Source organism: Salvelinus fontinalis, chromosome 5 (genome assembly GCF_029448725.1).
Source record: "Salvelinus fontinalis isolate EN_2023a chromosome 5, ASM2944872v1, whole genome shotgun sequence".
NCBI classification, from domain to species: Eukaryota; Metazoa; Chordata; class Actinopteri; order Salmoniformes; family Salmonidae; genus Salvelinus; species Salvelinus fontinalis.
This window is the reverse complement of record NC_074669.1, coordinates 23,331,003-23,402,445: the sequence shown is the minus strand read 5'-3', so window position 1 is coordinate 23,402,445 and position 71,443 is coordinate 23,331,003. Positions and strand designations below refer to the sequence as shown.

Below are 71,443 nucleotides of genomic sequence, written 5' to 3'. Positions count from 1 at the left end.
TGCGGCTATGGAACCCTGAACTGTTCACCGAACGTGCTACCTGTCCCAGACCTGTTGTTTTCAACTCTCTAGAGACCGCAGGAGCGGTAGAGATACTCTTAATGATCGGCTATGAAAAGCCAACTGACACTTACTCCTGAGGTGCGGACTTGCTGCACCCTCGACAACTACTGTGATTATTATTATTTTACCATGCTGGTCATTTATGAACATTTGAACATCTTGGCCATGTTCTGTTATAATCTCCACTCGGCACAGCCAGAAGAGGACTGGCCACCCCTCATAGCCTGGTTCCTCTCTAGGTTTCTTCCTAGGTTTTGGCCTTTCTAGGGAGTTTTTCCTAGCCACTGTGCTTCTACACCTGCATTGCTTGCTGTTTGGGGTTTTAGGCTGGGTTTCTGTACAGCACTTTGAGATATCAGCTGATGTAAGAAGGGCTATATAAATAAATTTGATTTGATATTTTACTATTGTGGTTGTATTCAGTGACTTGGTAGCCAAACATCAGATATAGGCATGTGTAGCGAAGTCAATTCTCCAGGGTATGTTGTGCCATTTAGCTAGTATACTGTTAGCTCGATTCCCGTTAGCTAGCTTGGTGTTAGTTAGGACGGTTAGAACACGTGGCCGAATTTGCACTGTGCTGGTTAGTTAAAGTGCATTTAGTTAGCTTGGCGCTAGATAGCACGTGGTCGGATTTGCATGGAAATAGTTTGATAACCTGCATAATAGTACAAAGGAAAGATGTTTGCTAGCCATGCTTCAAATTAGTATTGAGTTTTAAACCCTTCTTTTAATCAAAATATATGATTTAAAAACCTAAGAATATTCTAATGATTAATTAGCCTAATCTTCAAAGTAGTAATGTGTAACGGCTTTCCTCCTCTTCATCAGAAGAAAAGAACACGAACTCGACTATACACTAACAAAACAAATAAACGGTGTAGACAGATCTGAACGACGGACTCACAATAACACACGAGAACGCACGAACAGGGAAAAAAGCCTACACATAAAATGACACTGAACAAACAAACCGAAACCAGTCCCGTGTGGCGTAACGACATACACAAACACAGGAGACAATCACCCACAACGAACACTGTGAAAACATCTACCTAAATATGACTCTTAATTAGAGGAACGCCAAACACCTGCCTCTAATTAAGAGCCATACCAGGCAACCCATAAACCAACATAGAAAGAGAAAACATAGAATGCCCACCCAACCTCACGTCCTGACCAACTAACACATATAACAAACTAACAGAAATAGGTCAGGAACGTGACATAATAATGGAATATATTTTGTTATTTTACAATTGTTAGTTTGGGTGTAATGATATGTTAAGTTAAACAAACCATGTTATAAAAATATTTTTGCAGTTAGTATACAGGTTTACCTAGACAGCACTTATATCTTGAATTTTTTTCCAATTTCAGAATAATTTGTTAATAATTAACATGAACTAAAGTGAATAAAACATGTTTATGTAAAGGTCATTTTTTTTACAATCTTGGAAATCCAAAAGCATTATTCCTTCAATGGATGAAGTGTAACTGTAAGTACTGCAGATTTGACACATCAAATCAATGCATCCTTATTAGACATTACAAATTGAAGCGTGGACATTATGCAAGAACCTGTCCATTACCATATATCCATCGAGACTGTCAGTGCACCTTTAAAACAGAAATAGCACTCAAGAAGCATTGGACTCAACACTGAAATGTTCATGAAACCGTTACTGCTTATATAAAATGTGACCTCTGTAATTTTTATGAGCCCTGTAATGTTAAGCAGTACTTTTCTAATTTGAGAAGTCATTTCAACAATAAGGATTATATGCAAGAACAGATTCTGAAAATAGGTCCTGACTGGGTAACTGTTGATGCAGCAATGATGACTACTTTCTCATTAAGAAGAAAGGAGATTGTGGAAGATGGGTCCCTTGTGACTGACATCAAATCTAGATGGTCAGCACTGTTCACAGGCAGACAAGTAAGTGTTTATTTAAAATCTGCAAAAGGTCCAATAAGATTTTCTGTGATTGTTGAAATTAATAATATACACAGTTTCTCATACCTCAAGAGCTTGTCTCCCTTCAGAACTTTGTGCATTTTGAGATGAAGGTGATTAAAGGACACAAGGAACTACATGTTATTAATCTAATATGCTTTCCAAAAATGTATTCCTTTTATCTGTAGTGCTCTTAGGCTGGGTGTAAAAATCATAAATAACTCTTAACTGTTTATAGGTCACACTAATGCAGGGCTCTATACAGTGTAATCATTTCCCTCACATTTTCTGAAGTCAATTATGGCTATAAACCATTGTTGTTTTCAAAGTATTTCTGTCATTTAGTTTCATAGCTTGACTCGGAATCCTTTAATAAACCTAATTTAACAATGAGTACAGTGGCAGTCACAGGCTGTCATGGCTGCATTTTAAATGATCCCAACTGAGACTTAACACGGAACCCAAACGGGCTGCGCGTGTGCGCCATCGTGCGCTATCGTGCATAAATGTATTTTGCCCCCCCCACACCAAACGCGATAACGACACGCAGGTTAAAATATCAAAACAAACTCTGAACCAATTACATTAATTTGGGGACAGGTCGAAAAGCATTAAACATGTATGGCAATTTAGCTAGCTAGCTTGCACTTGCTAGCTAACGTTAATTTGTCCTATTTAGCTAGCTTGCTGTTGCTAGCTAATTTGTCCTGGGATATAAACATTGAGTTGTTATTTTACCTGAAAACCACAAGGACCTCTACTCCGGCAATTAATCCACACACAAAACGGCCAACCGAATCGTTTCTAGTCATCTCTCCTCCTTCCAGGCTTTTTAATCTTTGAACTTATATGGTGATCGCTACTAAACATTCATTGTATTACTACAACATCCGGCAACAAAGTTCGTCTTTCAGTCACCCACGTGGGTATAACCAATGAGGAGATGGCACGTGGGTACCTGCTTCTATAAACCAATAAGGAGATGACTTTCAGCTCGATCTGCGTCAGAAATAGGAACGACTTCTATTTTAGCCATTGGCGTCCCAGACGCTCGTTGGCGCGCACAAGCAGTGTGGGTGCAATAATTGAATAACATGGATTTCTACATTTATTTTGCGACGCTCGCGCACTCGACGTGTCCCGTCTGGTCAGCATGTTAACTAGTTTTCATGTTTCCTGGCTATGTATATTTTAAGCACATGCTTCCAGGTTTTTCAGTGTTAGTTTCAGTTTAAACTGCAAAATCAAGATATATTTCCCCCAAATCAGTATTAGTACTGTAGCTCCATTACCATGGTAACCCTTTGGTCTGAAAGTGTCATTTTAATCACTTTCCTACATTACGTGCTTATAGAGTTCTTTAACAAGTGTTTGAATTTTGTAGCAATGTAATTGGCTATGTTGCTTGATGGCCTTAGTGCCCTGGCTGATTGTTTTGGTGCACTGGCAGATTAGGCACCCCCTTAAAACCTCTTGAAGCTAGGGGGCAGAATTTTTATGTTTGGAAAAATAACGTTCCCAATGTAAGCTGCCTATTTCTCAGGTCCAGATACTAGAATATGCATATAATTGACAGAGTAGGAAAGAAAACACTCTAAAGTTTCCAAAACGGTCATAATATTGTCTGTGAGTATAACAGAACTGATTTTGCAGGCGAAAACCTGAGGAAATCCAACCCGGAAGTGCCAATTATTTTGAAAAATCACTGTTCCATTGCCTACCTTTCGTCCATTTAAAGGGATATCAACCAGATTCCTTTCCCTATGGCTTCCACAGGTTGCGAACAGGCTTTAGACATAGTTTCAAGCTTTTATTCTGAAAAATGAGCGAGATTTTTATCAAATCGCGTCAGTGGATAGCTGAATGTCCTTCCATTAGTTTATGCGCGCGACACTGATAGCGCGACATTTTCTTTCTCTCCTGTATTGAATAGTTTACAGTCCGGTTGAAATATTATCGATTATTTATGTTAAAAACAACCTGAGGATTGATTATTAAAAACGTTTGACTTGTTTCTACGAACTTTACGGATACTATTTGGAATTTTCTTCAAGCCTTGATGACCTGCCTAAGGCTGTGGAATACTGAACATAACGCGCCAAACAAATGGAGGTTTTTTGATATAAAAATAATCTTTATCGAACAAAAGGAACATTTATTGTGTAACTGGGAGTCTCGTGAGTGATGATCTTCGGATGTTTGCAAAGGTAAGCGATTAATTTTATTGCTTTTCTGACTTTCGTGACCAATCTACATTGCGGCTAGGTGTTTGTAATGTTTTGTCTAGTGATCGATAAATCACACAAACGCTTGAATTGCTTTCGCTGTAAAGCATATTTTCAAAATCTGAAACGACAGGTGAATTAACAACAAGCTAAGCTGTGTTTTGCTATATTGTACTTGTGATTTCATGAATATAAATATTTTTAGCAATTTTTTAAAAATTTGGCGCTCTGCAATTCAGCGGTTGTTGATGAAAATGATCCCGCTAAAGGGATCCGTGCGTCAAGATGTTTTTAAGGCATAGTGGCCTTGTCCCTAAAATTCATTTCCTGGTATGTTATGCTCTTCAAACAGGTTTCTCTGGAGTTCAATGGAGTCAAGTTGAATGTCTGTCGCCATCTGAAGTGATTATAACACACAGGCCAAATCAAATGTGAACCAACTACAGTATATAAGGACATCTCTTTTAGCAATGTTTTAGTTGTTTTACTTTTTCTCCCTTGCTAGACATTCCGTTGAGAATATTGATTTATCATGCTTTTTGTATATTTTACATTTCTAGAAATATCGTTTTTACAGCTTTTGCAAGCTGGTCATTTAAAAAGAAAGTAGAGGCGGAATTCTACACAGTGCACCTTTAATATAAGGAATGTTGTAGAAAGAGCTGATTGCCAAAACAGCACTGGATGATAGATGAGACTTTACATTGTTTTCCCCCTCATTTTCAGTGTTGGATGACCATGGGCCTTTGCGGCGCTATAGCAGACAATCAATCATTTTTTGCAAATAGGAGAAGAGCAGACATGTTTTACCTCAACTAAGAACGCATTCTATCTAGACCTGGGAGCAATCATGGTTGACTGACGTGCTTAAGGACCATGCTTGTTTACTGGCTCAACGCTCTTTACCACTAGGCTACCTGCCACTCCACTTGCCTGCATCAGTATGCAACAGTACATTTGCAGACAGTTTCACAGAAAGATTGTATTGGAGGATGTTTTGTAGGGCAATGCCTCTAATCTTTGCCTATTTTTGTTCTGTTTTCAGAAGACAACTGATTCTGAGGAAGTCATCCGCGGTGTGAAAATCGGTATACTTGTCGTTGTAAATGGAGCTGCAGCAGATGACCCAATGCCAACTGACAATGTGGACTTTGACCTTGTGATAGAAGTGCCACTTTGATTGGACTTTATTGTCTGAACATGGATTACCCAAAATGTTTGAGGTACACCTGAGGTAGTTCAGAGAATATTATTGAAGATTGGTGCAGAAAACTGTATAGCAAAAGTGCATGGCCTGAAGAACCGTCTTATTCATTTAAGACAACTAATTGGTGTGTTTTTGTTTTACTCGCAGTAGTTGAGTTAATTCCTTGGACAACGATGCTGTTATTTGCCTAAATCTTAAAGATCTCAGTTTTGGGAAGACTTAAGTTACTCTATTTTTACGTGTGACCTTCAGTCTACAAACTACAACAGTCTTTTGTTAGAGACCTTTGATTTACTATCATTCTGAAAATGTTTACAGCATGTCACGATCGTTAACAAGGACAGACCAAGGCGCAGCGTGATTTGAGTTCCACATCTTCATTCAAAGTGAAACTACCAAAAAACAAATGACCAACAACGAAAACGTGACCTCAGTGGTGCTACATGCACAGACACAAAACAATATCCCACAACCCAGGTAGGAACAATGGAGAACTTAAGTATGATCCCCAATTAGAGACAGCAAACATCAGCTGCCTCTAATTGGGAACCATACCAAGAGCACCAACATAGAAATGAAAAGACCAGAACACCCCCTAGTCACTCCCTTTTGGTTTCAGGCTTTTGGGGGGGGGGGTACTGTCACGCCCTGACCATAGAGAGCCCCTGGTTTCACGTCAGATCTTGAGAGCCCCTGGATCTGATTGGTCATAATACCAATTTGTTAAAAAAATATATCAGAATTGGACTGCCTTTGTAATTGCAGCCTAGTATAGTTTTTCTGTCTGTTTTCCTAGAACCTCCTTGAAAAGTTGTAATTGAAAATTATAATGGATAATAAGACGGTTCATTTTACTACTATTTAAGTATGACTTCAAATAAAACCGTGGTCTTACCTCATACCTTACCAAAAAAAACACCAAAGAGAAGTAGAGTACCACAGTATGAGTCATAATACCCACAAAACTCATTCCTTTTTCCCATAGGGAATTTTAGAAACACTTAAAATAAGGGCTGTGTTTCTTGTAGGCTTCATTTTACATTTACATTTACATTTAAGTCATTTAGCAGACGCTCTTATCCAGAGCGACTTACAAATTGGTGCATTCACCTTATGATATCCAGTGGAACAACCACTTTACAATAGTGCATCTAACTCTTTTAAGGGGGGGGGGGGGGTTAGAAGGATTACTTTATCCTATCCTAGGTATTCCTTAAAGAGGTGGGGTTTCAGGTGTCTCCGGAAGGTGGTGATTGACTCTGCTCATTGCTTCCTCTGGCATGATGTTTTGATAACCGTGTATATCTCACTAGGACAAGGTGGCTTTTATCAATATATTCGCCTGCATTTACCCCCTAAAAATGAAATGCTAATTAGCTGCTAATGTGGCTATCATAAAGAACTACAAATGCCATGATGATCTGGCAAAGGTAAGAATTTCTGAATTAACCACCTAATGTTAGCTCAATTTTGTAATGAATAAATTCTCAACATTTCTTTAAATTGACAATTTTATGAACTGTCTTGTTCAAGTTTTAAATTGACACAATACCTGTTAGCAAAGGTGTCAGCTAGAGATGATGTGTAGGAGCTTGCAGGGATTTGTAGTCCTGCATGATGTCTACTTTGATGCTAATTAGCATTTTCTGAGAGCAAATAGAAATGAGTATATTGATTAAAGTCACCTTGTCAGAGAGATATTTACATGTTTATCAGAACGTTACTCCAGGGTAAGCCTACATGAAGTCTACACGAAACACAAAATAGGGATCTCTTATTTTAAGTGTTCCTAAAATTCCCTATGGAATAAATTAATGGTGGAAAAACGATTGGAACCATTTCCCTGTTTGACCGCTAGGTTCCGTGGGATACTGTTTAGCCTACTTGCAAGTTGCAACACAAATCGTCAAACGTGTCATGTTCTGAGAGGAGTGATGAAGTGCTTGTGTAAACGCATAGCAAAGACTGTGGGCGCATTCCACAGCTAAGGTGAGGCGACACAAAAACCAATGGGAGAACTCTCCCAGTTCATACTGGGTTCTAGCAACAACAACACATTGTCCCAGCTTAAAAAATTATTATGCCTCCAACAGAAGTAGAGTCACCACCTATTACAACATGCCGTGTGTTGAGCTAAGCCACATTAACCTAGCCATTAGCTAAAAAAAAAACGTTTCAACGTTGATACTGTACATGTGGATCCAGGTATACTTATGTGGGTGACTCAACTTAATTTATTGACATTATTTAATATGATTTAATACATGTTATTAACAAGTGTACTCCATTTGAAGTAGAAATCGAAAATAAACTTGATTACATGAAACAAAACGTTTAATTTTGAGACTACAGGACTTTTTCTCGTTTTGGGAAAAAATCCGTCCTGAGTGGTTGAGAAATGTGTTGATTCATTAATAGTCAATCGAAAGACAGTCCTCTGGCAAGGAAGCACAAGTGTATCATACGGCGGAATAGTTTTGATATCTGCCACACCCCTTTGAATCAACTTTGGAAGAGAGAACCATGTACACATTTTAAAAATGTCATGCTACTTATCCTTTCATCTATAAAATGTCTTGCACAACTAATTTAATTTATTTTATATCACTTTACACATTTATTTTGGGATTTTTGTAAACGTGTGGAGAAGGAGCTTCTTGTTTCATACAAGTGTATTTTTGTCCACGTTCTCTCCTCTCCTTGATTACCTTTGACCTTTTTCAAAAGGAGACGAGAGAGGACTGAGGCGAGAGGACACAGGAGTTGACCAAATAAAATTGAGAAAAGGCCCAGGAAAAACGTCAACTTCTATATTAAACAACTGCATTAATGGTTGCTTTGGTTGTCAACAGCATTGTGGCTATTGTAAACTTTGACTGTAGAAAAATAGGGATCTCTAAAGTTGTCCCAAGTGATGCATGCCCAGATGCTCCTCCCCCTCCTTCTGCCTCGCCTCTTGAACTCAACCAGTACAAAATTCTGTGCACATACCTTATCACAGAGTAACGTTACACTGCGATCACGTGAGTCGTACTGGGTTACGGATATAAAAATCCCACAAAATCTGCTGTTGGCGCACATTCAAATTAGCCCCAAAGTTGCCATGTTAAATCTTGTTCATTCTCTTAATTTAAATACCTGGGAATGTAAGGTATGACAGTGTAGTGGAAAACTGAGAGAAGGTGATACTCGCAACTAGAGACCTGCTGGCGCCGAGGCCCAGCATGAGGACTTAATATATTGTTTGGATGGCCGTATATTTGCATCTCACAGGAGAGTAACACACCTTATCTGTGGCTTTCCCCAGGGAAGAGGTGTGAAGACTGATGAAAACTTTAATCAATTAAAATCCTGTAATTTTTAAATTCATTTAATTTAATTGTCATGTTTGATGTGTTTCAAGAGTTCATAAAGAGCTGGATTTTTTTTATATATTTTTTTTAAAGTGACTGGGTTGACTGATTATAAGGAACATTCCTGATGTTCAGTCATAACTTTCAAATTGAGTTGATTAGATTCATTGCCGTGCATTCGTGGATGCCAAGTGAAGCCAGGCTTCCCCAAAAACTGTACCAAAAAAAACATACAAAATAATTTAGCTTTCGTCTCTCTGTGTTTCATGGCTCGCACGGATGCCTTCTCTGAATGTATCTCATTCAGAAAAGGCATCCAAGCGAGCCAAACCTCACCCCCCTCTCTTTGTATGTGTAGGCCATCTACACTATATATACAAAAGTATATGGACACACCTTCAAATGAGTGGATTCGGCTATATCAGCCACACACAGTTGCTGACAGGTGTATACAATTGAGCACACCACCATGCAATCTCCATAGACAAACATTGGCAGTAGAATGGCCTTACAGAAGAGCTCAGTGACTTTCAACGTGGCACTGTCACCGGCACCTTTCCAACAAGTCAGTTCATCAAATTTTTGCCCAGCTAGAGCTTCCCCGGTCAACTGTAAATGCTGTTATTGTGAAGTGGAAACATCTAGGAGCAAAAACAGCTCAGCCGCAAAGTGGTAGGCAGTACAAGCTCATAGAACAGGACCAGAGAGCGCTGAAGTGTGTAGCGCATAAAACTTGTCTGTCCTCAGTTGCAACACTCACTACCAAGTTCCAAACTGCCTCTGGAAGCAACATCAGCACAAGAACGGTTTGTCAGGAGCTTCATGAAATCAGTTTCCATGGCCGAGCAGCCGCACACAAGCCTAAGATCACCATGCTCATTGCCAAGCGTCGGCTGGAGTGGTGTAAAGCTCGGACTCTGGAGCAGTGGAAATGCATTCTCTGGAGTGATGAATCACGCTTCACCATCTGGCAGTTCGACGGACAAATCTGGGTTTGGCGGGTGCCAGGAGAAGGCAACCTGCCCTAATGCATAGTGCCGACTGTAAAGGTTGGTGGAGGAGGAACAATGGTCTGGGGCTGTTTTTCATGGTTCGGGTTAGGCCACTTAGTTCCAGTGAAGGGAAATCTTAACGCTACAGCATACAATGAAATTGTAGACGATTCTGTGCTTCCAACTTTGTGGCAGAAGTTAGGGGAAGGCCCTTTCCTGTTTCAGCATGACAATGCCCCCGCTCACAAAGTGACGTCCATACAGAAATGGTTTGTCGAGATCAGTGTAGAAAAACTTCACTGGCCTGCACAGAGCCCTCCCCTCAATGCAATCGAATACTTTTGGGATGAATTGGAACGCCGACTGCGAACCAGGCCTAATCGACCAAAATCAGTACCTGACCTCACTAATGCTCTTATGGCTGAATGTAAGCAAGTCCCCGCAGCAATATTCCAACATCTAGTGGAAAGCCTTCCAAGAAGAGTGGAGGCTGCAAAGGGCGGACCAATTCCATATTAATGACCTTGATTTTGAAATGAGATGTTCGACGAACAGGTGTCCACATACGTTTGGTCATGTAGTGTCTCTGATGCTGTCTGGTCCAAAAGAGTATGACATTGTTGCCGCCCGTAGCTTTGAATGCAAGGAAAGCCAGCGAGAATTTGGCCACCCTTGATTAAAAAAAATAACCAATCAGCGTTAAGCTAAACTGAGTGAGCTCAACTGTGAATGGTCCTGGCACACTAGAAAAAGTGTCATGGGAAGCCAGTTTGGATTTGGCTTCACTCCAAACGCATCGAGAGCATACATCACTGACAGAAACTCTTTGTCCATCTTGTTGTGTTGTTGTCCTCCGGTGTCTAGCTAGCTAGCTAAAATTGTCCCTTTCCTAAATTAGCCAGGAATGGAGATAGGGATTTGGACTTATGGTTTTACTTAATTCTCTGTACTGGCTAATGATTATAACTGCAATTCTGATCCAACCATAAATTCATACATTGTGCCCCTGGTCTGAGAGGATGGAATTTCAATATGTAGCTAGATGTAGAAGGCTAATGTTAACTAGCTAACGTTGCCCATGAAAGGAAGTTAGGCTAGCGAGCAAGCTTTTTAGCCAGGACAACAAAAAATGAAAGCGTGTACTGTATGACAGAGTGATGGACAGTTTCTTCAACATTAAAGAGGGTGAGTCAACATGTTTTTTCTACTTGCACAAACGCGCACTCGCATGCACGCACACACCAGCACACACACACAAAAATCAGAACCATGAACAGCCACATCTTATTTCGCTTACGTTGATTAGACTAAATCGTTTTTGGTATCTTTTAGTTGTCACTGTATTAGACTAAGCATAGGTGATTTGATGTTGAAGTTGAAATGGTGCTGGAATAACGGAGGCAGCTAATGTTTTTGGTTCTAAATCAATAGTTTTTTAGTGGTCCGAAAATGTCGGAAACATTAACTTGCTTGACCATGCTGTAGGTTCCATGCAATTTGCTTTATGGACTTCACCGGACAGAGGTTGCTCTCCGGTTTTGTGATGAAACAAAGGTGGTTGAATTTATTCTGCCACTGTGTCTTCTTATTGTCTCGGCTTCAGGCTTAAATATCACGGTCGCAAGGCATATGAACGAACAGGTTATAGAGCAAACAACGCAATAATCACAACACATAGATTGTAATATGGCTTTTTTTTCTAGCTTGGCGTCCCCAGTGATTTTACCCATACTGATTAGATTAGAATCTGAGTGTTTTCTTCCTGCCTTTTGTGTTAACTAGCAAAGTGCAAGGAAATGTTAATTCAAGATGGGAGGAGGGGCGTACCTACTTGAATTTGGTTAAAACCCCGAGGTCGATGTGCACGCCCCCACGGAAAATCGAATTAGCATAATAAAAATATCCCCATGAAAATCTGTCAGTTTAAACTAGAGATAGGTTTTTTTGCATCTGATGCGTCTCAATCTACCACATCTATGCATCTGCGATAAAAGGTGACAGCTGCTAGAGCTGAGTTTGTCAGACCATGACACATCACGAAAATCTATCTTCTCACAAAATTGTCTGTAGTGTCCAAATGGTTTGGCAAACTACAAACTATTATGACCCCTCTATGGAAAAACACGATGGTTTTGCTCTACAATCTGACAAGCGTCTCGGTACTGCCGATCTGCCGATTTCTGTGTGTAGTGTCCGAACAGTTTGGGCTACACACTAATATGACTCCTCTAGGACGGCCACAGGCCTCACAGGACTTGTCTGAAGGTCCCCCGGTACCAGTTGAGAAAATTAATGGAAGTACTTTATATATGGAGACTGTTTGGCGCTAAAAATAAGAGGATAATACATGTAAAGAAAAAATAACAAATGTTTCCTGATTTTTCTTATATCTCTCAAATATAGGACGGACACTTCAGAACAAACGTACTTTAGATTTTTATTTTGGACTAGCTGTTGTTCCATGTAGTGAAACTGTTATTCAATATGTTTGTGTGGGCTAATAGCAGTAAGGTCCAAAATATTTTTTGGAATATTTATTTTTGATACTTCAAGGGGTCTTAAATTCCAAATGAAATAGCAAAATGATTCTTGGTATGACCTTCTAAAAACAATTCCATAAAGCTTTGAGAACTTGCTTCCAAGCTCCTGTGTGTATCAGACATTCTGAGCTGAAGGCACGTTAAGTCTTATTTAGTTGATAGTCATTTACTCTGTGTATTCTTTAAGGTGTCATGTATTTCATGTACACTGTAGTTGTTTGAGTATTAATTATTTCATGACTAATAAATCCTATTATTTGAACTGAGTAAATGCATTCCTTGTTTTACGGAGTAAATCTTTGATTCTTTAATTTAGTAGGTCTATTATTTAAATATTATTTACACTATACACATATGCTTGGGTTCCAACTTGATGTCCTAGATCTACATGACTCAATAAATTAATGCTAGAACATTGGTCGCCAGGGTTAGCTATTTGTAACTAGCCTCTTAATAATTGCATAACGGTGCAAGACTGACACATGTTCATTATAGTCATACCGGGTGGTGATGCAAGGCTTGCTACCTTGACTAGATGCTCCAGAGACACACGGGGCCTGATGCATTTATTCACATAATAATGGAGTCAGATTGCAGAATGTAGTTTATTATTATTAAACATTGTTTTCATTAATCTACAACAGCAATCCATGCTTTGGTTATAGGGCGGCAGGTAGTCTAGTGGTTAAGGGCGTTGGGCCAGTATCCGAGAGGTTGCTGGTCCTAAGCCCACTAGGTAAAAACTCTGTCGATGTGCCCATGAGCAAGGTCCTTAATCCTAACATCGCTAAGACGTTAGCATGTGGAAACAGTGTCAGGGAAACCAAAGCATGAATTGCTGTCGTACCTTGTCCATAGACTGCTAACACGACAAGGAAACCAATGTGTAATTTAGGTGAACTATTCCTTTAAGACAGACTGGTAGCATAGCTAGCCATAGCTAGTATTCACAGGTAGAAGTAACTTTTGTGTGTAATGGAGTCGACTGGTGACTATGAATATATATATAATTCACAACATTTTGACAGGAGCTATAATCCAATTGTAATACAAAAAAAAGTAAACTATTTGTGTCGTCATTGCTTGAATTCAAGCTTGGCTGCATTACTTTCAATGGGAAAGATTGCTTCCGTACCCGGCTTCCGTGATTTTAGTTGAAAACGTCACTTCCCCGTCTGGAGCTATACTTGTTGTCTTTTTTGTTGACAATGACATCAGTGAGGTACAAGTAGGGGAATCGGAGCACAGTGATGATAGACAAGTTTTCCACATGTAATTACCAGTTGGAGGGTCGTTCAACTGGATTCTTCCCAGTTGTATGTGGTAAATAATACCACATTCCTACTTGGTTATGAACGCAGGATGAGGTTAGTTATATGGTATTAGTCTAGTTGTTTTTCACACACCTATAGTGCATTCGGGAAAGTTTTCAGAACCCTTGACTTTTTCCACATTTTGTTACGTTATAGCCTTATTCCATGTATTAAATACATTTGGTTCATCATCAATCTACACCCAATACCCTATAATGACAAAGCAAAAACAGGTTTTTAGAAATTGTAGCAAATTTATTAAAAATATTAAACAATTATATAAGTATTCAGTCCCTTTGCTATGTGGCATGAAGTTGAGTTCAGGTGCATTCTGTTTCCATTGATCATCCTTGAGATGTTTCTACAACTTGATTTGAGTCTACCTGTGGTAAATTCAATTGATTGGACATGATTTGGAAAGGCACACACCCGTCTATATAAGGTGCGTGTCAGAGCAAAAACCAAGCCATGAGGTCGAAGGAATGGTCCTTAGAGTTTCGAGGCAGGATTGTGTCGAGGCACAGATCTGTGGAAGGGTAACAAAAAAATGGCTGCTGCCTTGTAGCTCAAATAAACAGCAAACTTGGTTTCAAAAAGGGTGGGCTGCAGCATTGAAGGTCCCCAAGAACACAGTGGCCTCTATCATTCTTAAATGGAAGAAGTTTGGAACCACCAATACTCTTCCTAGAGCTGGCTGCCCAGCCAAACTGAGCAATCGGTGGAGAAGGGCCTTGGTCAGGGAGGTGATCAAAAACCTGATGGTCACGTTGACAGAGCTCTAGAGTTCCTCTGTGTAGATGGGAGACACTTCCATTAGGATAACCATCTCTGCAGCAGTCCACCAATCAGGCCTTTATGGTAGACTGGCCAGACAGAAGCCACTCCTTAGTAAAAGGCACATGACAGCCCGCTTGCCAAAAGTCACCCAAAGACTTTCAGACCATGAGAAACAAGATTCTCTGTTCTGATGAAACCAAGATTGGTCATGTCCGAAGGAAACCTGGCACCATCCATACGGTGAAGAGTGGTGGTGGTGGCAGCATCATGCTGTGGGGATGTTTTACAGTGGCAGGAACTGGAAGACTAGTCAGCATCGAGGAAAAGATGAACGGAACAAAGTACAGAGATCCTTGATGAAAACCTGCTCCAGAGTACTCAGGACCACAGACTGGGGGCGAAGGTTCACCTTCCAACAGGACAACGACCTTAAGCACACAGCCAAGACAACACAGGAACGGCTTCGGTACAAGTCTCTGAATGCCCTTGAGTGGCCCAGAGAAACTCCCCAAATACAGGAGTTGGACAAATCATGTCCAATCAATTGAATTCACCACAAGTGGACTCCAATCAAGTTGTAGAAACATGTCAAGGATGATCAATAGAAACAGGATGCACCTGAGCTCTCATAGCAAAGGGTCTGAATACTTATGTAAATAAGTTATTTCTGTTTTTAGTTCTTTATACATTTGTGAAAAATTCAAAAAAACTTTTTTCGCTTTGTCATTATCCATTTTAGAATAAGGCTGTAACGTAACAAAACGTGGAAAAAGTCAAGGGGTCTAAAAACTTTCCGAAGGCACTGTATACCTTGAATTTTATAAAAACATAGATTACATGAAATCAGTCATGATTGGCTTGATTTAGTTACACAATTTCGATATGGACAGTTCAGGGATTTTTTGTTTTGCCCTCCTGATCAGAAATAACCATAGTTAATAAGACAAGTTGTAATTAACGGACTACATAATTTGGAAATTAAAAAGTAATGAGTGCACCAGCATTTTTTAGTCATATAAACCAGGGTTTCCCAAACTTGGTCCTGGGTGCACATTTTGTTTTTTCCCTAGCGCTACACAGCTGATTCAAATAACCAACTCATCATCAAGCTTTGATTATTTGAATCAGCTGTGTAGTGCTAGGACAAAAAATAAAACATGCACACAGGGGGGCCCCAGGACCCTGATATTGCCACAGTATCATTTCTGTCTTAAACAAAAATTGCTTTATTTTAGTTGCACTGAATGATTGTGAAATAGTTCAATCACCCCTTAGTCTGCTCGGTTACTAGGTTTTATTTCTACCGAAGATAATAAATAGCCTGTAGAGTGCGAACATGTCTTGGAAAATGTTTGGATAAAGCGAGGCTAAATTACACTGACGTCACATGTAGCTCGGCTTTTAGAGAACAGTACATTTTGGAAGCAATTAAGATCAGCTGTGCAGGCGATGGTGGCCAACAGTGGATGGAATAGGCCCATAGTGTTCATTTCCACCCCCATATAATCTCAGGTAGACTGTACATCTTATAGAGGAGGCCTGTGGGGAGTGATGAGACACTGTGTCTGGTATAGAAGGTTGTTAGTAGGAGAACAGTGCCAGACAGAGTCAGTATCAGTATCAGACTAGAGGAGGCTCTGGTTCTGCTCTCTGGTTGTGGGGACATCCTGGTCCTGAAGGGCTGGGCTACACGCTCCCACTGGGTGAGGATGGCCTGTCGGGCTCCGTCCCACTGTCCTGGCCCTCTCAGACGGTACTGGTACGGGGTGCAGGGCCCCAGCAGCACACACAGCCCCACACCAGGCTCCATCAACAGCAGCCCTAGGAGATTAGGACGAACCCCCAACTCCTCTGCCATGGAGTCCATGTAGGGGATATGGTCCACCTGGAGAGGGTGACGCTCCAAACAGGCAAACCTGGAGGGAGAAGGAGGATATACACACGCAGGTGTTTTGAAAGTGCTTATACATAATTTTTTTAATAGTTTACCTATTAGCAAACGAATTACAGTATGTGAGTGTAATAATGCATGGATGTTGTCCCACCTGTTTTGCAAGGTGCTGATGTCTCTCTTTACGTCCTGAAGCATGGCTTCTTCTGAGGGCAGTGCTAGTAACCCTGGAGCAAGAAATCATGTATTCCACACATTACTATTGACACAAACCTCAAATCTTCCATCGCTCGCATTCAAATACACTAAGCTACCCAACTTCAGACACAGAGCTCTGGGATGAATCAGGAAAAGGGGAGTTAGTGAGGGAGTTGTTATTTATTTATTTATTTTTATTTCACCTTTATTTAATCAGGTAAGCCAGTTGAGAACAAGTTCTCATTTACAACTGCGACCTGGCCAAGATAACGCTAAGCAGTGTGACACAAACAACAACACAGAGTTACACATGGAATAAACAAATGTACAGTCAATAACACAAAAGAAAAGTCTATATACAGTGTGTGAAAATTAAGTAAGATTAGGGAGGTAAGGAAATAAATAGGCCGTAGTGGGGAAATAATTACAATTTCGCAAATAAACACTGGAGTGACAGATGTGCAGAATATGAATGTGCAAATAGAGATACTGGGGTGCAAAGGAGCAAAAAAAAATATATAAAAACGAAAATAATAACAATATGGGGATGAGGTAGTTGGATGGGCTATTTACAGATGGGCTATGTACAGGTGCAATGATCTGTAAGCTGTTCTGATAGCTGATGCTTAAAGTTAGTGAGGGAGATATGAGTCTCCAGCTTCAGTGATTTTTGCAATTATTTCCAGTCATTGGCAGCAGAGAACTGGAAGGAAAGACGGCCAAAGGAGGAATTGGCTTTGGGGATGACCAGTGAAATATACCTGCGCGTGCTACGGGTGGGTGCTGCTATGGTTACCAGTGAGCTGAGATAAGGCGGGGCTTTACCTAGCAAAGACTTATAGATGACCTGGAGCCAGTGGGTTTGGCAACGAATATGAAGCGAGGGCCAGCCAACGAGAGCATACAGGTCGCAGTTAGTTGTTACCTTTAAAGACCTGGGTGGCCCAGCGGGCCTGCATCTCAGCCAGAGGGTTGATGGCTCCCAGGTTACAGATGAAGCCCACTACAGCCAGACTGGGCCGAGCCAGCCCCGGGGGGAACACATGACGGTACAGACACAGGCGGTGACCACCATTAGCCAGCAGACCCGAAGGCAGGAAAGGAAAGTCATAGTTGTAACCGGTGGCAAACACCACAACATCCACCTAGGGAAGAGAGGGAAGGTAGGGTAGAGGGGATAAGGGAAGAGAGTGTGTGTGTGTGTGTGTGTGTCTTCACCTTTTCCACGACGCTCCCGTCCTCAAACACCACACTGGAGCCTTTGATCTCCCTGATGTTAGGTTTGACCAGAACACGACCAGAGATGATTCGGCCAGGTAGATCATCATTCACCACCGGGATCTGGGCAAAGAACCTGAAATAGATGGATGGATCAATGGATGGATCAATCAATCGGTCAGTTAGTCAGTCAGATATGTAAAGATTTTACCTGTGTTTTGGCTGTAGGCCGTACAGTCTGTGGTCGAAGGTTCTGTTCAGTTTATTCTCCATCATCCTGGTAATCCAGGAGGGGAAGAGCTTCTGCACTAGCCTGTTCAATCTTGAAGTGCCCACCAGGTCACCTGGCAGTCCCCCCGCCCCCACCCTGCTGACCACCCACGCCCCTTTCCGCGTGCTGAGGTACACCTGTAGACCAGGAGAGAAAGTGTTAATGATCTTTGGCAGAGATGGCCAACTCTATTCCTGTTCATGCTAGCTAGGAGTTTTTCATACTTCCGTCAGGGTTTCTTGAAAGACGGGACAATCTCAACTTTTCTTTCATCATTTTTTTCCGGAAAGGTGCACTATGCAGAAATTGCAACGCCATTTTCTGGTTGCTAAAATTCTAATAGTTTGCCTAATTTATCTTTATGTGACAAAACAAGCAAGTATAGTGTAGCTCAGGTATTCCCAAACTGGGGTACCCCCAGGGGTACGCGCAATGCCGTCCGGGGTACGCCAAATAAAAATGTGATTCAAATTTAGTGTTCAGCGAAATAACAGCACAATGTCAAATACAGGTAGCCTACTCAAATAATTAACATCCAATCACATTAACCGTTACTCTCTCGCGGGAATTCCACTAACGGTCCGTATGTAGCCAAACGTAGCTGCTGCTCATTCAGTTTGCTCAAAAATTTATGAATGGTTAAAAAAAGTAAGGCCCGCGTCCATATGGACAAATACCAGCTCTACTGGTAGTACTGCTACTCTACTGGTAGTACTGCTACTACCAGCTGTACTACACCTGCACCTGTCGACGACACAAATTGTTTTGCTTCCACGAGCACATCCAATGCTAGCATCGGTAATTCTGCATTTGTTGTTAGCCCAGCTAGCATGGACACTGACAGTTGTGAATCTGATGCAGCCGAAGAGCTGCTGCCCCCTTACCCGGGAAAGCACTGAACAACAGACAGGGACATTGGACCATCGAAGAGGAGAAAATATGATGAGAACTACATTGATTTGGGGTTCACTTATATTGGGAGTAGTGCCTTTCCTCAGCCACAGTGTGTTATGTGTGTAAAAGTACTATCTCACAACTCGATTAAACGTTCATTCTTGCGCAGACATTTAGAAAACATGCCAATTTGAAAAATAAAGAGTTTTTTGAGCGAGAATTAAGACGACTTTCGAGTAGTAAGACATGTATAAATGCAACAGATACTATTAATAAGACGGGTCTAGAAGCGTCTTATATGGTGAGCTACCGACTGGCTAGGACAGGCAAGCCCGACACTATTGTGGAGGACTTAATTCTTCCTGCTGCCGCGGGTATGGCTAGGACAATGCTGGGGGGAAAGGACCAAAAAACTATACAGACAATTCCTTCATCAAACAACACTTGGCAGGAGATGTTTTGAAACAATTACTGCTTCGCATACAAGCTAGTGAATTCTATGCGTTACAGCTGGATGAGTCAACAGACGTGGCGGGCCTGGCACAGCTCCTGGTAAATGTCCATTGCGTTTATGGGGGGGTCAATTAAGGAAGACATCCTCTTCTGCAAACCACTGTAAACCAAGACAACAGGAGAGGATATGTTTTAAGTACTAGACAGCTTTGTGAAATCAAATGGACTTTGGTGGTCAATATGTGTTGGTATCTGTACTGATGGCGCAAAGCCATGACAGGGAGACAAAGTGGAGTGGTAACGCACGTGCGAGCAGTTTCTCCCGACTCCAATTGGGTACATTGTAGCATCCACCGAGAGGCTCTTGCTGCCAAAGGAATGCCTGACAGCTTGAAAGAGGTTTCGGACACTACAGTAAAAATGGTTAACTTGGTTAAAGCAAGGCCCCTGAACTCTCGTATTCTCTGCACTATGCAATGATATGCGCAGCGACCATGTAACGCTTTTACAACATACAGAAGTGCGCTGGTTATCAAGGGGCAAAGTATTGACACGTTTTTTTTTATTGAGAGATGAGCTTAAAGTTTACTTTACTGACCATAATTTTCACTTGTCTGACCGCTTGCATGATGACAAGTTTCTCACACGACTGGCCTATCTGGGTGATGTTTTTTCTCGCCTGAATGATCTGAATCTAGGATTACAGGGACTCTCCGCAACTATATTCAATGTGTGGGACAAAATTGAGGCTATGATTAAGAAGTTGGAGCTCTTCTCTGTCTGCATTAACAAGGACAACACAGGTCTTTCCATCATTGTATGATTTTTTGTGTGCAAATACAGACAATGTCAAATGTGATATAGCGAAGCACCTGAGTGAGTTGGGTTCGCTTTTACGCAGGTACTTTCTCGAAACGGATGACACAAACAACTGGATTCGTTATCCCTTTCATGCCCTGCCTGCAGTCCACTTACCGATATCTGAACAAGAGAGCCTCATCAAAATTGCAACAAGCGGATCTGTGAAAATGGAATATAATCAGAGATTTCTGGATTGGGCTGTGCTCAGAGTATCCTGCCTTGGAAAATTGCGCTGTTAAGACACTGATGCCCTTTGCATCCACGTACCTATGTGAGAGTGGATTCTCGGCCCTCACTAGCATGAAAACTAAATACAGGCACAGACTGTGTGGAAAAGGATTTAAGACTGAGACTCTCTCCAATACAACCCAACATTGCAGAGTTATGTGCATCCTTTCAAGCATACCCTTCTCATTAACCTGTGGTGAGTTATTCACAATTTTCCATGAACAGATAAGGTTTTATATGTAAGATGGCTAAATAAAGAGCAACATTTCTTCTTCTTCTTATATTATTATTTGTGCCCTGGTCCTATAAGAGCTCATTGTCCCTTTCTGCTAGCCGGGTTGTGACAAAAACTCCCACTCATTCTTATGTTTAATAAATGTATTGTAGTGTGTGTGTGGCAGGCTTACAATGATGCCAAAAAAACTACATTTGAGAGTACGCTGACCCTGGTGTTAGAGGTGGTACGCAGCTGGAGGTTGAATGTTTGAAGGGTTAGGGGACTAAGAAAAGTTTGGGAACCACTGCTGTAAACGAACAGTATCATTTCAGTTGAGTGTACTAGAGCTTTGCCTGTTTACCGGAAGCTGATGCTGTTGCTATGCAACCTCTTGCTAGCATGCTAGCATAACAAATTACTAGCTAAACATTTTACAATTTTGGGTGTGTTTGTAAAATCAATCTGGAGTGCCAGAGTGAGCTCTGGACGTTCATAAATCCAGAGCGTTGTCAGATTGTCCATTCGTAAATTCAGAGTGTTTCGCTCTCAGAGAGCGCTCTGGCCCGTGAGTAGGGTTGATCCGACTGTTCAACCGCAGTCAAGCACCCAAGCTAACTGGCTAATATTGGCTAGCTACTTCCAGACACAAATGAGAGAACACCTCACTCTCACCATTTTACTAGCCCTAGCAGAGCTGGTTAGGCAGTTTTCATGTTATCCAGGGCATTGGTAACTGTGCTGCTGGCAACAATTTAAGAACTTTTTTTTTTTGCAGACGTTTACTAACACCGGTCATGTTCAAAGGGTGTTGAGCGTTCGTAAATTCATCAGTTATTTTGCGCTAGAGTGCTCTGAAATCGGAGTAGATATGCAGAATTAACAATGTCCATTGAAAAGCACGAGTATACCACTTAGCTAAGAATGATGTGAATAATCAAGTCAATAAACGTTGGGTGGTTAGGTAGATAGCGGACAGTTAATAGACTGCCTGGCAAGTTCAATGTAATAGTAGCCAACTAACATTAGGTATCTAGCTAACATAACAGTACATACTGCTGTAATGCTATGCGGTTCATAAGGATAGCGTATCTAACAAATTGTCAGCCAACATAACGTGTAACGTAATTTATTTGAAAAGTCATGACTTTATTACATTATTAATAATGTAATTATTTATTACATTGCTCATACATTTTCTTAACATTTGTCACAATTAGTTAAAGCATTGAATTTGTATTTGCTCTCATTTCCGCCATTTTCTTCCAATCTGAAAAGTTATGAAGCCATGCCCATTTTCAGAAGAATTGGAGTATGGGCTCTAAAAGCACAGAAATAGTGTTCACTGCATGTATACTTCGTATTTTGGCAAATTTAGTATGACATCCGGGAACTTTTGGCACGATAACTATATCCATACTATGACAAATAAGCATACTATATACTCAATTCACGTCACAAATAGTATGGTTAAATTTCAGTATTCGAACACAGCTATAGAGAAGGGGTCCTTATGGTCCTTATGGTATAGCTGACCCTGCTCATTCCTGATTAATTTTAGACAAATCTGACAGAGTTGACCAACTCTTTGGACACATTTTTTAGGATCAATATTATTTTAAGCCACAGATTGCTATTTCAAGAAACTACACAATATCCCTTTTTCAGTTGATATTATTGGCATAATTATTATTTTTTTTAACATTTTTTTTTTTTGAGAGTTTGAAAATGGGATCCTTTGCACTGAATAAGGGCATTTATGGGCATAGTGCTGACATAGATTTTAAATTTTTTTTTAAATTTTTTTTTAGGGGACATGGAAATTAATAATATTTAAAATATTTAAATTCCCAAAACAATTACTTTCCCTTATACAATTATACTAAATTGAATGTTTAAGCTCAAATAAAGCAAAAAAAGGCAGATATTTCTACCATTAAAATGAAGTTTCCCTGCCGGACATGGATTGTCCCAATTTTCAAGAAACCCTGCCCTGCATAATATCTGAAAGAAACACTTCCAGAAGAATCAGAGGATTTCCCACTCACCTGCTCTGCTACTCTGCTTGCATCCACAGCGATGTCACCTCCAGAATTCCCAATCCCAACTACCACCACCTTCTTCCCCTGCAACCCCTCAGCACTGCGGTATTCCCAACTATGAAAGTACCTGCCCTCAAACTCCTCTATACCTGGGAGGATCAGATAATCAAATTATAAATAATGATACTCGTGGTAATTGATGGATGATGATGATTGAGCATGATATTCAAATTATACTTTGTGAGGGCTATGAATGGGATATACAGTGCCTTCAAAAAGTATTCATACCCTTTGACTTTTTCCGCATTTTGTTATGTTACAGCCTGAATTTAAAATGCATTAAATTGAGATGTTGTGTCACTCACCTCACCTCCATAATGTTAAAGTGGAATTATGTTTTTAGACATTTTTACAAATGAATAAAAAATTAAAAGCTGAAAATTCTGTATTGACTACCTCATCTCTGTACCCCACACATACAATTAACACAGGTACAACCACAAAGATCAAGGAGGTTTTCCAATGCCTTGCAAAGAAGGGCACCTAGTGGTAGATTAAAAAAAGCATAGAATATCCCTTAGAGCATGGTGAAGTTATTAATTACTCTTTGGGTGGTGAATCAATACACCCAATTTACCGATGACTCCCTGGAAAATAGTGGCAGTTGTTACTGAGTGAAGTATCCTGGCTAAATAAATGAAAGGAGTCACTGCAAGATACAGGCGTATCATGTTATGGGTATGCTTGTCATCAACAAGAACCAGGCAGTGCTTTAGGATAAAAAGAAACGGAATAGAGCTAAGCACAGGCAAAATCATAGAGGAACACCTGGTTCACTCTTCTTTCCAATAGACACTGGGTGACAAATTCACCTTTCAGCAGTACAACAAGGCCAAATATACACTGCAGTTAACTTACCAAGACGACATTGAACGTTTTTGAGTGGCCTAGTTACAGTTTTTACTTAAATTGGCTTGAAAATCTATGGCAAGACTTGAAAATGGCTGTCTAGCAATGATTAACAACCAACTTGACAGGAGTGTGAATACTTATGAGATATTTCTGTATTTCATTTTCAATAAATTTGCATTTCTAAAAACATGTTTTCACTTATAAATTATGGGCTATTGTGTGTAGATGAGTGCGAAAAAATCTATGTAATCAATTTTGATTTGAGCTTGTAACACAACTAAATGTGGAATAAGTCAAGGAGTATGAATACTTTCTGATGGCACTGTGCACATGATGTATGTATGATGTGAATAGGATTTGAGTCTATATATCTCCAGTGATAGTAGCATATAAATGGGAAATAATCAAATACACAATGACAATGGGGACTATGATAGGAATAGAGAATTTAAAGTTACCTGGGAAGTCAATGAGAGGCAAGTGTGGTTGTGTAAAGTGACCGGTGCAGACCATCACAGCATCAAAGACCTGAGTCTCCTTCTGACCTTCTCTCCTCTCTGTCTCCACCTCCCACTGGCCTGACACTGGGAAGTCTGGCCTCTGACGCACACTCACCACAGTGGTCTGACACATGCAGCCACGCACACACACATTCAATTAATCACTATTTACCATCGAAAGGGATCCTAACATAAGATGTGACTGAATAAACATCCACTTCCTTCCTTCATGCCCTCTGACCTGGAAGTAGATGTGCTTGAAGAGGTCAAAGGTCTGAGCATAAAGTCGTAGGTAGCTCAGCAGCTGGGAGTGGTGCATGTTGTTGGGCAGGTGAGCAGGAGGAGGGAAATCGCTGTATGACATCATCTCCTTGGAGCTGTTGATGATGACAGACTCGTAGATGTTGGCCCTTCCTGGGTCTGGACGCTCCTAAAGGACAAGGACAGACTGAGGATAAGCACTAATATGCCCAATACATAAGATATTGGAACAAAGCCAGGGTAATTTATACTGGATAAACTTTAGATATTGAAAGAGATCCGGTGTCATTTAAATATGGATCTCCAGCAGTAGCGGACACACACACTCCTTGTGACAGAGCAGATGGATGTTCTCCCTGTATCTTCTTACTGAGACGAACACACTAATCCACTATACTGGTTAATCAGGCACCAGGTTCCTCAGCCAGCTCCCTCACCTTGAACCTCCACAGTCCCCCGATGTCTTCACTGCTCTCGAAGCAGGTGGGCTCCAGACCCTCATCCAGACAGCTCTTGATGCTGGTCAGACCTGAGGGACCCGCCCCGATCACTGCTACTGTGCGCACCATGATGGAACTACAGAGAAAGAGAGAGAGAGAGATGGTTAGTAGCAATGAAAGTGCCATTGGAATAACTTCAACCAATAACGAATACATAAGTTACAATATCACTCTCACTTCTGTCCACGCACACCATCACACATATCCACTTGTGGCGAGATTGAGGAACCCTGACCTGTACAGACAGGGGAGGGTTGTGGTCAGACCAAATCAGTGTCAGATTGGTTATTGGGGAGTGGCAGTGTCTCAGGGGGATGGTCATGAAAATGTTCAGCTCAGTGCCAAAGTCTTGACCCCTTGACTATAGGCTCTGGTGGGAGGATGGGCATTGGAGTGAGGTGGGGATGAGAGAAGCACAGCACCACTGGAAGTGGAATTGTCAATGCTTTTTCATTAGTTGTATTTTAACCGTGTTGTTTTATTTTAACTGTGAAACAGAAAAACGGGAAAAAAATGTGAAAGTCATTTGCATTTCTCTGAAGGCGCTGATTGGCTTTTCAACCCATACACAATTTTCAATCAATAAATGATTGGCTTAGAGACCTACAGCTATTTAAGTGGGTTGAGTAAATGTGTACTGTAACTGTATATTCATCTCACCCCTTTAACCTTCGACTGAGAGAATGTATACCTTAACATTTAGCTTATCTACAGAGAGAAGCAGCAGTTACGTGGATGTGTATTTTCTTTTATAGCTTCTGTCCTGGTCTCCACTCCTTGAGGGCATGAGGCAGCGGGAGGTTAAGGGGCAGTCTCTATTGCACTCCACACTGCCCTCTCCCACCTGGACAAGAGGAACACCTGTGTGAAAATATTGTTTATTGACTACAGCTTAGTTTTCAACACCATAGTGCCCTCCAAGCTCATCACTAAGCTAAGCACCCTGGGACTGAACACCTCCCTCTGCAACTGGTTCCTGGACTTCCTGACGGGCAACTCGTAAGTGGTGAGAAGTAGACAACAACACATCCGTCACGCTGACCCTCAACACGGGGCCCCCTCACGGGTGCATGCTTGGTCCCCTCCTTTACTCCTTGTTCACACACGACTCCAACACTATTATTAAGTTTGTCGGCGACGATGAGACCTGGCAGTGTGGTGCCAGGAGAGCAACCTCTCCCTCAACGTCAGCAAGACAAAGGAGCTGATCGTGGAGTACAGGAAACGGAGGGCCGAACACGCCCCCATTCATGACTTGTGTTTGTTAGTGACAGAGACATGGTTGTTGCATTCAAACGCATTCAATGGCCTTCACCAAGTGAGTGCCTACGTGAATATGTTTTCACTCAAATGAAACTCTTTATGACGTAACAAATACCTTCAGGTCTTACGTTGACAGTCTACTTTTACTCTAGCACACTGGGCCCGGTTTCCCAAGAGCATCTTAACGCTACGTTCATCTTCAGAACCTTCATAGGAGCATCATTACATCTCCGAGCTGTTTCCCCAAATCATTGTTACTAACATTGCACTTGAAAACGCTTGTTATTTACCAACTGCCTCAGACCACTTGAACAACTTAGTGTGTTACTAGGTATGTTTGTTCTCTCCCGAGTCACTTTATACACAGAAGATATCTGCTAAACATAGAATCAACATGTTTATCTGTCTCTCTGTGACTACTGATAGCTTCACAATGAAGTTGACTACAAATAGAAAGTTGCCAATGTCTTTGCAATTGTTAAAACATTTTTACATGAAAACGGAGATGAGTGCATTAAAAGATAAATAGCCAGCCCTACAGTATTGTCACACCTAGTCCCGCTCCGGCGCTCCAAGTCGCAGGTCTACTAACCACCGGAACTGGCAACCATCATTAAGCACACCTGCTCCCCGTCATTTTGCAGTGTGCAAAGCTGTCATCAAGGCAAAGGGTGGCTACTTTGAAGAGTCTCTAATATAAAATAGATTTTGATTTGTTTAACAATTGTTTGGTTACTACATTATTCCATATGTGTTATTTCATAGTTTATGTCTTCACTATTATTCTACAATGTAGAAAATAGTAAGAATAAAGAAAAACCCTTGAATGAGTAGGTGTGTCCACACTTTTGACTGGTACTGTACGTAACAAGTATAGGCTACATAGACCTACGCTGTATAATTCAATAATATTGAAATCAATTTCATGTTCATTCCATTTAGTTATTTTCTTGCTAATTGTAGGCTACTGTCTGTAATTTTGACTCACTATATTTAATGATGTGTAACAACGCAATGATGTGCCAAATCTTGATTCAGTGCATCATTATAGGGTAAGCATTAGAATAACCTCCCTCAGTATTTGCAGCCATAGGTGATGATATCTGTGATGATATCATTTAAGGAGCTGATCCATCATCAGTATTGTGCAGTGCAGATGTAAAGCACAGATTTTGAAACAAACAAAAAGATCTAACTGAAATAGATCATAACGGTTATTAACACCAACACATGGGTTCTTATACACCACTAAGAGTTCACTTAACTCCTGAATCAACTCTAGAAATGTTATAATGAAAATTCATCACTAGGTAACACTGGCCAATTTGTTGTGTACAAATATTCCCATTTACAGTGAGGTCAAAAATGATTGGCTCCCTTGATAAATATGAGCAAAAAAGCTTCAGTTTTCCCGATGCCAAACTCACTAGTGTGAGTGCCCAAAGAGCATTTGACCTTAGCCCTGCCTTTGGCCACGCACACCAGTGGCAGGTTTGGTGTCGGAAAACTGAAGCATATGCTGAAAAATACCTCATCGTAAGATATGACGGTGGATCCTTGATGTTATGTTGTTATTTTGCTTCCACTGATCCTGGGGTCCTTAAGGTCAACGGCGTCATGAACTTTACCAAGTACCAGGACATTTTAGACAAAAATGAATAACCCCAAGCAAATGTAGAAATCCACAAAGAAATGGTTATTTGACCACAAAATCAACATTTTGCAATGGTCATTTCAGGCTCCTTACTTGACCCACATTGAAAACATGTGTTTTGAATTGAAGAGGACAGTCCATAAGCGCTAACGAAGGATATCAAGGATCTGGAAAGATTCTGTATTGAGGAATGGTCTCTAGTTGAGTGCCATATAAGACTTCCAGGAAATGTGTGTTGTTTTGGCTCTGTGCCATGTTCTGTTCTCTTCAGCTTACACCGACAGTCTCCAGTATCTCTGGTCTGTCTGCAAAACAGATTGTGTTTCCCTTGGCCTTCTCTCTCCCTCTATCTCCCCCTTCTCTCTTGGCAACATAATCCTATCCCACAGGGGGTTAGTGGCACCTTAATTAGGGAGGAAGGGCTAGTCCAATGTCTGGAGCGGAATAAGTGGAATGGAATCTAATACAACATTTGCTTCGTTCCAGACATTATTATCAGCAGTCCTCCCATTAGCAACTTCCTGTGTCCTATCCCTGTCTGTCTGTATGTAGGTTAAGAGCACCTTCTGAATCTGAATAAGTGTTTTCATTGTATTTTTTAAATAGTGACCGAGCATTAGGGATTAGTGGTTAACTTTAACATCAGAGGTTTAAGTAATTGTATAGGTTTTAAAATATGTTTTAAACTGTACCTACAGTCAGGTACAAAATTATTGCCACCCTTGATAAAGATGAGTAAAAAAGACTGTATACAATAAATAATTTAAATACTGAGGTATATTGTGTGCTCCAAAAAATTGGGGAATATCTTTTTTATATAAATACAATTCCTCAGAGAAAGATATTTTGTTTAATAAGTAATACAAATCTCAAAGACACAGGTGTAAAAATTATTGGCACCCCTGTTTTAAATACTCTAGTAAAATGTTTCATGAGATTGGAGAACACATTGGGAGGGATCTCAGTTGGTATAATAGAACAATTCAGAGTACAATGCTGTTCTCATTCCTGGATTGGGGTACGCTTTCAGAGCCATATCTTGCTCTGTCTCCGCAGTCTTAATCTACACAGGAAGCCTGTCTTACCCTAGTACAGCTCTTAGCAAGCAGGTCGAATCTACTGACTAATAAACAACATGCTTTTCCAGAATATTTATAAGGGAGAGTTGCTCAGCCAATGCTCTTGTTTGATCAGTCTTCAAGACCAAGAAACATAACACAGAAATAACTTTGTCAAACAGTAAACATTGATGATTAAGAAGTTGTGCTTACCTCTCTATTCCAGTGGACAAAAGGGTGGAAATGAGCCAAGGTACAAACCCCGGCGCTTCTTGCCTCTCAACCCCTCCCCCAAATCCTCCAGCCCCCTGTCACTCAAACCAGCACTGAATGGTTCATTTCACCAGCTGTGTGGTCAACTGTGTGTGACTGATTAGTCAACAGAGTGAATCAAGTCAAGAGATGAGACAAACCCCGAACCTCATCACACACTGTTTTACATTTCCTTTATTGCTATTTAAATGCCAAATACATATCTTTCTACACTGCAGCAATGCCTTCTTCAGTAGGACGTTGCTTTGGTTGAACGTTGAACAGGTACAGACAGAGGCTGGACATAGCTTCAAGAGTACAAACTAGAGGTTAAAGGCTAACAACTATGAAGGATGGTTTAATGTTATTTATTTTCATTTAACTTTTATTTAAGCAGGGAGTCCCGTTAATCTCAAATGTATCTTTCTCAAGGGAGCCCTGCATGACAAGATCAGCAGCAATTACACAAAAAATTAGACACAGACAATACAATCAAGGGAACACAATTAACACACACATTGGCAGTACAGGGCAAATAATACTAACTAGAAAAGTACATTTCCTGAAGAAAATGTGTGTGCTTGCTAGCTTGTCTTGAAGTATTGATTGATTGAAAGGATAGGATAGCCAGAACATGTTCAAGCTTGAACGGTTCAATAGTTACTATTGATTATTCATGCTAATTTAGGCAGATTTTAATAGTCATCATTTATAAAGTTTGAAAATGTTAAAGTTGTTTTAATGTTTGTAGTGGAAATGGTTAAAGAGCAGTTGCATTTCAATTGTCTACCACTGTGTTCTTAAGTTTGGAATAATACTGTGAAATTGTGAAAATTATGATAATGGCCTTTTAGTGTAAGAGCGGATTGAAAAATAAATTAGTTAATAGACCAATATAAAAGAGCGTTACAAACCTCTCTGCCAACAACAGCTAGTTCAGTTTTCCCCTCCCTACTGAGATCACTCCCAGACAGTCCTAGCAAAATTCTAGCTATTTTTGTTTCTTTTAGACAACAATCACAGTAAGTTACTTAATTGTTACCCATAAATAATTTAATACTGAGGTTTTTAAAAAGGCAGCATTGGACCTTAAAAGGATGGAGGAATTAAATAATCTATGAAGTGTTTCCATCATCCTGAAATTGTTTTTGGTGTTTCTTGCTTGAATGGTTAGAAAGCAGTGTCCCTGTGAATATCTACCTCTCATAGAAACCACTGACTGTAATGTAAATTATGCACATTTGAAATGATTATAGTTCAAAAAGTATATGCAATATCAAAACGTAGTATGCAAACAATCTAAGTTGGGTCAGTCTGCACATTTCAATGTTGGTTTGGAGTTGATGGCGGTTCAAGAGTAGTAGCGTCTCCATTTTTATGATTTTTAACATTAAAGTTTATGGCCCCTTGATTGCCATTCAAATGCATTGTGGTTGATTTTAAATGTTGATGTAGTTAAATTATATATGGTAATTTCCATGTGAAAGGACTCGAGCACCAACATGTGAAGTTCATAGGAGCATATCAAATTGGGTGTCAAATGAAAGCTAAGAGTCTATGTTTTTGGGAAATTAAGGCATTTCTATCTTAAAAATTAGGCATACGTAATGGCCTTGATTTCTGGTCAAACAGATCTTAGAAGGGTTTTAGAAAATATCTACCAGAAAAGGTCTTAAAAGGTATTAGAAATACATCAAAACACAGTAATGTTGAAATAAAGACCCCTGACAACTAATATCAACACATTTAGCTTGAGAAATGATTTGCCTTTAAGTTTAAGAAACATTGCTTTGTGCCTTGTAATTCCGTTACCAAAACCCTACATATCTATAAGATTTTTTATTTTCTGTCCCTCATGAGTTCACGGAAATAACAAGTAAAGGTAGACCTACCAATTAGTAAATTGTGTTTTTACTGTTTGTTACCAAATCGTTCAGTACACAGATGTCGTTTTTTGGTCCGGTCCAGAACGGCATTGATTTTAATTACCACAAACGTAGATTTTTGGTCCGGTCCATACAGGCCTTGATTTGGCCCAAGCATAGACATCCATGATCGGTGACCTGTTAATTGAAATGCATTCCAGGTGACTACCTCATGATGCTGGTTGAGAGAATGCCAATAGTGTGCAAAGCTGTCATCAAGGCCCAGGGTGCATACTTAAACAAATCCAAATATATTTCAGATTCTTCACTTTTTTGGTTTCTACATGATTCCATGTGTTATTTCATAGTTTTGATGTCTTCACTATTATTCTACAATGTAGAAATAATAAAAATAAAGAAAAACCTTTGAATGAGTAGGTGTGTCCAAACTCTTGACTGGTACTGTATATATACAATCAACAAGATAAAAGCTAGACAATCAGGCCCTCATTGATTTTTTAAATAATATTTGAGCATAAGAAAACAGCATTAGCCATGTCAAAATACTTAGAATTGTAGGAAATTAGCTTAAAGACTGCAATTTTTTCTCTCAGCATGGTAAAATGCATAGAATTACAGGAAATTGGCTTTAAAACTGCAAAATGTTCTTTCAGCTCCATGACAGAATGTGGAATTGCAGGAGATTAGCTTTGAAATTGCAACATTTTCTCTCCGCTGCAAGGATGATATTGTTGACTTATTCTTTGGTCTGCGTATGTTTCTTCACCACTCAAAGCTTATGGTGGGTCGCTACTCAAAAGACACCTCGATTGATGGGTCACAAAGCAAAAAGTTTGGGAACCCCTGCAGTAGTGTATAGTACAGCAAAGACAAGTAAAGTATAGTTCTATACAGTAGGCCTACAGTCGAGTAAAGTTCAGTATAGTACAGTAGAGAACACTAGAGTACAGTATAATGTATTGTACTATACTCTACTGAACTATACTTGAACTCTACTGTGATGTGCTGTATTGTACTCTACTGTGATGTCCAAACTTGTGAAACATAGACGTCTATAATTGGTTCAGATTTGGTCTGGTCCAGACCAACCAAAACCAACCAAATGTGGTATTGTTTGGGGCATAGCTCATTAGAATAATAGCCAGTGTGTAGAATAATACCCATATGATATTGCATATTTCTACCTTTGTGTTCCTATTCAGGATACATCATTATGCATGTCTGTGTAGTACAGATCAGGGACCCATGATGTAATTCTGTTACCGGGTGTAAATCCACTTCTTACTGGAGTTCAATAATCAAAATATTTTTTTGAAACTCAAGGTGTCATGTTATAGCTGACACCCCATTTTTTCTGCAAACATATTTGAATCTTAATTCAGAACAGATATTTATCATATTTATTTATCAAAAATAATTTCTCAAGCGCGCTAAGTCGGGGCTGTCCGCACATTTTAAAGTTGGTTTCATGTTAATAGCTTAAGCGGTTTAAGCGTTAGAGCTAACCGAAGAAATCAAATAGGAGTATGAGTTTTAGAGAGGTCTTGCTTTCAGCAAGCACACCTAATGAGTGTTTTTGTAAGACAATGAAAGCAGTCTGTTAGGTCAGATACAGCCTAAGCTAACATAGCAGGCGTAAAAGAAACGCCTGAAAAAAGATCCGCTGCATACTGGTCTTGACGAGAAGAAAAAAAACAGAGAGCCTGGTCCATAGTGGAGGCAATAGAGTATTGATGTAGATCCTAGATCTGTTGCTATATAGGCTGCTTCTACTCCGAGCCCCACAGTAGTGCTGAGAGCCAGTCCAGCAGGTGAGTTGAGTCCTGTAGTAGGTTCTGTAGAACTAAGGTCAGTTTACACTGGGAGAGGACCACAGCTAGCATCCCAGCTCCCGCGGACAGCGTGATCAGCAAGGGGGACAGAAGGACCAAGGGCCTGGGGGGTTCTGGCTCCAGTCTGGAATAGAATGAATACATACAAAATAGGAGATGATATTCTATTGATTCCCAAGGGGAAATGAATCTGCCTGTCTACCCTTTGGGCTACCTACCTGGTTCTGAAGGGCTGGGCTACGCGCTCCCACTGAGTGAGGATGGCCTGTCGGGCCCCGTCCCACTTTCCCGGCCCTCTTAGGCGGTACTGGTAAGGTGTGCAGGGCCCTAGCAGTACACGCAGCCCCACACTAGGCTCCCTCAGCAGCAGCCCTAGGATGTTGGGACGAACCCCCACCTGCTCAGCCAGGGAGTCCAGGTATGGTATATAATCCACATGGAGAGCTGCCTGTCTGGGACACAGGCAACTGAGAGAGAGAGAAGGGGAGATGATGGAGAAGAGGGAGAAAGAGAGAAAAATTGTGAGGAGAAGTTGTTTGTGACCTCTAGGCCTTAATTTCACTTTGAACAGCCTAGGCCCTAGATTTGGGAACTGACAAGTCTGCAGTTCACAGGCAAGGTAATCACTCATGACAAAGCAAGGCAAATGGCCACTGGTATTGAGGCAGCTCTTCTTCATGTTGTTTACCTCTTCATGTTCCTCTTCGTCTCCGTCTCGATTTTGGACAGCATCGTTTTCCGTGGTGGGAGCTGGGTCAACCCTTCAACAAACAATCATATAGAATTCTAACTTCGCTGTGTTTGCCAGGTATGTATGTGTTTGCCAGGAATGTATATTGAGACAGGTTTGTGTCATTCCAATGCGTGTGTGTGTGTTTAAACCTAATCTCTTGTGGACAGACTATGTAAGATAAATTATATTGTAGTTTGTGAGATTTTAGGGTTTGGGTTGCCAAGATTAGTTTAGACCAGGTGTGTGTGTACCTGCGATGACCCTCGTGACCCAGCGGGCCTGCATCTCCACTGCAGGAAAGATGGGTCCTTTAGTCTGGAACAGACCCATGATGGCCAGCGTGGGGCGCTCGAGAGCTGGAGGGAACACCCGTCTCGAATAAAAGAAGAAAAAAAACATTAACCTAAAGCAACGTCAAGTTAATTATACAGTATGACACCATTTCACCTCTGGCATCTATTAAGTGTTGATCTCTCTTCTGTATCTTAAAGGGGCAAATCCTAACATCCACTTAGGGATGGTTAGAAATGTACTGGGAGGGGAGGGAGGGGATAGGTAGGCTGGTCCAACTCAAAGTGTCATAAAAAAAATGCACCCCCCTCCCCAACGTTAAAAAACATATTCATGTGACCCTCCCCTTGTACTGTAAAATAAATTGCACACCCTCCCCCCTCATGCTCATTAAGCTCAGCGCTAGTTCATACAGGGAACCCGGGTATAGGCTTCAGCGATGCATCAGCTGACATTGCACCAATCATATTCTACAAACACTTCCTACCTTAATATGGCGGTCAATTTAGCTGATCAGTTTTACTCACTCATTCTCTGCTACCTCTACTGCTGTTTGTTGATGGAGAGTATGCAGTTGCATTTTCTTGCACCCACTTACCACCCCAGCCTCCACCTGTTTGGTTCTGTTTCCTTCCTGCCACCCCAGCCTCCACCTGTTTGGTTCTGTTTCCTTCCTGTCACCCCAGCCTCCACCTGTTTGGATCTGTTTCCTTCCTGCCACCCCAGCCTCCACCTGTTTGGTTCTGTTTCCTTCCTACCACCCCAGCCTCCACCTGTTTGGTTCTGTTTCCTTCCTGTCACCCCAGCCTCCACCTGTTTGGTTCTGTTTCCTTCCTGTCACCCCAGCCTTCACCTGTTTGGTTCTGTTTCCTTCCTGTCACCCCAGCCTCCACCTGTTTGGTTCTGTTTCCTTCCTGTCACCCCAGCCTCCACCTGTTTGGTTCTGTTTCCTTCCTGCCACCCCAGCCTCCACCTGTTTGGTTCTGTTTCCTTCCTACCACCCCAACCTCCACCTGTTTGATTCTGTTTCCTTCCTACCACCCCAGCCTCCACCTGTTTGGTCCTGTTTCCTCCCTGTCACCCCAGCCTCCACCTGTTTGGTTCTGTTTCCTTCCTACCACCCCAGCCTCCACCTGTTTGGTCCTGTTTCCTTCCTGTCACCCCAGCCTCCACCTGTTTGGTTCTGTTTCCTTCCTACCACCCCAGCCTCCACCTGTTTGGTTCTGTTTCCTTCCTACCACCCCAGCCTCCACCTGTTTGGATCTGTTTCCTTCCTGTCACCCCAGCCTCCACCTGTTTGGTCCTGTTTCCTTCCTGTCACCCCAGCCTCCACCTGTTTGGTTCTGTTTCCTTCCTACCACCCCAGCCTCCACCTGTTTGGTCCTGTTTCCTTCCTGCCACCCCAGCCTCCACCCCAGCCTCCACCTGTTTGGTCCTGTTTCCTTCCTGTCACCCCAGCCTCCACCTGTTTGGTCCTGTTTCCTTCCTGTCACCCCAGCCTCCACCTGTTTGGTTCTGTTTCCTTCCTGTCACCCCAGCCTCCACCTGTTTGGTTCTGTTTCCTTCCTGCAGGGAGATTGGTACAGCGTAGCTTACTCACTATCTGAAATTATTATGAGCTATCCCGAAGGAGCAGAGCCTAACGCCAAGACTAACGTATTGCATGTTGTAATCTTTTTCTAATAAACGGTTAAACGAATATGTGGTGTTTCCTGTCTGAAATACAATTAACTCAAAATGAAGTTTACGACCACAAATAACAAACCCTGTGTTTATAAACGTGGATATCGACTTTGCCACTTCAGCATGCTTTTGTGGCCCAGTCGATGCCACGCAGGGCTACGGGCCAGAAGGTTGAGGGTTCCCGACCAATGTGGATGTGCAAACTCTCCCTGCCCTTTTCAGTACACTATAGTCATAGCCGGCTGCAGACAATGATCAGCTAGGTAGAAATCAGATTTGCAACATTTTGATGCTATATTTATAATTATATAAAATATCTGCAACGAAAATAATACTATGTCAATCTCTACAAACAGAAAATAGGCCTACATCCCTCCCTACCTTGCAGGCCTACCCAGTATCAAAGGCTTGGCTTAACAATCTCTGAATGTCATCACACTTTTTGGTGTTTTCTAACAGATGTCTCTTTCCATTGATCAAATGGCCGCTGCACAGTTTGGATGTTGGAATTATATTTTGGACGAACGTGTTCAAGTACAAGAGCCTTTTGAAGTAGCCAAACCAGATTTTTTTAAATTGTCACTGGTTGTGTTTATGACAGACATAAAAAGTAATACATTTTAAAAGTTAAATGACAAATATTTAGGCTATATTGAAGCGTTGGGTTTGGGGGGGGGGGGAATAGCTGCTCGGATCGGAGAGGAGGCAGAGCATGCTTTCCTGAATAACTGGGCCTGCTGGGGACACGTAGCCACATTATTATAGAACAACTTGGGAGAATGATGATCCACAACAGACAGCACATCTCAGGATCAGAACTTAAAATACAGCCAGACTGACTGGCTACTGTGCCTTTCTACACCTTATAAACTGTTGAGTAAATAAAAACAATCAGGGGGTGCTTATATAGTCCTGTTTCACTCTACACTGAGTGTACAAAACATTAGGAACACCTGCTCTTTCCATGACAGACTGTCCAGGTGAATCCAGGTGAAAGGTATAATCCCTTATTGATGTCAGTTGTTAAATTCACTTCAATCAGTGTAGATGGGGAGGGGAGGAGACAGGAAGGGGAGGAGACAGGTTTAAGAAGGATTGTTAAGCTTTGAGATAATTGAGACATGGATTGTGTATGTGTGCCATTCAAAGGGTGAATTGGCAAGACAAAAGATTTAAGTGCCTTTGAATGAGGTATGGTAGTAGGTGTCAGGTGCACCAGTTTGAGTGTGTCAAGAACTGCAAATCTGCTGGGTTTTTCACGCTCAACAGTTTCCAGTGTGTATCAAGAATGGTCCACCACCCAAACCGGTGCATATCACACTCCCCCTGAACCCCCATTGGAGTGTCCACAACTGATCCTGGCGTCTCCGCTTATATTGAAAATTGGTTCAGCTTGAAATTATTTTATGTGTGGTATGATGCTAGTTAGCCTATTGAAGATAAGAGGGGTATCCTACGAAGCAGGTTTGAAGAGGTGACTTTGGTCAACTCAGAGTTAACTCAGGATAACCGGTCATACAAAAGTGGCTCACATTTTAGGCAGGTCAATTTCTATGGCAACAAATCCTTCAGAATTAACCTGCTCCGGGGCAGGCTAACTCACGGCTAACTCCACTTACCCTGAATGAAATGACTAAGCCGCAAGTTGAGGACCAATGAAATCAGATTCCCTCCCTTTTGCAAAGGTTATCATCATCCCCTTCATTTGGAGAAGACGACTGATTAAATATTTGAATAATCACATTTTTTTTTGTGTGCAAATTTTTTTTAATTGTAAAATATATCACATTACACATTTAGTAAAGACAGAATGCCTTTTGAATTGTTACATTGTGTGAAGTTTTCGATAGGAGTATGAAGAAAATTGTGCTTGTGCATTGGTAAGCACACCAAAGACGGCATTAACGATAAGTAATAAAATAAAGAGGGCACTTCTAAAAGCATATTTCACACCATAGCCTGCTGAATTTGCAAGATAACTTTTCTTTCATTTTGGCACAAATGAAAATGTAGCACTGTCTCGCCCATGCACGTGCAGTTACAAGCTTGCTAGAGTTCAGTTAGAGGCAGGTGGACAAGCAATATCCACCGGCATAGTACGGATAAGCTGGTTAACTTTAGAAAACCCGGAGTAGATATAGCTTGCTTCGTAGGATACCCCTCTGTACAAACTATCCACCTATACAACTATTGTCACTTTGAATGGTGGCTAGAGGGCAGGATAGACAGACTGGTAGACTATATTGACCTGTGGTATAGTTAGCATGTGGAAAAGTGTAGTGTATATGGCAGGGCTATTCAACTATATTCTTACAGGGGCCAGATGAAAAAAGGTTCATTGCAGGGGGGCCGGACATTTTCCACATGCGATTATTGTTCAGAAGAACTGTATAAAAAAAGAAATGCACACACACACCAATAAAGCAGTTCTTACAATTAAATGTTGAGTGGAGGGCACTCATTCAGCAAGTCGAGGTGCAACCCCCAAAATTGTTGTAGCTTTAAGGAATGGGGTCATAATATTTTGTTGCTTAATCCGTTCAAACACTAGAGACAAATTAATATAAAGAAAAAATTATCAACATGCCACATAGGCGCTAGAAACTGCTAAAAACGACTAAAAACCTCACTATAGACAACTACAATAGTGCTTGTCATTTTGGCACTGAAATCTGATTTTGGTGGGGATTAATTTGCAGATATTTTATTAAGGGTCAGAATTGATCAAAGGGCCAGTCTAAATTAATGAATGAGCCAATCCTGGCACGCAGGCCGCCAGTTGAATAGCCTGGGCATAAGGGAAGTACTAAATCACCTACCTTGATGTAGGGGAGGAGCATGCAAGCAGATGAGGACATTTGGCTAGGATGGAAGACATTATATAGTAAAATCTGCAGAAGGGTGAATGCATTACCCTCCCCCTGTGCCCGAGAAAAAAACCACACAACCCTCCCCTATGTTGGACCAACCCCCCCACCCCACTAAATTTAAAACGGTCCCTAAAGTCGAAATGTAACTTGCTCTATTGACATCAATACATGACTGAGTGAAAATTTGACTTAAGTGGAAGTAAGGATTTGACTACCTGTCCAAGCCAGTATTATAAAAGTACCTGTACAGGTTGAGATCCCACCCAGGTCCTGAACATAGTGACGGGGGCAGGAAGGAGAAGTTGCCATTGTATCCAGTACAGAAGACCACTGCATCGATGTCCTCCTCCGTGGTTCCATCCTGGAACAGCAGTCCGGACCCCTGGAACCCTCTCAGGTCTGGCTTCAGCACTACTGCCCCCTGCAGGATACGGCCTGGAAGGTCATCGTTGATCAGCGGATTTTGCTCTAGCAGCCTGGGATGACAGAGAGAGAAATGAGTGATCGTTTTTTTTGGCTTCGTTTTTTATATTTTCCAATGTTGCCATAGTGCAAACTCTCAAATCCGATCTGATATTTGTCACACCTATGTTTCGGGCTGTAATAGGGTGCTGGTCACCTGTGTGTTGGCTGTAATAGGGTGCTGGTCACCTGTGTGTTGGCTGTAATAGGGTGCTGGTCACCTGTGTGTTGGCTGTAATAGGGTGCTGGTCACCTGTGTGTTGGCTGTAATAGGGTGCTGGTCACCTGTGTGTTGGCTGTAGGCCGTAGAGGCGGTGGTCGTATCGGTGATTAAGGGTTCTCTCTGCAGCCCAGTTGACCAGCGCTCTGGGCAGCAGGGAGGTCAGCAGGACGGTGAGCCGTGAGATGGCCGTCATGTCCAGTGGGAGACCGCTACTGGACATACGAGCTAACACCCACGCCCCCTTACGGGTACTCAGGAAGGTCTGGGATGTAAGAGAGAAAGGGAAAAGGGGGAACAGAGAAGTAGAGAGACAGACATCAATGGCCAAACTCTCTTTACAGTATGAGAACCACTGGGTTTGAACCTGGGTCGCTTTGTACCTCAAGAAAGTATTAGCTTAAATATGTCCTCCTGTGACAGGTGAGCCCCACCTTCTCTGCAGCCCGGCTGATCTCCACAGCGATGTCTCCTCCAGAGTTCCCAATCCCCACTACCACCACCCTCTTCCCCCGGAACGCATCAGCATCCTTATACTCCCAGCTGTGTAGGCAGCGGCCAGGGAACGACTCATGGCCTGCATGGGAAAGAACACTCAGGTGGTTGAAGAGGTATTGTACCTGTTGGCTACACACATCCAAAACACTTCACATATGTAAACATAGGCCATAGAAAATAAAGAAAAAAAAACTTACACACAGTATTGCCGAGGACCTTATGGTCAAAACGTTGACACATCTATGGTGTATCAAAACTGTATATAGAGTATAGTGTATAGATAGTGTTTAGATGCTTTAAACTGACCTGGGAACTGGTCTAGCGGTGAGACAGGCTGTGTGTAGTGTCCTGAACACACCAGGACCCCGTCAAAGACGTGTCTCTGCTCCTGTCCCTCCCTGTTCTCTGTCACCACCTCCCACTGGCCTGAATGACTGAAGTCTGGCCTCTGTCTCACGGTCAGCACGCTGGTCTGAAACACACACAGTAACAGATCATAGAACGTCGTGTAGAGGCTAAATGACTGGGAGAGGTCCATCAAGGGGAGGAGAAGAGAGAGGGGGAGAGAGAAAAGACGAAAGAGAGTGGTGACCTGGAAGGTGATGTGTCTGAGGAGGTCAAAGTGTTGAGCGTAAAGCCTGAAGTACTGCAGCAGCTGGGAGTGCAGCATGTAGTTGGGGTAGTCAGCTGGCATAGGGAAGTCACTGAAACACATCATCTCCTTGGAGGTGTTCACCACCAGAGAGCGGTAGATACTAGAGCGGCCCGGCTCAGGGGTTTCCTGTGGACACACAAATTACATTATTTTCTATTAAAAGGGCCTTTTCCCCCCGAATAGGGCTCTGAGTAAGGTGCCATTTCAGATGCACCCAGGAACACTGTTGGTGATGCAGTTACGAGGGGTCCATCTCTATAGTCCAAAGTGGGTTCCTTTCCTTATATCCTCACCTTGAACCTCCACAACCCCCCGATGTCATCACTGCTCTCGAAGCAGGTAGGCTCCAGACCCTCATCCAGACAGCTCTTGATGCTGGTCAGACCTGAGGGACCCGCCCCGATCACTGCCACACGTTGGGACATACTACCTGTGTGGCGGTCTGTCTTTCTGCAGAGGACTGGAGACACAATAGGAGGCTGATGTGACAGACGCTCTAATTCAGTTTCCACTGACTGAGCCTGTTGAGAAACCATTGCATCACCCCATAGATCCCTGTTATCTTTCCTCCGTCTGCAGTGACAGGTTAAACCAACAAATGTCCAACTCACTCTACCAACATAATCACCACTGAACATTTTTTGATAATTTCATAAACCTGAATAAGAATGCAAACTCATCAAAATCAGTTGACTCTCAACCAGCGACTGTACTCACCTGATCCATAGAATTTGCTCCCTCTCAGCTGGAGTAGTTCTGACTGGAACTGTGTCAAATGCAGGTAATTATTTGGTGCTCTGTGTCATTTCCCCAGGTTAGATGAATGTAGGCATTCTTGGAATTAGTTTATCTGTAGTCTGTAGTTAAACATTATTTTAGGTCAAACGTTCTGATTTTCCCTGAGCTGAGATCCCTGTCCTGCACATACAGACTCTGACCAGCATATTAGCAGAGTAAAGTTCACAAATCGGGAAGTGAACCAAAAGCAGGGTAGGGGAGTGTCCTATAGGTTAACCCTTTACTTGGTTACATAAAACATGAGAGTTGTTACTAGCCCACAGAGCTTAATTTAATCTACCTGAGATTCAATAACATTAACTCATCTCACCATCCACAATGTTGCCTTTAACGTGTTTTGACAGAATCCCCTAGAAGGGGTGGACATGTAAGATAAAGTGCTGACAGCAGGGAGTTATCATTTATTTATTCATGTTTCTTTCCACACAGAAACATTGGGAAGATCTTTATGGGATTAAAAATGATGTGAAGCAGCATAAAATACATGCTTCTTAGTTACTTTGGCAACTAAGAAAATATTTTCTAAACATCCCGCTTTGGCCAACTCCCTAGCAATTTGAGTTCTAGCCTCGCATTTGAGTGACAGCTAGCAAAAGGCCACCCCACCGTATCCAAAAAGGTTGCAGGGCGGGCCCAACGGCTCAGTGTGTGTGTGAATGTATGTATGTATGTATGTATGTATGTATGTATGTATGTATGTATGTATGTATGTATGTATGTATGTAGAGAGAGAGAGAGATAGGTAGAGAGGTAGAGAGAGAGAGACGACATGGTGCACATATCTACAATTTTCGGGGACCACTTTTGGCTCGTGAGTACTACTTTCAGAACTACATGCTAAAAAGTATACAAAAGTAAAGGAGAATCTCTTTAAAGGTTTGTCTTTCTACTTAGTTCTCATGTACAAATATCATACACACTGTCCATTTACATTACATTCTTTGATAGTCTTGACTCCAATATAAACTTCTCAGCAAAGGAATGACAGAATACTGTTTGTAGATCATGTAGTACAGGAGAGGAAGGGGGTGGTGTCCGGGGGGTATTGAGACTCTCTGTGGGTTGTTGAGGAGAGGAGGGAGTGGAGGAGGGGTGTAGGTGTACGGGTGAGAGGGTGGTGTTAAAGCTTTCTGGGTGGTGATGGTGGAGAGGGGGTGTAGGTTGAGCTAATAGGGTTAAAGTGAGAGGAGGGTGGAGGTCAGGCTGTCCTCGGGTGAGGTTGGAGGTAAGGTAGATGAGGGAGAAGGGGGGATAGAGGTTAAGGTAATAGGGTGAGAGAGGCGTGGGTGGTATACCACAGCCAGGGACTGGTTTTTCAATACCATTTGAAACTATTTCTTATATGTTTTTCAATCAATTTTAATATTTGTAGATACTTAAGTAAATACCTGCAGTCAACTTGTGTAATATGTTAGAAGATAAAGCAGATCCCATTCTTCATTTCACCTGTCACATTATTTTATATCATGAAGCTTACCTTGAACCATTTGTTTGTTTGTAAATAGCCCAACTGGAGAAAACGGGTGCAGGTGAGTCAAGCTGTGTATTGACAGGGGTCGCATCCTCTGGTCTGCTCCCCTTCTCCAAGCAGAGATGGTAGGCCAGTTGCCCTAGCGACTCCAGACTCCACAAGAACACAGCGTGTACACATGCTGCTCCAGAGCCAGTGCTGTTCTTCCTTCAGACAAGCATGGGTCAAAACTTTGTTTATTTGCACAATGTCTCTCATTCACATTTGCTTGTAAATGTCCAAACTCACCAAAAATGACATTCGATAGCGCCTACCTATATATGTATACCTTTATGAGCTGGATTGCCTGTCTTTGCAATTTGTTTATTTTCTTTTGCGCTTGTTAGCATATTTAGCTAGCAGCCTCCACAGAAATTCCTAATTACTTTTGAGAATGAGAGGGAGGTGGAGGTAATAGGGTGAGAGGAGAAAAAGTGGAGGTAGCAGGGTGATGGTGAGAGGAGATGAGGTAGAGGTAGCAGGGTGATGGTTAGAGGAGATGAGGTAGAGGTAGCAGGGGGATGGTGAGAGGAGATGAGGTAGCGGGGTGATGGTGAGAGGAGATGAGGTAGCAGGGGGATGGTGAGAGGAGATGAGGTAGCAGGGTGATGGTGAGAGGAGATGAGGTAGCAGGGTGATGGTGAGAGGAGATGAGGTAGCAGGGTGATGGTGAGAGGAGATGAGGTAGCAGGGTGATGGTGAGAGGAGACGAGGTAGCGGGGTGATGGTGAGAGGAGATGAGGTAGCGGGGTGATGGTGAGAGGAGATGAGGTAGAGGTAGCAAGGTGATGGTGAGAGGAGATGAGGTAGCAGGGTGATGGTGAGAGGAGATGAGGTAGCAGGGTGATGGTGAGAGGAGATGAGGTAGCAGGGTGATGGTGAGAGGAGATGAGGTAGCAGGGTGATGGTGAGAGGAGATGAGGTAGCAGGGTGATGGTGAGAGGAGATGAGGTAGCAGGGTGATGGTGAGAGGAGATGAGGTAGCAGGGTGATGGTGAGAGGAGATGAGGTAGCAGGGTGATGGTGAGAGGAGATGAGGTAGCAGGGTGATGATGAGAGGAGATGAGGTAGCAGGGTGATGATGAGAGGAGATGAGGTAGCAGGGTGATGATGAGAGGAGATGAGGTAGCAGGGTGATGATGAGAGGAGATGAGGTAGCAGGGTGATGATGAGAGGAGATGAGGTAGCAGGGTGATGGTGAGAGGAGATGAGGTAGCAGGGTGATGGTGAGAAGAGATGAGGTAGCAGGGTGATGGTGAGAAGAGATGAGGTAGAGGTAGCAGGGTGATGGTGAGAAGAGATGAGGTAGCAGGGTGATGGTGAGAAGAGGGAGGTGGAGGTAGTAGGGTGATGGTGAGAGGAGGGAGGTAGAGGTAGTAGGGTGATGGTGAGAGGAGGGAGGTTGAGGTAGTAGGGTGATGGTGAGAAGAGGGAGGTGGAGGTAGTAGGGTGATGGTGAGAAGAGGGAGGTGGAGGTAGTAGGGTGATGGTGAGAAGAGGGAGATGAGGTAGTAGGGTGATGGTGAGAGGAGGGAGGTTGAGGTAGTAGGGTGATGGTGAGAAGAGGGAGGTGGAGGTAGTAGGGTGATGGTGAGAAGAGGGAGGTGGAGGTAGTAGGGTGATGGTGAGAGGAGGGAGGTGGAGGTAGTAGGGTGATGGAGGGAGGTTGAGGTAGTAAGGTGATGGTGAGAGGAGGGAGGTTGAGGTAGTAGGGTGATGGAGGGAGGTTGAGGTAGTAGGGTGATGGTGAGAGGAGATGAGGTAGCAGGGTGATGGTGAGAGGAGATGAGGTAGCAGGGGGATGGTGAGAGGAGATGAGGTAGCAGGGTGATGGTGAGAGGAGATGAGGTAGCAGGGTGATGGTGAGAGGAGATGAGGCAGCAGGGTGATGATGAGAGGAGATGAGGTAGCAGGGTGATGATGAGAGGAGATGAGGTAGCAGGGTGATGATGAGAGGAGATGAGGTAGCAGGGTGATGATGAGAGGAGATGAGGTAGCAGGGTGATGATGAGAGGAGATGAGGTAGCAGGGTGATGATGAGAGGAGATGAGGTAGCAGGGTTATGGTGAGAGGAGATGAGGTAGCAGGGTTATGGTGAGAGGAGATGAGGTAGCAGGGTGATGGTGAGAAGAGATGAGGTAGCAGGGTGATGGTGAGAAGAGATGAGGTAGAGGTAGCAGGGTGATGGTGAGAAGAGATGAGGTAGCAGGGTGATGGTGAGAAGAGGGAGGTGGAGGTAGTAGGGTGATGGTGAGAGGAGGGAGGTAGAGGTAGTAGGGTGATGGTGAGAGGAGGGAGGTTGAGGTAGTAGGGTGATGGTGAGAAGAGGGAGGTGGAGGTAGTAGGGTGATGGTGAGAAGAGGGAGATGGAGGTAGTAGGGTGATGGTGAGAGGAGGGAGGTTGAGGTAGTAGGGTGATGGTGAGAAAAGGGAGGTGGAGGTAGTAGGGTGATGGTGAGAAGAGGGAGGTGGAGGTAGTAGGGTGATGGTGAGAGGAGGGAGGTGGAGGTAGTAGGGTGATGGAGGGAGGTTGAGGTAGTAAGGTGATGGTGAGAGGAGGGAGGTTGAGGTAGTAGGGTGATGGAGGGAGGTTGAGGTAGTAGGGTGGTGGTGAGAGGAAGGAGGTGGAGGTAGTAGGGTGATGGAGGGAGGTTGAGGTAGTAAGGTGATGGTGAGAGGAGGGAGGTTGAGGTAGTAGGGTGATGGAGGGAGGTTGAGGTAGTAGGGTGATGGTGAGAGGAGGGAGGTTGAGGTAGTAGGGTGATGGTGAGAGGAGGGAGGTTGAGGTAGTAAGGTGAGAGGAGATGAGGTAGAAGGGTGATGGTGAGAAGAGGGAGGTGGAGGTGTAAGGTGATGGTGAGAGGAGGTGGAGGTGGCAGGGTGATGAGGAGGTGGAGGTGGTAGGGTGAGAGGAGATGAGGTAGCAGGGTGATGGTGAGAAGAGGGAGGTGGCGGTAGTAGGGTGATGGTGTGAGGAGGTGGAGGTAGTAGGGTGAGAGGAGGAGGGGGGTGGTGTTCAGGAGTTCTGAAGGGTGAGTTTGGAGAGGAGGGAGGTGAGGGAGATGGGTTGGTTGGTTGAGGAAGCGGTAGTATGAGGCTCCTTCTCCCACCATGGCTGTGAGGCTGAGCTTCAGCAGACGCCCTGACACATAACAGCCATGTCTTTCCTTCACCTAGGACAGGCATGGACAAACATAGCATAGTATAAGAACCTTTTCAATATCAATAGAAAATTATATCTGCTTAGTATGATTATATCTTAAATACACAGAAATATACACTACCGTTTAAAAGTTTGGGGTCACTTAGAAATGTCCTTGTTTTTGAAAGAAAAGCAATTTTTTTGTCCATTAAAATAACGTCAAATTGATCAGAAATACAGTGTAGACATTGTTAATGTTGTAAATGACTATTGTAGCTGGAAGCGGCTGATTTTTAATGGAATATCTACATAGGTGAAAAGAGGCCCATTATCAGCAACCATCACTCCTGTGTTCCAATGGTAATCCAAGTTTATCATTTTAAAAGGCTAACTGATCATTAGAAAACGCTTTTGCAATTATGTTAGCACAGCTGAAAACTGTTGTTCTGATTAAAGAAGCAATAAAACTGTCCGCCTTTAGACTAGTTGAGTATCTGGAGCATCAGCATTTGTAGGTTCGATTACAGGCTCAAAATGTCCAGAAACAAAGAACTTTCTTCTGAAACTCGTCAGCCTATTCTTGTCCTGAGAAATTAAAGCTATTCCATGCAAGAAATTGCCAAGCAACTGAAGATCTCGTACAACGCTGTGTACTACTCCCTTCACAGAACAGCGCAAACTGGCTTTAACCAGAATAGAAAGAGGAGTGGGAGGCCCCGGTGCACAACTGAGCAAGAGGACAAGTACATTAGAGTGTCTCGTTTGAGAAACAGACGCTTCACACGTCCTCAACTGGCAGCTTCATTATATAGTACCCCCGCAAAACACCAGTCTCAACGTCAACAGTGAAGAGGCGACTCCGGGATGCTGGCCTTCTAGGCAGAGTTGCAAAGAAAAAGCCATATCTCTGTCCAGTGTCTGTGTTATTTTGCCCATCTTAATATTTTCTGTTTATTGGCCAGTCTGAGATATGGCTTTTTACTTTGCAACTCTGCCTAGAAGGCCAGCATCCTGGAGTCGCCTCTTCACTGTTGACGTTGAGACTGGTGTTTTGCGGGTACTATTTAATGAAGCTGCCAGTTGAGGACTTGTGAGGCATCTGTTACACATATATAAGCTGTATTTATAAAAAATATTTGCAATGCAATCATTCTGGAGTATACCTCCAAAACCCATAGAATAAACAGTCACATTTGCTACCATATACAGTCAACCCATTATAATATAAAGCGTAAGATGAACACAAAATGTACATACATTGACATTACACTTCATTAATTTGACATCACAGATGAAAGATTACACAATAACACAACAGATTAAAGTTATAATTCAGTGTATCAAGCTGGTGAGATCTTGTGAAGTAGCGTTTGTGTCTGCAGACGTTGTCTTTGAATGTACAGAGGCGGAGATGCCCAGACTAGTGGGCACAGTTCCAAACTGACTCCTAGCTCCAACCCCTGGGCCCATGGGGCTCTGATCAAAAGTAGTGCATTATGTAGGGAATATGGTGGCATTTGGGACACACATTTAGCCTATACTGTAGATCTGAAAAGTCTAAACTTTCCCTCTGATAGGGTGGAATGTCAACCATATTGCTTTGATTGGGCATAACATTTTCAGACATTCCCTGGTGAGTAGATAGATAACAATAAAAACAGAAGAACAACAATGTGTTCTTCCTTATTGCGATGAGAACCATGATTGCTTTTGGCTGGGTACAGGAAGCAGTTTCTGGGGAAGCCATGCCATTGGTCAAATCGTACCAATTCAAGAACCACTGACTGGTTAGCTCTAGTCTCTACTACTGGATTATTGCAGAAGAAATACAGTATGTATGAAATAGATCAGAGAGAGTTACTCAATGGATTATTTACAACAGTCCGAGAAATAGAGCTGCTACTGATGTAGACCATCCCTCAGAACAGTACGTGAAGACTAATCAAGATCAGCTGGTCATGTGTAGAGACACTCACTGCATGGCAACATATGACCAAATCCTCCTCAGCTAAAGACTTCAACAAATGCATGTTTGGTTTGGAGTCATACTTGAGCCTGGATGCTACATAAGACTAGATGAGTGAGGGGAGGTAGAGTTCCAGGGGAGAGAGGGGCGGGTGAGTCCGGGGGAGTAGAGGGAGGAGGTAGTGGTTCACGAAAGATGAAAGATCAACAGTGAATCGCAACTGAAGAACAGAGAAGAGGTAATTGAGTCTGACTCTTCTGTGAGCACAGAGAGAGGAAAAGACAGTAAAGAGAGAGAGAATGAGAGAAGAGAGAGAGCGAGAAAAAGATGAAAGAGTGAGGATGAAAGAGGGTGAAAGAGAGAGACATGGCTAAGAAGCTGCTCCTCCATATTTAATCAGAGCGGAGGTGTTCGAGTGGTTGGTCTCAACACACACCTCTTCCCGGTTTCTCTCAGCTACAGCATAATCCACTCATCCGAGAGGAGATGAGAGGAGGACAGGAGAGAGAGAGCGATAGGGCTGTTGGTTTCAGAGTTGAAGAGAGAGGAGAGGAGGACTATTATTCATCCGAGTCAACAATAGAATGTTGATTAGAGTCTGTGCGGGATATTTACAATGTGCCATCAACAACAGCCAAATGACAACACCAGCTATGGCATAAAATGGCTGCTGTCTGTGTAAACACACAGAAACACTTTGTAAACACCCAGGACAGCGGGGAACTCTTTGTCTGGCTCACATGCACATTGCACCAGAGAATGTACATTCATAGAGTGGAGGCCATGGTGCAGGTGCACCAGAAGTCAGAGCAGAGAGCAGTTTAGCAGAAGGGCAGTTAAGGACAGGGTGCAAAGTACTTCGCCACTAGATCCACCCCACACGCAATTTTTGGTCATGGCACACAGCATGATTACACCATTACTACAGCTGGCGTCACTCAGTAAAAGGTCTGTGTGTGTCAGTTACACCTGTAAACAAAACAGTACAGAAGAAAACAGCAAACCGTCTTTGACATTCACTGTGTGTTCTCTTTCTGAAAGGTAAAAAAGTCTATTCTACTTCAATCTCAGGCCAAGAACTATAAAACCTGCCGCTCTCCTGTCTTCCCTCCAACCTGTTCAACCTGTTGCAACCCTGGCTGTTGCACAACTAATCAGACTGTTACCATAAAGCTTCAACTCTCTATGCTGATATGAAGAGGATCACTGTCTAGCTCCAGGATCACGTCTCAGAGCCATGGATAAGGAGAGATGATGTGGTCTGGTCAACCTAGCCAGAGGTTTAACACATTAAAAGGTCATGAATTAATCAACTACAGGTTTGATGTCAGCGTTGCTGTTAAGTTGTTGGGAAACCTAATCTGGAGTGAAAACCATGCCTCCTGTCTCTGGTTAACACAACATCACCAGGTAATTATTATTGAGCATGCAGCAATCTGTAGAAAACTGGATTCTTTCTCAAGACCCGCAATAACCCATTCAGGGTAAGTATACTGAACAAGAATATAAATGCAACATGTAAAGTGTTGGTCCCATGTTTCACAAGCTGAAATAAAAGATCCCAGAAATGTTCCATACACACGAAAAGCTTATTTCTCTCAAATTTTGTGCACAAATTTGTTTACATCCCAATTAGTGGGGATTTCTCCTTTGCCAAGATAATCCATCCACCTGTCAGGTGTGGCATATGAAGAAGCTGATTAAACCTTGTGCTGGGGGAAATAAAATGGCCACTATAATGTGCAGTTGTGTCACACAACACATTGCCACAGATGTCTCAAGTTGAGGGAACGTGCAATTGGCATGCTGATTGCAGGAATGTCCACCAGAGCCGTTGCCAGATAATTGAATGTTCATTTCTCTACCATAAGCCACCTGCAACGTCATTTGAGAGAATTTGGCAGTACGTCCAACCGGCCTCACAACCGCAGACCATGTGGCCTGCCCAGGACCTCCACATTCAGCTTCTTCACCTGCGGAATCGTCTGAGACCAGCCACTGGACAGCTGATAAAACTGAGGAGTATTTAAGTCTGTAATAAAGCACTTTCGTGGGGAAAAACGTATTCTGATTGGCTAGGCCTGGCTCCCCAGTGGGTGGGCCTGGCTCCCTTGTGTGTGGGCCTATGCCAGGGATCATCAACTAGATTCAGCCGGGGGTCAATTTATTTCCCGAAGTGAATGGTCGGCGGGCCGGAACACAATTACAAATAATCTGTAGACTGCAAATTGACCAAACAGATATGTTTGACTAAAACATAATAGTCTCAAACCTTGCTTACATTTGTATAAGATCACGTGTCTCTCTCTATTATGCGTGGGAACAAATTTCTTCAATTAAAATCACTTGGGGCTGATTTCCTTTTTATTTTACAGTGTTTTATATCCAACAATGCAAATTCAACTTTTTTTTGTTCAGAAAACTTAGGGGGCAAAATAAAACCACCCGCGGATAAAATTTGTCCGCCTGCCGCCAGTTAAGGAACCCTGGCATATGCCCTCCAGGCCCACCCATGGCTGTGCCCTTGCCTAGTCATGTGAAATCCATAGATTAGGGCCTAATGGCTTCATTTCAATTGACTAACTTCCTTATATGAACTGTAACTCAGTAAAATTGTTGAAATTGTTGCGTTTATATTTTTGTTCAGTGTATATTTCACAGTGGGAAATAAAAAAGACATACCATTCAATTTTCAGCCTTACATACCGTAAAAGTTTAAAATAAGTCAATACAAAATGAATCCTCCATAAAATATGCTCTTTTCAGAACGACCCGCAGACACCATAATCAATATAAGTTTTAATCTATAGCAGTCATTCTCCCCTCTAAAAGAACACGTCTCTCTCTCTCTCTCATATCACTGCAGAGCCCCAAACCTCCAAAGCTGGAAGAAGAACAGAAGACTGTATTGGGGGTAACACTACCCCCCCGGCTTATTACACCACATTAATATTCCACACACACTTTTTTTCCAACAGCGCAATACAGTAGAGTGGAAAGTGTTCCAGGACTTTGCAGCAGTGCTGTGATGCAGTGTAGAGGAGCATCCTGCTCCTACTGTAGGTGCTTCTGATTGCAGTTCCATGTGGATGGATGATTAGTGGGTGGCAGCCTTTGTTGTTGCCGTTGTTAGTCTTGAAATGATGAGTTACCACAGTGTCAGTATGGGGCAGGATCAGTCAATGTTTCAAACATACTGAGACAGGGTCTCCCACCAACCACACCCTCTTTAACCCTCCTCAATCTCCACTCCTCCTCCTGATCCTCACCCCTGGATGAGTCCCAGCAGCCCCTGCAGGCCCAGTGATGACACCCAGAGCATTTCCACCAGGTTGTACTGCCAGTAGCCCATTAGGAAGCCAAACAGCACATCGGTCACGTTGTGTCTGCCCAGCAGCACCCGGCTCAGCCCCACCAGACAAGACCACAAGAACACCAGCACCCTGAGGGGTGCAGCCAGGACCAGGTGGGCCAGCAAGAAGCGGGCACACATGGCTGCGCGGGTGGCGTGCCCCGAGGGGAAGGAGAAGCGGTCCACGGAGAAGGTGGCGAACATGTCCATGCGGTTGTGGGACGGACGGCGCCGACGGACGACAGCTTTCACGATGCCAACCAGGATCAGGTCTAGAATGAGAGCTGAGGGGAGGGAGGAGAGAGTTGGGAGAGAAGGGGTGGTGAGAAAGGGAGGTGAGAGAGGATGCAGAGTGGGGAGGGAGATGAAAGAGAGATAGACAGTCAGCAAACAGTAGGCCTACACAGCACACAGTTGGAAAACAAACAAATGTATGCACACACACACTAATGAATACACAGACATCCAGCATTAGCAGCAAAACACATTGCACACACTAATAATATCCCATCATCTTTCTACCCAAATAAAAATAACTAGGACAACTATTTGTCCCCTGGGACAAGTGGATTGATTGAGTGTTATCTCTCTCCATCCTACAAACCGTAAAGGGATCATGAACAAGCTGTGGCTGATAATAAAGTCATCTTCATTCTAGCAGACATCATTGTGAGACACCATTAACCTCTACACCGGTTTGATCCTCACCTCTTCCCACACATCATGCTGTCTCACACACACATTCTCTCACATACACACACAAGCTCAGTGACAGCTTTGGCCTTTTGCCAGAGAGAGAGAGGGGAGAGAGGAGAGAGAGGAGAGAGCTGCAGTCTTCATCTTAGAGGTGTCCTCCTCTGGGCTGTAAAGGAACAGCTGTCTTTGGCTCCTTCAGCCCCTCTGGCTGCATCACATAGCAACAGACTACCACTGACAACCACTCATTCGGCACACACTACTACTGTACTGATCAGACCCAGTATACTCAGTATACTGCAGGGTCGTTCCATGTCATTTCAGCACACCATGACACCCAGCATTTCAGATTGTTCTGAAATCGTTTCTGTAGTTAGAAACAGATAAGATTAGCATTCCTGAAACTTTATTTTGTTGAAATATAATTTCATCATTTGAAATTAAGCTAATAGATTGGACCCAAATTGGCCATTTTAAATGATAGGATTCATATAGTACATAACATCCAATTTGGACCAAAACAATGAGTAAGACATGAGGATTCCAAAGAATTGGTCACAAGACACCCATGGACTCCCCATACCAATGCCAACAACAAGTATACAATATCAGTACTCTGTGTTCTCGGAGTATTGTTTCTTCATCCTACATTCTCACTGAATTGGATCTTTTTTCCCGCTGTTCAGAGAAATGACTTGTTAGGTTTATGTCCCATCCTACATCCTGATATTTAAAGCATCCCCCCAATGTTAAAAGGATAGTTCACCCAAATCACAAAAGGTACATAAGCAACCCATGCTTTGGTTTTGTTGTCCTAGACACTGTTTTAAATGCTAGTCCATGGTACCTATATTAGCATTTTCTTTGGATTTGTGCCAAAAATGCTAAAACGTTTGCATTGTAAACAGTGGCAACGTAAACAAAACCATGTGAAGCATGTCGTACCTTGTCCATAGACTGCTGACAGGTTAAGGAAACCAATATGTCATTTGAGTCAACTATCCCTTTAACATTGAAGATGTGGGATTTTCTTTTCTTTTATCCCTTAATAGCAGGAACAGTACTATCCAGTGGTCTGAACCTGGTAATATTAGGATGCAGGAAGGAACATAAACCTGACAACTTGAATGACACATTTTTCTGAACAGGGGGGGAGAAACATCCCCAAATTCACTGAAAATGCATTACAGAAACAATACTCCAAGCCGCAGCTCCACACTACTTGTCAAACATAGAAAACTGATACTGTATACTCGTTGGCATGGGGGGTCCATAGGTGGCTTTTGACTATTTCCTTATGTTTTACTCATTGTTGGAATTTTTGGGAGTCCAAATTGCAATTAATTAGCTTAATTTCTCAGAGATCTAATTATATTTCAACAAAATAATGTTGCAGGAATGCTAATCTTATCTGTTTATAATTACGGAAACGATTTCAGAACAATCTGAGATGGTAGGTGTCGAAATCCTCTTTCTTGTGCTTTTTGATGTGGAACAACCCTGCACACTGCAGAGGACCTCTGGCTGTCTCTCTGGCTGTCTCTCTGGCTGTCTCTCTGGCTGTCTCTCTGGCTGTCTCTCTGGCTGTCTCTCTGGCTGTCTCTCTGGCTGTCTCTCTGGCTGTCTCTCTGGCTGTCTCTCTGGCTGTCTCTCTGGCTGTCTCTCTGGCTGTCTCTCTGGCTTTTGGTTTATTTTTCTCTCTGTCTTTATCACTCCCCACCACTACAGGGGAGATTGTCTGTCTCTTCTAGAGTGGCTGACTGTTCATAGAGCTGGAAAACTCCAGATGACAACTCTCTGCCTACTCTCCCCTGTGTGTGTGTGTGAACGTGTATGTTTAGCATTAGCATTGTTAGTGTGTGTGCGTACACGTTTACTCAGTGTGTGTGCACGCATCTGGGATCAGAAGAGTGTGTGTGTGTGTGTGTTTACTGAAGTCCCTGAGTCAGACATCTGAGTTCTAGGTGTCTGTGTGGCTTGGCAACCAGTGTCTGCACAACAATCTACTGTAGTACTCGGCTAGGCCCAATCCCAATAATCTCCTAAATCTCCTAAATTGCCTCAAGAGGAGAGAAACAGTGGAGGAGAGGAACCGGTGGAGCCCAGGATGAACAGTGGGATGACAGTTACAGGTGATAAGGAGCTGGCAACAAAGGAAGGAAAGGAAAAACAGAAAGAGAGAAGACAAAATATTGTGGAGGGAAGGTTGAAATTGGTGTGTGTGTCAGCTGTAAGGCTGGACTGGGGTTGATGAGGGGACGGATGCATGCTAATTAGGATAAGGGATGTGCGGGCCAAATCCTTCCCTAATCTCATCTCATCAGACTTATCTGTACTGATATTCATCTGAAAGCACAAGATGGGTGAAAAACAGCAGGGTGAATGCATACCAAGGATGTGCATGCATCTACCGGTTCTAACATTATTGCAGAAAGAGGAGAGAGGAAGAGGAAACCATTTCGGAATATTTCTGTATACTACCCACAGATCTAATAAAAACACCAACATAGACATTCATTATTTAGAGGTTGAGTATCGCGTCCTCCTGGCCGGGTGAGTGTGTGTCTGAGTCAGTGTGTGTGTGTGTGTGTAGTAAAAATGGCTGGGGATGGGGATTCATGACAATAAGAACAGGAGGTGGCATTCTATGGAGGCGACATAATAGGAGCTTTCCGGCTATGTATGGGAGGCTTCCTGTTAGTATGAGGCTATTATGAATAATACAATTAATATGATATCATATTTACCCATGAAGAGGTTTAGCATAACCTCCTGTCCCGCTGCACTGTCAGCCTTGTACAGGCCGTAGGCTGTCCCGACCAGCCATGGTATTCCATGTCCAGAAATCTCTATAAGTTTCATCAATGGTCTAATGCTGCCCCAGGAGGAATCTTCACAGGCACACACCCCCAGCCGCTTGGAAAGCCACAGGTCTATGGCGAGGAGGGAGCTGAGGGCTATCCCGATAAATGAAGGGTTGAGCCGCATACAATCCTCTTCGGGCATGCCTGTGTTGGAGGAGGTGGAGGACCCGGAGCCCCTTCGCCGGGTAGGGCTCTCAGATGCCCGCAGTCTGGCTGCAGCGGTTGGGTCGGAGCCCTGCCGTTGGAGGAGAGTGGGTGGAGGGGTTCGGTTCAGCGACATGAACTCGTAGCGTCCGTTGCCGTTGGTGCTGCCACTGAGACCTGAGCTTCCACCTGCGCTGCGATTTGCACTGTTTTTGGTTTTAGGAGAAGGCATTTTGTTCCGTTTCTGGTTATTAAAATCAGGTGTTAATAAATCGAAGGGGACGTTTATCAATTGTGAAAATAAAGGTTTTTGTGCCGCTCAACTCATCGAGTTACAGGTGACAATTTCTCTAACGTCCGCTAACAGTTTCCTGAATTGCCATCTTTGTTTTCTTCATCATCTTCTTCTTCTTTTTCTTCTTCTTCTTCTTCTTTTTCTTTTTCTATGGTATTTTGGCGATCGCACAATTTAAGATACATCCTGCCACCTACTGTGCGGGATGGAAACAGGACTCCAAAAATGAAAAAAATAAAATATATATATATATATAAATATATTACCAAACTACCAATAAAAAAATATCAAGCTGACTTCTAGGTTAGACTACTGCAATGCTCTACTTTCCAGCTACCTGGATAAAGCACTAAATAAACTTCAGTTAGTGCTAAACACGGCTGCTAGAATCTTGACTAGAACCCCCAAAAATTAGCATATTACCCCTCTCTACTCTGGCTTCCTGTTAAGACAAGGGCTGATTTCAAGGTTTTAACTGCTAACCTAAAAAGCATTACATGGTCTGGCATAGTCTGGCCCAGGAGTGTGAAGGTGAACGGAAAGGCACTGGAGCAACGAACCGCCTTTGCTGTCTCTGCCTGGCTGGTTCCCCTCTCTCCACTGGGATTCTCTGCCTCTAAACCTATTACAGGGGCTGAGTCACTGGCTTACTGGTGCTCTTCCATGCCATCCCTAGGAGGGGTGCGTCACTTGAGTGGGTTGAGTCACTGACGTGATCTTCCTGTCTGGGTTGGCGCCCCCCCCTCGGGTTGTGCCGTGGCGGAGATCTTTGTGAGCTATACTCGGCCGACCCCTCCTGTCTCAGCCTCCAGTATTTATGCTGCAGTAGTTTATGTGTCGGTGAGATGAGATGCAGAGAGACCTGGCACTCAACACATCCACAATGAGGTGATTACTAATAGTACAGTACAGCAGAAATGTCCAGTAATAGCAACACCCTTTTCATTCCATGTGTCACTGCTGAACTCTGCCTATTTCTACAGATGGACAGGAGGTGCTTTTGCCAGACGGCAGCCTCAGTCGTTTGATGGGGAGACCATAATTGGGTAGGTTTTATCTGACCTGTTGTGCCTGTTTGTGTGTCAGATATTACCAATCCTAACTGCCATTGGTAATCGAACAGTGACTATGTGTTCACAGAAACATGCATGGAGCAAACCTTGTGTATTCTGCACCAGGATCAGGGAACATGGGGAAGGTAGCCCTACTACCACTAGACAAAATGCCAATAGGCACAGTATCTGTATCGGCTAGGCATAACAATGAAAGATGAAAGGTGCACATTGTTATATTAGCAGATCACTGCTTCTATGGTATTATGTAAAGGGTTGTTGATTGCACATGGACTTATTACTACATTTGAAAGTTATCAAAACACTTTGTTTAGAATATATTTTTACTTATTAATGTAACTCATTGTGTATTTATTCCTTGTGTATTCTTTTTCTATCGTTTTTCTCTGCATTGTTGAAGGGCATTTCACTATTATTCTACACCTGTTGCTTACGAAGCATGTGACAAATAAATTTTATTTTATTTTATTTGATCGACATAAATTCAGCAATTGCATTCTTATATTACTCTGTAGGCTACTGACCTATTCAAGGTTTCCTCTGACATCTCACCATACATCTGCCTGTAGTTATTTAACTCAACCTGCAGGAGGTTTGTTTGTTGTGATTGAGTGGAGGGGAACAGCTGCAGGCAAGGTTCTGATAGATGGGTGTATCTTGGTGGTGGTAAGGACACCTAAGGAACACCCATATCAAACCACACTCCCAAGCCAACTCAGGTTTGGCTTCTGTCATTGCAGACAGCATTTCTTGAGGAGCAAGCATAGAGAATGACAGAGGACTCTAGTGGCCAAAAGGCTGTATTAGCATGGGTAGTGCTATTGAGGGATTCCCCCATTTTAATGTAGTTAACTGGGTGGGACTTCCAACTTCATTGGCTGATCCCTCCTGGTGACCCTGTTGTAGTCATGTCCAACACCTCCTTTGGCCGCCTTTCCTTCCAGTTCTCTGCTGCCAATGACTGGAACGAATTGCAAAAATTGCTGAAGTTGGAGACTTATATTTCTCTCACTACCTTTAAACATCAGATATCTGAGCAGCTAACCGATCACTGCAGCTGTACATAGCCCATCTGTAGCCTATCCAATATACCTACCTCATCTCCATATTGTTTTTTAATGTACTTTTCTGCTCTTTTGCACACCAGTATTTCTACTTGCACATCATCATCTGCACATCTATCACTCCAGTGTTAATTTGCTAAATTGTAATTACTTTGCTACTATGGCCTATTTATTGCCTTACCTCCTCACGCCATTTGCACACACTGTATATGGACTTATTTTAATTTTTTTCTATTGTGTTTTGACTGTACACTTGTTTATTCCATGTGTAACACTGTGTTGTTTGTGTCGCTCTGCTTTGCTTTATCTTGGCCAGGTCGCAGTTGTAAATGAGAACTTGTTCTCAACTGGCCTACCTGGTTAAATAAAGGTGAAATAATACTTTTTAAAAAACTGGTGGGATAAGCCAATCGTGAAGAAGAAAATTGACTTAATGGCGCTGCCTATGCTGCCACATACGCCATAACGTCTGTAACGTCAGATTTCCTCCTCTTCGTCTGAAGAGGAGGTGTAACAGGAATCGGACCAAGACGCAGCGTAGTTAGTGTTCATCATGTTTAATAACGACAAACCGTGAACACTACAAAATACAAAATAACAAATGTGGCAAAACCGAAACAGTCCTATCTGGTGCATAGAACACAAAGACAGAAGACAACCACCCACAAACCCCAACACAAAACAGGCTACCTAAATATGGTTCCCAATCAGAGACAATGACTAACACCTGCCTCTGATTGAGAACCATATCAGGCCAAACATGTCCAGAAACGTGAAAACTACTAGACACACAACATAGAATGCCCACTCAGCTCATGTCCTGACCAACACTAAAACAAAGAAAACACAAAAGAACTATGGTCAGAACGTGACAACGGCACAGATACAAAGATGAGTCCTATATCTATCTATATCTATCTCTATGGGAGCAAGCACAAAAATGAAGCAAAAATGAAGCCGTCAGTTCTTCCTTTTTGCCATTAGAGTGCGATCAAATTATTTCTGGGTGGTCTGTACTCTGTATTCCCGAAGTTGTTGACTGTTTGGCAGTTCTCAGCTGTTAGCAGCCAATGGCTAGCTAGCAGTTTCTTACTGGCGCTAAAAAATGGATGATAGACATAATTTTTTCCAGCCATTACTGAATTATTTAATGTAAGAAAGAAAACATTAAACGTCATAAACAATTAATGGTCATTATTGGTAACCTCGTAAACAATTCATTTAGACCTTGTGTTTATTTGAAACAGAGTTTTATTTGCTAAAATGTGTGCCGTTGCCCTGTTATTAAAAGGGACAGGCGGCTATTTGAGACTGCGTTTATTTTAAGTTTTACTGCATTGTAAATGTGTGTGGGCCTTATTATGAACAAAACTTACAGCCAGATGTTGGTTTTTCATATACTATGAAGCCCAGTGGCCGCCAGTGGCCGAAGGCGAGAGGAGATGGATTTTGGCCGACATTCTACATATTTTCTCATCGATTAAACATTTGATCTTGATACTGTTTTATATTCCTAATACTACAATATGTTATAAACATAGTGGGCTAAGTTTTTCAGACTTTACCCTTTGGCAAAGTTTTATAAAATCCCGTTGTTTAGGAGTGCAAAGGCGAATTGACTTATTGCATACGCGCCTATTGGCTCACGGAAAAATGTAGATATATGATAGAACGGGCCAATAGGATATCGCTAGCTTGTGCTTGGCTCTACCTAGCTTGGTTTAGTTTGCTTACGTTTCCCTTTTACCCCTGTACAGTTGTTGGCGGTAATGCACCATAAATATTGGATGCAACCCGCCGTGAAACTCCACCGAAGAAGAAAAAAAATACTCGTCACCTTGCCCTGGAAAGAGAACCATGCCTGGGATACTGCTAGGAGACGTGTTCCCTAACTTCGAAGCTGAGACAACCATCGGCAAGATCAAATTCCATGACTTCTTAGGAAACTCGTAAGTGCTACTTTTGTAGGCTAAACAAGTCGGTGTGATCATCTGCTATTACTTTGTATCGGCACTGCATCAGCGTACTCAATTGAAAACAGTAGCCTAATAATTTACTGATGGTGTGTTTGTGTAACGACTATAACAGACTTGGTTGAATGTCCATTGCCACGAGCTCAGCGTGAAATTAGTCATACACTGAAGACACAAGTGTCATATAACATGATGGTAATTATAGTCGCTAATCACCGGTCCAGGACCAGTTTCATATGGAAAGCGAAGCTCTGATCCCAGATCAGCTCTTAATAATTCGAACATTACTGTAGGCGAGGCTTCACGCGTGCATCGTGGGCTTATACAACGGTTTGTTACAAAATATGTTGTCCACAATCCACATTCAAACACTATTTCAGACACATTTGATTTGTATATAAATCCTTCCTGTTTAACATATACACTCTTGACCAGGTTTCCAGATAGCAATGTTTAGTATTGTAAAATCGACCAAAAATAAAACTTTTTTTTTCTTTAATATTTTTTTTCTTCCCAAGTACAAATATAATGTCAACATTGAAGAGGTGACTCCGGGATGGTCTTCTAGGCAGAGTTGCAAAGAAAAAGCCATATCTCAGACTGGCCAATAAACAGAAAAGATTAAGATGGCAAAAGAACACAGACACTGAACACTGCCTAGAAGGCCAGCATCCCGGATTCGCCTCTTCACTGTTGACATTGAGACTGGAGGATTGTGGGTACTATTTAATGAAGCTGCCAGTTGAGGACTATTGAGGCATCTGTTTCTCAAACTAGACACTAATGTACTTGTCCTCTTGCTCAGTTGTGCACCGGGGCCTCCCACTCTTTCTAGTCTGGTTAGAGGCAGTAGTACACAGCGTTGTATGAGATCTTCAGTTTCTTGGTAATTTCTCGCATGGAATAGCCTTCATTTCTCAGAACAGGAATAGACTGACAAGTTTCAGAAGAAAGGTCTTTGTTTCTGGCCATTTTGAGCCTGTAATCGAACCCACAAATGCAGATGCTACAGATACTCAACTAGTCTAAAGGACAGTTTTATTGCTTATTTAATTAGAACAACAGTTTTCAGCTGTGCTAACATAATTGCAAAAGGGCTTTCTAATGATCAATTGGCCTTTTAAAATGATCAACTTGGATTAGCTAACGCAACGTGCCATTGGAACACAGGAGTGATTGTTGCTGATAATGGGCCTATGTAGATCTTCCATAAAAAAATCTGCAGTTTCCAGGTACAATAGTCATTAGCAATGTCTACACTGTTTTTCTGATTAAAAAAAATAAAGTTTCTTTCAAAAACAAGGACATTTCTAAGTGACCCCAAACTTTTGAACGGTAGTGTACGTCTCACTCATGCGCACATCCAGACAAACAGTTGGCTTGGTCAAAGGTTTGGCCGTTACATAAGCATGATCCAACAAACTCTTCCAAAGTGGAGGAGCAGTGCTATCAAAAGTTGACCAAACACAGCACAATTATACCTAATGTATTCCAGTGTTTTTATAGCTCAATCATTAACATGGGCCATGCTTTTACTTCAGTATTCATGATGGCTATAGTTAAATAATAGAAGAATATAAAGGGGTAACGGTTGGCACAGGGGAAGGACCCTCCAACATGGTAGATTGGGGGTGCTCTTTCTCACACACACATTATTATATTGCATATCTTTGGCTTTGCAAAGCCATGTGTGTGGTGCAGCCAGAGGGGACTCGAGCATTTCCTGCAGCAGTTTAAATGATTTTGCAGAACTAGACACAAGTTCAACTTCCCCCAAGGGGATTTAAGTTTCTACCGAACAGAGTAAATTATTTTAGTTTTTCTACTGCCATTGCTGTGGTCCAATATTGAGGGATGGGAGAGAGGAGGAGTGGTAGAGGAAAGAATGTAACTTGAAACTTATACAAATCTCAAGATAAACTGGTTTACTGTGTTTTGTTAGGGTAGTTATTTATTTTACTCTGTAGCTAAAAGCCTCTCATTTTGATGTGTTGGCACTCAGTGCAGATTAGCCCGAGATTATTCTGTTATTGCAACACCCCAACAGTCCCCCACTCAAACACTGGTGGTTGCTACTGCTCTGTTTCTGGTGCAACGGGTTTAATACACTTTCTTATAAACTATTGCCATAATACAGAATGATGCGCAAGTGATTGTGGTACTTCAGTAAAAAACATTCAATAACTGTATTGTCCTACAGAAGAATACTTGTTGCTCTTTGGATATTTTTTTTTAACCTCCTTACTGTCCCAGTCTGACACAATGAGTGGTGGGGGAAAGGAGGAGAGCAATGTTTAGAGGGCTTGCTTTTGTATTCCATGACCACGTCTCTATTATTTGGAAGTACTATGACGCTAAAAAGGTGTGGTTCTACAACGCATCCGTAAACAGAACCTCTAGTTGTCCTGTTCTTTTCTTCACACTCTCTGCCATACATTGTTGCATCATTGGTCAACCACACATTCCAGAGACTAGTCGCATGATTTTCAGTCTTTCCTTCCACCTTCCCTCACATAGTCAGATGGCGACACTCTGCCTCTCATTTAGTAAAAGTGAACTGATTAAATAAAACTCGCACTTGTCTAGCCTAATGTTTTCCTCAGCAGAGCCTTACTCTCCTCTCCTCCAGATGGGGAATCCTGTTCTCCCACCCCCGGGACTTTACTCCAGTATGTACCACAGAGCTGGCCTGTGCTGCCAAGATCAGCAATGAGTTCAAGAAACGCAACGTCAAGATGATCGCGCTGTCCATCGACAGTGTGGCCGACCACCTGGTCTGGAGCAAGGTCTGTCTACCCCTCTCTCTGCATCCATTGCCTATGTGGTTCAAATGTAGAGCACATTCCTGTACATTGCATAACTACCATATGGACGGCATCTCTCACACAGGTTTACTACCATATCTAAACGCTGTCAGCCATGTCTAAATCAATATTGCATGCATACACATACCCTGTGTAATCCCCCTGAGACTGCTTTAGTCTGCACAGCTGTTACACTCCATCTCAACTCCATTCACAGATGGCCATTTCTCTACAGAAATATATTGTGTAGAACAGATATGTTTGTCTGTCAAGTATAACAGGGAATAGTGTTAGCTTTTCATTACATTTCTATCTGCAAGTACTGAATGTTTGACCTCCCTTAAAGGCCTCTCTTGGGCCCAACAGGGGAACGAGTTCCTCTGGACTGCCAAGTTCTCAAGTCTTACACTGGGGCATTGGTGATTGGAACCATGGCTTGATTGCTAGGTTACAGAAGCACCACCCCCTCAAGTTCTCAACAAGTTTTTGTGGATGAAAAGTTAATCCCTGAAGTTCACTGAACTAATTAATCCCACCCCCTCTCCTTATATACACACACACCCACCTCTGGCTGAACCTGTGTGACTAATGGCAGCCTTCCTTCCCACAGTGAGGAGTATTAGTTTTGTCTGATGTCCAGTTTTTGATTAGACCACACCAGCCATTACACTGCTGTCTATACTTCTGTAATGTCGGTTAACCCAGAACTAAAGTCTCACGTAATTGGTCAGCTGCTAGATTTAAGTTCTGGGTCCATCCACGTTAAGAGAAGAGATCAAGAAATGCTAGAAAAAGGAGCGGAGCTGGAATGAGGTTCTTCACCTTCGCTCTTTGAAAGTTACGGGCCGAATATACCCTCCCCTTCCGGAATTCGAAAGATGCTGAAACCTGTGAAATCTGTCCAAATAACCACTGACGAAAAACCCAAACACCGGAACTACTGCTGCTCTTATTTTACACACCCATTCATTCCCAACAGATTCTCTCTGTTTACACACAGAATCTTTCCACAAGAGATTAATACTGCTGCTGTGAACACTGTAACTATCTCTACCATTTTAACACTTCTCTACAACTGAAAACATATAACCGTCCAGACTAATGGCCCCTTTTTACAATAATATTCACTCTGGCCACAACCTGCTCTAACCCAGTCACCCTGACTGTTGTCTGTGAAACCCCTGATCTGAGTCACTCAGATCAGAGTCCGTGGTCGTCACAGGGTCAGGTTCTTTACAGATTATAGTTCTCATTGCTGTAGATTATACTACATATAGTCACTGATTCTGCTGTTTGTAGTTCACATCATGAAAACGGGAGAGTGAGTTACTGAGCAAAGCAAGGACACTTTTACTCTACTACCAGTTGTGAAGTCTAAAGACGTCACTGATGAAAATCACAGCCAGTAAAGGTGACACGGTCCCCTGCCCTTGCTGATCATCGCTGACCCCTGACCTCTCTCCCTCTGTCTGTAGGATGTGATGGCGTTTAACAGTGATGGTGCGGACTCTCCCCTGCCCTTCCCCATCATCGCTGATGATAAGAGGGTGCTTTCAGTTCAGCTGGGCATGCTGGACCCTGATGAGCTTGACAAGGATGGCATTCCCCTCACTGCACGCTGTGTGAGTATGAGGTCACAGACACATCCAGGAGATGTAAACTGCAACATTTTTGCTGTAGAAAATGAAGCTCAAATTGGTGTTTGTTTATAAGACCCCTCTCCTTCGGTCACTCCCCCAGGTGTTTGTGATTGGTCCAGATAAGAAGATGAAGCTTTCGATCTTGTACCCTGCCACCACTGGAAGGAACTTTGACGAGCTGCTCCGTGTCATCGACTCTCTGCAGCTCACTGCTCTCAAGAAGGTGGCCACACCTGTGGACTGGAAGGTACACACACACACACACACACACACACACACACACACACACACACACACACACACACACCCCTGTTGATTGAAAGTTAGTCTCTCACATCTTGATATTAGACCACTTGAAACGTCTGACTAACTTAGATTTTGGAGAGAGTGGAGACTATGTGCCATATTGTTGTTTTACTTAATATTTTTCTCTTTCCCTCCCTCGCTCTCTCAGCCTGGTGAGAAGTGTATGGTTATTCCCTCTCTCTCCGATGCAGAGGCCGCTGAACTTTTCCCCAATGGCGTCACCACCAAAGAGCTGCCTTCTGGAAAGAAGTACCTCCGCTACACACAGCCCTGAGCCTCGGGGGGGGGGGGGGGGGGGGGGTCGTCCCGGACACAACCCAAAGCCCAGATAGGCCCACTGCCAAAGTATCAACACATAATAGTCCTATCGTTAGAGGACTTATAGTGTAGCCAATCATCCCTTCAAGAGTATTGTAGGTTTAGATGCACTAATTAAAGTATCTCATTACTTCCATATTCAGTAAGCATCCATTAATCCATTCATAGTAATGTCTTCTGAGGAGCAAGGCTTTGACTTGAACTTAGCATTGTACGGTGTTACTACCCCAATAAACACACTTTTGGAAGACCACTGTGGGAGGGGGTGGTTTTTTTGGTGGTTTTATATATATATATATATATATATATATATATATATATATATATATAATTAGTTCTGCTTCAATAGTTAGAAAATGCATCCTTCCTTCCAGTAACTGAATGTTAACTTTGCTTTCACTTGAATTGTTTTAAAAAGTTGCACCGATCACATCTAATCTGCAGATCAGTGTTGACCTCACTGAAGGAAAGAAGCATCTGTTTGACCAGTATACAAACGGGGTAATTACATCCTGTAATGATTCTGTGCGCTCAGATAGAGCGGAGGCCTTAGAGAATAATGGACAGTGTTTTGGTTTAGTACTTTAGTCCCAAAAGCCAGGGGGCCTAATTTATCAAATGTAAGTAAACACAAGTCTGTGCATAAACCATGCATTGGATAAATTCCACCTAAATTGTGAGATTTACCAATATGAATGTGTGCATAAATGTATGCATGGCCATCGTGCATATGCACAGTGCCAAGTGGTGGAATAAGGGTACTACTTGTCAAGCATAGCATTAATTTTAAGTAATAATTCAAAATCATTTATCGATTTCCAATGTGAATTCATACAACTTGACATGCTGTATAAATCGAACACATTGCATTTAACAATTAAAAAAACAAAGTACAGTAATTTGTTAAATGAGAGGTACGTGTGAAAGTTAACAATGTTGAAATACTTTTGACTGAGAATGAGCGACTGCTCTGATTTGGCACACGCTACATTTCGCAGAGATTGTGTTTTTAGAGACCGATGTGGCTTTATCTGCAGAAAGTATAGATTTGCTCATCATATATCATTTCCAAAAACTACATTATAGGATTTTTGCGAGGATTTAAGACCTACTTTCAAAAGGCAAACTCATGCCATTCCGCTGCACATCTAAGTGCTATCCCGCGCGGCTCAGTTGGCAGAGCACGGCACTTGCAACGCCAGGGTTGTGAGTTATATTCCCACCGGGGACCAGTACAAACAACATTGAAAATGTACACACACACTACTGTAAATCGCTCTGGATAAGAGCGTCTGCTAAAATGTCTATCCACCCTCGGGTATTTGACAATAGGCAAGCTCCTGCTGAAAAGTGCCTATCGGCATCTCACAGCCCTCGATGAGCCAATGTTTTGGATGCAATCATCAGTAAAACGAATAGTAACGCACCATTGCACAACAGGTTGAAGAAGTCAAGAGGGATTTATTTGCCATGATGCCATCAATGGGTTCCCAAATACGAACGGACCAATAGACGGCCCCCACATCGACATACAATCACCATCCCAAAACGATTTCAATTATGTGAACAGAAAACCCTTCCACTCTTTATGTGCAGGTGATAAATTATGTGATGCGCAAAAGACGCTACTGAATGTGGTGGCAATGGTGAGGTGGAACGCATGACTAGTTCATTCTGCAGAACATCAACGTTGGGAGCTGTTGAGGATGGATAGCTTAATGGTGAGCGTTGTCTACTCATGTGAAGTATATTTCCATTGCTAAAGCAACTTCATTGTCCTAATGGTCCTCTCTTTGTAGCTTCAACTGAGCGAGCCAAATAAAACCTTTTGGTTGTACTCAATCTCTGACACTAGCACCTCTATTTCAGTCTCTGAGTTTTTAGTAGCTTTGTTTAGTTGCGCCGTCTACGTAATATTGATGAGGCCCCAGAAGGTTTAGGTGGGTTCAAGCACCCCAAAAGGGAAGGAACTGTTGACAGACACTGTGCTGAAACCCTCCAATGCTTTACTCTATTTTACCAACAGATGGCAGTACATCCACGGTAATGTAAACGAGGACTTCAGCTCCATGGGGAGATTCTCATACATCCACTGTAATTTAAACGAGGACTTCAGCGCCATGGGGAGATTCTCATACATCCACGGTAATGTAAACGAGGACTTCAGCGCCATGGGGAGATTCTCATACATCCACGGTAATGTAAACGAGGACTTCAGCGCCATGGGGAGATTCTCATTTGGAAACCGTCCTCTCTTCGACTCCTCCATACTCTTCTCCATGACCTGGAAGCCGATAAGTGGTCGAGTGGCCAAGGAGAGTATCAATTAGTAAGTAGGCGAAAGCAGGTGTCTCCTCACCTCCTCCCACTGAGGAAGCAAATGCCCAGAGTCCACTGCAGAACAGTTTTGACATATGCCACATCCTCTTTGAATCGGCTGTTGTTTACTTGGGGGAGAAAAGTATTCACTTATTTAAAAGGGATATGCTACTTAAAATGTCATACACAACTAGCTAAATGTCTTTTTACAACTACACATTTAAAATGGGAGTCCACCCTTGTATACATAATTTGCATGATGCCACATGAGTGATGGAGTCTCATTTCAAACAAGTGCATTTGTTTCTAAATTTTCTTTCCCCTCCTCTTCTCGGTTACCATTGACATTTTTCAAAAGGAGGCGAGGGTAGAACGGAGGAGTTGAGCAAACCAATTGAGAATCTCCCATAGATGGCTACAGTACACTAGAGAGTTTGGCTTGAATCTAGTTTGAGATGTAAAATTGTAATAGTAATAAAAACATATTTTAGAGTTAGTAGTAGTTCACATAGTTCACCCCCCCAGAAAAAAAAAGAAAGAAAAAAAAACATAGTTTAGAACTCAATGGTTTTACTTTGTTTCCTGGGAAAATACTTGGTCTGGGACGGCGAAACTAGCTTTCAGTGTTGCTTGAGAGGAACTCTAGTTAATAATTGACATGTGAACCGGATCAAGTGTTTTAACTAGACCATGGTGTGCGTTACCTAACAGGTATTCAACCCACATCGCTGGGGATCATATACCACTGTAAAGGACCTCAAGGTATGAACACACCCACGTACACACACACAGAGAGGACGCCTGCTACCAAGGACAAAGAGGGGATTCCCTTTGTGTGAAGAAAGATAGAATGTGTCTGGAATGTGTCTTTGAAGATTTAGACTACGCCACATGCCCCTGACCCATTCTGTTTCCAGGACACTGCGAATCAGAGAGCACAGCATTCTTCCACAGTTCTACCCCACTAACCTCTGTCTTATACCCACACGCGCAATACATTCCTTTGGTACTCTTGATAACTGTATGCTCTGGTTTAGTGCACACCGTTACAATAGTCCCAAGTACCAGTAGATGCATGGAGTTGACTGTATTTGTATGACCAAAGTCAAATTGATCTGTGCCGGGGTGTATCCTCTAGATACATGGTATCCTCTAGATACATGGTATCCTCTATGGTATCCTCTAGATACATGGTATCCTCTATGGTATCTTCTAGATACATGGTATCCTCTATGGTATCCTCTATGGTATCCTCTAGATACATGGTATCCTCTATGGTATCCTCTAGATACATGGTATCCTCTATGGTATCCTCTATGGTATCCTCTAGATACATGGTATCCTCTATGGTATCCTCTATGGTATCCTCTATGGTATCCTCTAGATACATGGTGTCCTCTAGATGGCAATGCCGCTACAGCTGATTGACTGAGGCAACAGTCATTGGTACATCCCAAGGTTCAAGTGAAAGGTCGTCCAACAAGCTTGGAACAATCTTCCCTTTAATGAGATGAATGAAGTTTAGATAGCAGTTAGTTTATGTCACTGAGCAGGTACACTCACACACAGCAGTGGAGCTGCAAGATCCACATTCCCAGCCCCAACAACACCACCTCCCCAATCAACAGCAGCAGATGTGTGTGTAATATAGCCCTTCTCCTGGGCATGTCACACTGGACAACTAATACACCACCAGCAGCTGCTAGTAACGCACTCGCACACCTGATCCATATCCAATGCTGATTGTCACAACATAAAGTATATTTCCAGTGTATTCTCTGTGTTATTGTTACTCAATCATCAAGCGTGGTGTGTGTGTGTATGTGTGTGAGAGTGTGTTTACTACAATCTCAGCTGCGGCTCAAACGTGGGAAAAGAGGACAAATTGCAGAAGTTCTGGCTGGGGGAGCAGTGTGCGTCTGTGTGTGGGTTTGTGCATGAATGTGTGTATGTGTGTGTAGGAGGATGTTATTCCCATGTTGTGCCAGAAATTGACTTCAGTAGTTTAACCCTATCCTAAATTGTACCCTTACCGTAACCATTTGGAATGAGTGCCTAAACTTAACCATTAACTTCAAAGTTTAACGTTTGGAGAAATGGAACGATACAGAGCAGCAGGAGCAACAAAAACGCTTCAAAAGTTGACGTTTGAAGCAACTTCAAAATGTGGTGTTTGGAGAATGTGGATCAACATCTAATTCTGCAGTGAGACTTTGAGAGCTTGTTGCTCAATCACCTGAAGCTGCCAGTAACCCACAGGTTAGCAAGCCAGAGACCAGGGAGGGAAAACACACACTGCTCTGATGCTTTCCAGACTCTCTCTCTCCCTTCCCGATTGCCTGGCACTCTCACCCCTTTCTCCCTCCCCCATCTCACTCTTACCACTCTTATCTGCCTCCACCTCCCTCTACCTCCACTCTGCGCTCTCGTACTACAGAAATATACACGTTCAATCAGTCTCTTTCTCTGCCTACCACTCCTTAATTCTTCTTTAAAAAAAAAATCAACTTCATCCAAGCAGCCTGCAGACAGAAGGCCATTGTAGACACACTGTATTACTCCTAGAAATTGTAATGGCTGATGGTCATTTAGTTAGCTGTATGAACCCTGTGATAAATGTCAAGGTAAGTGCTATTATTCACTCTCCCTCACAATCCTACCCCCCCCCCCCCCCCCCCCCCCCCCCCCCCCCCCCCCCCCGTACATAATCCGTAGTGGTGTGTCCCCTGAGTAATGTCTAAGGGTGTCTGGACTTTAAAACACCAGCCAGCACTAATTTCCAGGACTATATCACAGCCACAACACAAATAGCTGTCACTGTGTGTGTGCCCTGCTGTCTGATCATCATAACGAGGAACTTGTCATTAAAAGGAGACATAAAACACAATGTAGTAAGGCTCAGACAGGCCACAGAGCAGAGTGCCCTAGCGGAGCACTTTCTGGAAGGAGAGAGGGAGACCACCATGTCTGGCATACAGACATAGCCTACACATATGCATTAATATACATATTGTATAGACAGATGGAGAGAGAGACAGATGGGCAGAGAGGATAGAGTGTGTATTTGTTGCTATGGTAACTGTTTGGGTGTAGTTGCTGGGTTGCTATGGTAACTGTTTGGGGTTTTGGCTCCAGTTACAAAACATAAGGACATTTTGTTCGGTACTGAAACCAGCATGGCTTTCTTGGCTCTTAAACTAAGGTGGCTTTCACCGGACCAAGGAGCGTTTACCCCCTAAGTTCGGTTTGTTTGGACTGGTGTGAACACTCTATCTGCACTTGGAGCTCACTAAACAGAGCACCTTGGTTCACTCAGAAAGGGTGGTCCGATTCCATTCATATCATGGTGCCGTTTGTTGCTGGTGTGAAAGCAGTCCGGAAACAAACAGAGAAAAAGAACCAAAGGCCTATTATTGGTGAAATGCACGCAGTAGCATACCATAACTTGATAGCCTATGAAACATTCTCTCAGTAGCAGCATATTTACACTGAGTGTACAAAACATTAAGAACACCTTCCTAATCTTGAGTTGCACCCCCCCTTTTGCCCTCAGATCAGCCTCAATTCGTCGGGGCATGGACTCTACAAGATGTCGAAGCGTTCCATAGGGATGCTGCCCCATGTTGACTTCAATGCTTGCCTCAGCTGTGTCTAGTTGGCTGGATGTCCTTTGGGTGGTGGACCATTCTTGATACACATGGGAAACTGTAGATTGTGAAAATCCCAGCAGTGTTGCAGTTCTTGACACAAACCAGTGCGCCAGACACCTACTACCATACCCCGTTCAAAGGCACTTAAATATTTTGTCTTGCCCATTCACCCTCTGAATGGCACACATACACAATCCATGTCTCAATTGTATCAAGGCTTAAAAATCCTTCTTTAACATGTCTTCTCCCCTTCTTCTACACTGATTGATGTAGATTTAACAAGTGACATCAATAAGGGCTCAGAACTTTCACCTGGATTCACCTGGTTAGACTATGTCATGGAAAAAGCAGGTGTTCCTAATGTTTTGTACACTCAATGTATGAGCGCATCCGATGCCGATTAGAGGAGATGGGGCTATAGCCTATCAAGCCTACTCACATTGCATTTGGAGGGGCTATTGCGCGGCTTCCTCCTGCATGTTGTTGAAAGACCAAATTGAATGAAAGTAATATAACGTTTGTCACACAAGTTATGCTTCCTGAAAGTCATAGATGGATTTAACATGAGCATTTTTCTCCAGTAAATAAATTACTTGCATAAACACGTGGATTTGTTTCGGCATTTTATTTTATTGGACATTTGGCAATATGAAACCAACTGGACCAAAAGAAAAAAATACAATGTAGGTAGGCCTAAAAAATAGGTCAGCGGCCGTGGCGTTGACGTACCAGGCTGTGATGAAGCCCGACAGTATGCTCTCGATGGTGCTCCTGTAGAACACTGTGAGGGCCCTCTGGGACAGGCCAAATTTCTTCAGTTGAAGAGTTGCTGTCATGCCTTCTTCACCATGGTTTCTGTGTGGTTTTACCCTTTCAGCTCCTCTGAGATGTGTATGCCGACAAAGGTTTTGGCCGTCTCCTGTTAATGAGGATAGGGCGTGCCCAGTCTGGTTCCACTTGAAGTCCACAATCAGCACTTTCATTTTGCTGATGTTGAGGGAGAGGTTGTTTACCTGGCACCAGGCCGTTAAAGTGCCTCCTCCTCTCTGTAGACCGTCTCGTCGTTGGTAATCAGGCCTGCTGCTGTCGTGTAATCATTGAACTTGATGATGGAGTTGGAACTGTGTGAGGCCATGCAGTCGTGGGTACAGGGAGTACAGGTGGGGACTGAGGACGCACCCTTGTGGGGCCCCCGTGGTGAAGATCAGTGTGGATGAGGTAATGTCCATGTGGAAAAGTACTGTAAATGATTATGTGTGTGTGCAAAATATATCAGATAACGAGGCCTAGTCCTGGTTACCT

General features: G+C 42.8%; 4 protein-coding genes across 4 annotated transcripts; 1 reads left to right on the top strand and 3 right to left on the bottom strand.

Annotated features, from left to right (window-relative positions):
• Positions 1 to 12,928: 12,928 nt before the first annotated feature.
• LOC129855337 (flavin-containing monooxygenase 5-like) lies at positions 12,929 to 29,136 on the bottom strand. Its single transcript, XM_055922879.1, has 10 exons — positions 29,059 to 29,136; positions 24,808 to 24,946; positions 24,351 to 24,539; positions 24,068 to 24,233; positions 22,704 to 22,846; positions 17,946 to 18,142; positions 17,735 to 17,870; positions 17,442 to 17,661; positions 16,473 to 16,545; positions 12,929 to 16,343 (listed from the first exon to the last, which is right to left on the bottom strand). Exons 2-10 carry the CDS (start codon positions 24,937 to 24,939, stop codon positions 15,914 to 15,916), a joined length of 1,686 nt encoding a protein of 561 aa, XP_055778854.1. The 5' UTR covers positions 24,940 to 24,946; positions 29,059 to 29,136; the 3' UTR covers positions 12,929 to 15,913.
• Positions 29,137 to 29,274: 138 nt separating this feature from the next.
• LOC129855335 (flavin-containing monooxygenase 5-like) lies at positions 29,275 to 41,187 on the bottom strand. Its single transcript, XM_055922878.1, has 11 exons — positions 40,945 to 41,187; positions 40,521 to 40,687; positions 40,165 to 40,353; positions 39,879 to 40,044; positions 39,509 to 39,651; positions 39,140 to 39,339; positions 38,635 to 38,868; positions 33,800 to 33,921; positions 33,504 to 33,576; positions 33,034 to 33,282; positions 29,275 to 32,939 (listed from the first exon to the last, which is right to left on the bottom strand). Exons 2-11 carry the CDS (start codon positions 40,650 to 40,652, stop codon positions 32,753 to 32,755), a joined length of 1,695 nt encoding a protein of 564 aa, XP_055778853.1. The 5' UTR covers positions 40,653 to 40,687; positions 40,945 to 41,187; the 3' UTR covers positions 29,275 to 32,752.
• A 5,694-nt stretch (positions 41,188 to 46,881) lies between these two features.
• On the bottom strand, positions 46,882 to 55,133 carry LOC129855338 (polyisoprenoid diphosphate/phosphate phosphohydrolase PLPP6-like). Its single transcript, XM_055922880.1, has 2 exons — positions 54,439 to 55,133; positions 46,882 to 51,279 (listed from the first exon to the last, which is right to left on the bottom strand). Exons 1-2 carry the CDS (start codon positions 54,929 to 54,931, stop codon positions 50,909 to 50,911), a joined length of 864 nt encoding a protein of 287 aa, XP_055778855.1. The 5' UTR covers positions 54,932 to 55,133; the 3' UTR covers positions 46,882 to 50,908.
• A 3,772-nt stretch (positions 55,134 to 58,905) lies between these two features.
• prdx6 (peroxiredoxin 6) lies at positions 58,906 to 64,425 on the top strand. The gene is made up of 5 exons (XM_055922881.1): positions 58,906 to 59,080; positions 61,734 to 61,890; positions 63,384 to 63,530; positions 63,649 to 63,795; positions 64,003 to 64,425. Exons 1-5 carry the CDS (start codon positions 58,989 to 58,991, stop codon positions 64,126 to 64,128), a joined length of 669 nt encoding a protein of 222 aa, XP_055778856.1. The 5' UTR covers positions 58,906 to 58,988; the 3' UTR covers positions 64,129 to 64,425.
• Positions 64,426 to 71,443: the final 7,018 nt, after the last annotated feature.

Excerpts from the sequence above, each read along its gene's own strand:
- prdx6 (XM_055922881.1), top strand. The coding sequence starts at position 58,989 with ATGCCTGGGATACTGCTAGGAGACGTGTTCCCTAACTTCGAAGCTGAG. Across the intron at positions 59,081-61,733 it reads CATGACTTCTTAGGAAACTC|ATGGGGAATCCTGTTCTCCC; the intron begins GTAAGTGCTACT and ends CCTCTCCTCCAG. Across the intron at positions 63,796-64,002 it reads CCACACCTGTGGACTGGAAG|CCTGGTGAGAAGTGTATGGT; the intron begins GTACACACACAC and ends TCGCTCTCTCAG.
- LOC129855338 (XM_055922880.1), bottom strand. The coding sequence starts at position 54,931 with ATGCCTTCTCCTAAAACCAAAAACAGTGCAAATCGCAGCGCAGGTGGA. Across the intron at positions 51,280-54,438 it reads TATGCTAAACCTCTTCATGG|CTCTCATTCTAGACCTGATC; the intron begins GTAAATATGATA and ends CCCTCCCCTCAG.
- LOC129855337 (XM_055922879.1), bottom strand. The coding sequence starts at position 24,939 with ATGGTGCGCACAGTAGCAGTGATCGGGGCGGGTCCCTCAGGTCTGACC. Across the intron at positions 24,234-24,350 it reads TCAAGCACATCTACTTCCAG|ACCACTGTGGTGAGTGTGCG; the intron begins GTCAGAGGGCAT and ends TGCATGTGTCAG. Across the intron at positions 18,143-22,703 it reads CAAGCAGAGTAGCAGAGCAG|GTGTACCTCAGCACGCGGAA; the intron begins GTGAGTGGGAAA and ends CCTGGTCTACAG.
- LOC129855335 (XM_055922878.1), bottom strand. The coding sequence starts at position 40,652 with ATGTCCCAACGTGTGGCAGTGATCGGGGCGGGTCCCTCAGGTCTGACC. Across the intron at positions 39,652-39,878 it reads ACCGCTAGACCAGTTCCCAG|GCCATGAGTCGTTCCCTGGC; the intron begins GTCAGTTTAAAG and ends TTTCCCATGCAG. Across the intron at positions 39,340-39,508 it reads TCAGCCGGGCTGCAGAGAAG|ACCTTCCTGAGTACCCGTAA; the intron begins GTGGGGCTCACC and ends CTTACATCCCAG.